We start from the raw sequence: 72,089 nt of genomic DNA, 5'->3' as shown, positions 1-72,089 counted from the left end.
ATGACAGTGGTGCCGTGTTTGGTCAAAAAATCGCGTTCAACAAGAATTTTCCATAGTAAAAATCGCTAAATGCACTTGAGGTAGTCTCACATTAACAGCTGCTGTAAACAAACTAATTGACAGATGGCGCTCAAATTTGTACCATATGTCAAGAAAGAGTGTACCAACATAACAAAAAAAAATTTTTGAAAAAGGTCTATTACTTAAGGAGTAGTTAACAAACAACAAAATTCGGATACTCGGCAAAATCGGCAGAAGGTATAACCTGCGTTACCAAGTTAATGCTATATTCTCAACGTAGTATTCTAAAAAAAGTATAGAATATTCTTTCATATTGGTACTGGTACTCAATGTGCCCTTAAACGAATTTTCTGAAAAATACTCTTACAAGTTTATCCATTAACGTTCGTGTGAGTGTATATTTAAATACAGCACCAACTAACCATTATTATTAAATTAAGTTATTGCTTTACTCATCAACTTAAAATCTTAAGTATTAAGTATTAAGCAACAACTGTCCACCTACGTAGGGAGAGTATTTAGAAAGGTTAACATATTTGACTCTTTGTTTCCGAACACTTTCAAGATTCAAAAAATACTGTAGTTAATGTCACTAATTGCATAGGTTGCTTGTGCTTTGAAAGTTCATTATGACATATAAAGGCCACCACTTTTTTCAATGTCTAATATGAAAGAGATTCTGACTGGAAATGATAATATATCGAAAAACCAAAAGATGGTTTTTGAAGTTTATTATGATATGTTGCGGTTATCATTCTCTTCACTATGTAATATTAAAGGGATTCTGACTAATTTTGGTTTATTATTGGGTAAAGTATTATGCGACTACGGAAATTTATTATTTACATATATTTCAATATTAAAGAGGATTTTGATATATCACCTATCTACAAGCTACTACATAGTCACTCTAATTTTAAAATTAAAGAAAACCTGCTTAAATTTGATCATCTTTTTTAAAATTTTTAAATGAAATTAATTATCGACTAGCCAGTGCCCATATATTTTAATAATTCCAATCTAATGGTATATAAATGTTTTGTTAATGACCTAAAAATAGACTAAGTTCCAAATTGTGACCCACAAGTTATAGTTATTCAAAATTAAAGTAGAAATTTGCATTACAATGGAAATTAACACTTATAATGACACTTTTAAGTACCACAAAAGTTCTACATAGCAATATCACTAGAATCAGTTATAATTTCATCGCTTTACCTTTTAAAATAAGACCTTTCAAGTATCTATTAAGCAGCACACTAGTATAAAGAATACAAGTCTGGTTGACTTTTCAATATAAATCATCGTTGGGACCTCAAAGTAAAATCAGCTTTTTTTTAATTCTTTAATAATTTTTCTATATTTCGATATGAAGATGAATAGGATAGGATAGGATAGACGATCGATAAAAATAAATCCTTTTTTGGTCTACTATTTTGTTCATATACCATTTGTTTCATTATATTGTAAGCAACTTCTTGGCTTCTCATATTCTAGTTAACCACGTCGAGTTCTGGCCTGCAATCGTTTTAGAACCTGATTGCAATCTGATCTGATCATCTGGAATGTATGCACCGTAAACAATTCCTTTTGATTTGAATATTACAGTCACTATAGTTTTTATTTTGCACTTCTTAAACTGTAATTTTGTGGTTTTTAGGTTTTCTGGTTATCTTTATATTGCACTACTTTTATAACTTTTATAACTGGAGAGTTCAGTGCTGTTAAGATTTGTTAAAAATATCCCGCAAGAGTCAATTAAGTAATTTAATCTGGTTGCTTTCATGTCACACTACAACGCAACTATCTGGTTTTTAATATTTTAGTTGAGTTGAACATCTAGAATGAATGCATTGGGAACAACTCCCTCTGTACTGCAGTTAGTATTGCTTTGATTTTGCGCTTCTGAAAGTATATATTTTGCCTTTCGGGTTTTCTGGTGACCTTTATACCGCACTACTTTTATGATATTTTTGACTAAAAAGAAAGACTGGAGAGTTCAGTGCTGCAAAGATTTATTAAAAATGTCCCGCAAGATGCCTTTAAATATCTCAATCTGGTGACTTTTATGTCGTTCTACTTATTTACTTTTTGTAATGACTGCACCATATATCAACAAAGTTTATAATGTTATTACCAATCTGAACTAAAAAAATAAACGTTGTAATGAGAAATGAAAGTTAACAGCATGAGATGTTTGTTCCATTTTTACTAGGCAGTTTTAACAAGTCTGCAATAATGAGTTCCTTAGTCTTCTCAGTCATCCATTACAGTGTATGGCAAGCAAGAATTTTTTTTGCCTAATTTTTAGATGAAGTTGGTAGTTGGTCCATATTTTTTGGTACCCCAGTTAACTTTCCAATAACTTTCGAAGACTCACATTAGGTGCTTCAAAGAATTTCCTCGACATTTTCCTCATTTCACATGTATTCGTGATGATGCTGAAACGTCATCGCAAAGCTTTTCACGATCTGGAGATATTATATATTTTATTTTTTTAAAAAAAGGATCTTTATGCATATGTTATATTCAGACATTTAAGTTATATTTAGTTTTGATTTGCGTTGAGTATATTTTGTGTAATATTGACTAATATACTTTGTTCAAGGTTTGTTAAATAATATAAATAATTTTACATGCTTTCTGATAAAATGCTTTCTGAATAAATCACAAAATAACAATGTGCAAAATTTATAAATAAAGAAATTCATGAATAAATAATAAAATAAAGGCTAAATAATAAATAAGAGAAAATAAATAAATTTGATATAAAAAGGACATTTTGTGTTGTTATGCTGTATGAGAAATCAAAATTAATTTCCTTTCATGTTAAAACGGCTTCCTATTGGCAATGTACAAAATCAAATTAAGTTAGAGCAAATGGAAATGAATATCTTCGATTTTGTCCACACGCTGTGGAAACAATTGCTGATGAAGTGCTTTGCTATTAGAAATTCTTTGCATTAAGAAACGCAACATAGCTTTCATAGAAATTGGGTTATTACTCCTCTCTGGTCCTTGGGCATACTTTGTGCTTTGTTGCTAAATTTGTTAGAGAAATCTACTTTGCTCGGTAAATTTGCTATTCGCAATCTGTGTTTAATCTTACGTGTTAGTGACTTTTGTACTTTTTATGGGACCATTCTACTGTCAATGCAGGAATAAAGACCAAATAAATGTGAAAGGCCATTTAGTCTGGCATTAAAACAAAGGACTAACCTTTTCACTACTACATAAATACACATAACGAAAAATGTTAGTTCTGTTAATGGAACTTTGCTGATTTAAGTGAAATTCTCTGAAGTAATTCTTAAACAACACTTAAGTAACTCTAAAGTAACTCTTAAATAACTCTTAAGAAACTCTTAATTAACTCTTAATTAACTCTTAATTAACTCTTAAGTAAAAATTTATGAAAATTTTCTTTTTGTGTGTTGCAAGTATATTTATTGTTTTACTTTTTGCTAGACTGATGCCTTTGTTTTATAAACCGAAAAATTCGTTTTAGCCGTTAATAAACTAGTAACGCAATTATAATTTTTCTTTAGGTGTTGGGTGCTATCGTTAATGTGTCCTCTGACCCACAAATTATTGTCATTAAACATACTTTTGTATATACAAACACATTAAACGTGCAAATAAATGATATTACTGAGTAAAGTTGATTAACATTAGGATGAGTGGAAGACAGTCACCGAAAAGTAATAATCACAAAAGAACATAAAAAGCATCAGGCAAGTACAGCTGACTCAGTAAGTTGCTCCGAGTATATTGAGCAAAATAAATGGAATTATTGCCATCAATAAAGTTGTTGTTGATGAACATAACAATCATAATGTTGACGTTGATGATATCGTTGCCATTGCTGTCTTCGTTGTCGATGCTGGTCTTGCTGTTCTTGTTGTTCTTGTTGTTCTGTTGTTGATGCTGACAGTAGGCAACTTGTAACCTATACGGGTATTAGTTCACAACATTTGAACCAATCTTCGGAAAATTTAATACCAGTCATAAATTGAGTTGATGAGCTTTCCCCTCACATCTCATTAGGACATAAAATGTTTGTCCAGTTATTCCATTTTACAGAAGCAACAGCTATATCACTTCTTGCTTAAGACTCTGGCAAATGTAATTTGTAGAATTTTTAGTGGATTATGTACGTAAATAAATGAGTATTTGCACGAAATTAATCCTATTAAAATGACGTAGCTTCAGCACGAAGTAGACGAAGCAGTGAAATGCTGTCATGTAACAGATTTGAGTTGCGACTCTGTCTGATTCCAATACCAACTGCCTATAATTGACAAAGCAGAAAATGTCTACACTGCAAATTAAGTTTTATGTACTTTAATGTGTAAATAGAATCTTCTAAATGAAGTGCATTCAACGTCACGTTCCCGAACTTTATTTCTTTGTAAACGAATTGTAAATATTTGAACTGAGTCAATATAAATTTAATTTGTTGTCGCTTATGTGCGAGATTTGTTAGGAATTGAGATAAAAAAAAATTTTAAAAAATTTATTTCCCACTTAAATTATTAGCTTAAAGTTTTGGTATTTAATTATTTCAATACTGGATATATTTGGATCCTTAATTTCACAATTAAAATAGGTTACAGTACCCTGCAAATCGCTATAAACGAAATAGTCGAAATATTGGTGATAAGGTTAGGTCAGATTAGAGTGATGGCTTTGTATCCAAGAAGCTCACTTGAACTCAAATAATGATCTGTTGCGGTATTACAGGAATAGTGTTGATTCGTACATAGACTAAAAGGTCAGAAAGGTTTCGCAATAAATCGATTGTTAAGCGTGCTGTATGATAAGTTGAGATGTCTGGCTTGAACCAAATGTCTTCGATGTTTAATAAATTAATTTTTGGAAATAAAAATTCAGTCAGCATGACTTGAGAGCACTTGCTACTCATCGTAACAGCAGCTCTCTCTGCATTTCGAAATAAATAAGGATCTATGAGGAAATAAGAAAATAAGGATTATGCCGCCAGCTTGTACAGTCAATTGGTGATAGTTTTGAATCCAGAAGAATAAAATTTGTGCGAAAATGATCAATAACTGTACGAATTGCTTGCTCAGTGGGCTGTTTATTTGACCGTTAAATGGAAGAAGTGCTCTATTAACTTCGCAAATAGACTTAAACAATTTAAAAGCGTTGTTCTAACGCTAAACGATTCATGATGAGTTGCCAGAAATATCAATACATTTCGACATTCTCAGCCATAGTTAACCATAGTTATCGATGTCGATAGTTCTTATGTAACAAAAAAAACATCCGATACATAACTAAATTGGTTGCAAGCGGGACTATCACACTTTCATAATATTTTTAAAACGTCTTGTGGAATTTTAAACAACATTATCCATTTAACATAATTGTTAAAAGCTGAAACTATCACCATTAGGAAAACTAAAGCCTGTCTGCGTGTGAATGAAATATTTAACAGGAATATATGCTTACAATTAGGCTGTTTACAATCAATCTGCTTCAAAGTCCTTGACTTCAGCCCAATTTACATATAGGATGGTTTGTCGGAGATGTCGACGTAGCTCAACATTTCCTGGTTATAGGGATATTTTCAGCAATTGTAAAGCAGACGAGCTAGCTAGAAGGGGTGCTTTAGGACTTCACTCGGATCTGGACATATTGTTAACGTTATGCAAATTACTACTACGTTCTTTCTGTGATGAACTTTTAATAAAAGATGAGAAGACTCAACCATATGCAGGTATCTAATCCTTTTATTGAGATGTCGCGTATAGCTGTGGTCGCGTATAGGGACCTTAAGGGGCCCCTACTTTGAGGATCTTGATTAATCGCAAGACCTTCATTTTAATCTTCGCCAAATGTTCCAGGTGGTTTTAAGCTTTGAGTTTTTCCATTATACGCTAACGCAATGCGTCAATAGGCCTAAGTTGATTCCCTTTGGATCGCCGGTATAATCTTACTTATTTATATGTATAGATTTTTCACTAAATTATATACCACGTGTACCGGTATGAAATGATCGTTTTTTGGTGAAAATAAAACACTAATTATTAATAGGAAAGTGAAACACATTTTATTCAAAGTATTGGCCATTGCTTTCTACACATTTTGACCACCTTTCTGGCAATTTGTGTCACGCTCAGCCAATGCGTGTCCCATCGATGAAAACAAATGGTAGTCGGAAGGAGCCAAGTCTAGTGAATACGGCGGGTGGGGTAGCAGCTCCCAGCCAAGTGTTTTGATTGCATCCTGAACCCGGGTTGCTTTATGTGCAGGTGCATTGTCATGGAGCAGAATTACCGACAGGTTCCCTGTCGGAACATTTGTATCTTTACGCTCGCTTCATACCGGTACACCTGGTATTGTAATTTAGAGCAATTTTGAATATGAAATCGTTTGTTACCCATAAATATCATTTATTTGTATTAACTGTCAAATCCATACAGATCTATAAAACTTTAAACCATAATGAATAAGTCTAAAACTAGTTGAATTTGGTTTTCATGAAAAAAGTTCGAAATTTTTTTAGAAGTTCTGAATTAATAAAATCGAAACTTAAAAGTAGTTATTTTCTCAAAACTTTCTTTAATAAGAAAATAATAACTCACCCGAAAGTCGGAAATCTTTTGCAGAAGTTATGACCCAATTTGGCCACATTCTACTCGTGTTAAGTTTGAATAGCTGAGCACTTAACAATCTCAAGTTGCAAAAGTTTCAAAACTGAAATGAAAATTCTATAACTTTTGAAAATACTTCAAAGCATATTGCGTTGTGCAATGGATTTAATTTCATGTTATTCGTATCCGCACAACGTAAGCATACTTCAGGAGTAATAATTTGGTTTCAGGAGAAATGAGGGAGTGAAATATGTTGCAAACCGGCACAGAAACTAACAGAAAGTTAATAAAATGTGGCAGTAATTAAATGCATTTGAGTCAAGGCATCCAACCTAGCGTCACTGTCTCCAAATGGCAGTGAACATGGCGTCAATCGCACGATGGCGTCGCATGTTAGCCACAAACGTACAAGGCATACCGCACAGCAGCAAATCAGTAGTTGTCAATTAAGAAAGCGGGAAAGTGGGTTCGTTACAGTGGTAACCGTGTTAATGAAGAGACTTTTTCAACAGGAAGAAAATTTGTCAACGTTAAAAGAAAATGTGTTGAAAATTCATTTAAGTTGGCTCCGGTTTCATTTTCATTAGTGTACGCAGTGAGATGAAAGCAGCAGCAGCAATAACAAACGCTGCAGGCCGCAGCACTTGTTGCTGCACGTGAATGCGTACATGACGCACTCACGCACGTACATATAGAATTCCGGTGACATTAATGTATTAGTGAAACCCTCAGCAAAAAAAAAAAATATATATATATATATAATTTTATGCTACACTGCAATTTAAATTATGCTTTTATTTTTATGGCGGTTTGCGCTTTGGGGGACCTGAAATACGAACATTTAATGGGATTTGAATTACAACAGCGAATATTACTTTTCTACTAAGATATTCTGTGGGTTTTTTTATCATTTTCCATAAAAAAGTTATTGCATTAAGTAATCGAATCATGGCATATGCCGAAATGTAATGGATTTTTATATTTCATATTAAATAAAAAAAGTTCCTTTGAATTTTGCAGAGACGGACTACAAAGAGCGACTGATAGCTGGTGTTAAGAAGGAGGTGAAACAGCTTATGGAAGAGGCAGTAACTAAAAAATATATACATGAAGAAAGCAGTTCAGTGACACAATTGTGTGCAGCTGTCGAAGCCTGTCTCAGTCATGGTCTGCGAAGACGTGCCTTAGGCTTGTTTAAAACATCTTCCACAACAGCGCTTTTACATAAAATAGCAAAATCATGTCCAGAAGCTGAATTTATTAGTAAGAAAGTGCAAGAAATTGAAGCTAGCGATCCGAGTAAGCGTTCTTCTTCAAGCAGTGAAAGTTTCAATCGTCCTCCGATGCTCAAAAAAAGCAGCAGTACTTCAGTGACAACGATGAGCGCAAGTGCTTCACTGATGTCCTTAGCTTCCATGAAGTAAGTGAGGGTGAAGTATATGTTAAAAATAACATATTATTTTTTTGTATTATAGATATTTGTGGATACGTTTAGCTTTATTCGAAAAGGGTTTAGCAAAAATTATTGAGTACCTGGTAACAAATGCCAACACTTACTATGACCGCGATGCAGTAGTAGCCGATTCTGATTATGGCTCCATACTTAGCTCGCTATTAGTTGGTCCTTGTGCATTGGATTTTACACGTGCCAAAACTGCAGATCATTATTGGACTGATCCCCACGCTGATGAATTGGTAAGAGTATTAGTAGAAACTGAATTATTGATGATTTGATAAGTTCATGCAAAGGTTGGTTGGTTGGTTGCAGTGGCAGGTCATAAGATAACTTCAAATGTACCTCAATTAGCGATTTTTCGCCGTTTTGTTACCACTTTCCTCGCAAGAACCCTATATAGAAGAGTAGAGACTAAATCCATCCCACTGAATTTAGGTATTTTAATAGGTCTTTCATCTTCACCATTGAGCAGTCTGACAAACTATCACAAAAGTATTTTCCCAAGAACCTATATCTTCTGGATGCTAGAGCTGGGCATTCACAGAGAAAATGTATTATTGTTTCTTTCTCCTGCGGGTTTCTACAACTTCTGCAGTGAGAGTTATAGGGAATACGCAGTTTCTCTGCGCGAGTTCCTATACACCAATGACCAGTAACTGCAATAAGCCTTGCAGTGTTTACGGGATCTCTTTTGATCAATTCCAGGGATTTATTTTTATTATAGGTGGGCCACGTTAACTTGGAAGTTGCACACGACCTTAGTGCTTTCCATCTGTTGGCGAGTTTCATGCAAAGGAAAATTTCAACTTTTGAATAATGAAGTCATAAGTAACTAAATAAGAGAATATTATTAGATGGCTAATATTTCACATTTTATTTAACCCATTAAGTATCAGGCAAATTCAGACTTGAAATTTAACGGTAAAATTTCCATAGTTTATCGTGAAGAAAGACAGGTTTAAGTAAATGAGAAAAGTTTAATATATATTTGAAAGATTAGTTACACAGAAAAGCTAGCCGTGTGATGAACCACATGGTGGCCCGAAATGGGTTAACAAATAATCATTTGAACTAAATTCAATTTATTATAATGAAGAGTATTTTTTAGAGGTTGGTTTTTAAGTACGCAAGAATGTTTCTATTGACAACAGAGTTTTTAATATATCCCCATAAACGTGCGATCTCGTCTCTTTGGATAATATTTTATTAGGATATTATCAATGATATATTTAGATACTTCAGAGTCTTTGGCTTATTTAAAAATATTTGTAAAATAATTGACGATAACGCGGCTCAGCTGCTCCAAAATTGGGCAACCAGATTAGTGTTTTAGAAGCACTTATACTTAAAATCATAATCCTACCTTTATTTTTTGTTTTGTTTGTGGTGAGGAGGTGGAGAATGCTTTATGCACCATCCCTAACATTAATATGTAGTATATGGACTAAAACACCTCCTCTTTGATGAACCCTTTTTTCCCTTGGGACCGGTTTCGCATTACTTTGAGGAGGGTTTCTTTTATGTTGGCATTTTAAGCCATGCTATTATAGCCTCGTCATTGAATTAAAAGATACTTCTTTCCTTACTAATCAATATTTTATTATCTATTCACTAAATTATAACTATATTTAATTTGACAATGAAAAAAGAGAATATAACACATACTCTTGTGATTTTCGATCTGCGTTCAGATCTTCACTTTTTCATCGCATATTCGTAGCGTCTGCACTTTTCATTAGTTTAGTTTCTGATTCCCCTTTGTAGGTCTAATTTGAGGACTTGAATCACATATTACTATCATTTTCTGGGTTTGCTCTCATCTTTTGCACTATATTTTCGAGATTTATTGGTCCAATCTGAGCTATTAATATAAAATTATATCACCATAGTTTTTTATGTTTTTTATTTCATTTTAAAAATCTAATCTCTAAATAGAACCTTTTATATAAAAAACTTTTCATTCCCTTGAAAATATTTATTACCATAGGTACAACGTCATCGAATAAGTTCAGGTCGTCGTTCTTCCTCAACTTGCTCAAGACCATCAATTATTAATTTTAAACGTAGTCTTAACACTAGCTCGGATGAAGCAAGCACTAGTTCCTTTAAATCAATAGCCTCAGCAACAGTTGCTAAGGATTATGTAGAATCCTTACATCAAAATTCTAGAGCAACATTACTGTATGGTAAAAATAATGTGCAAGTATTACCAGTTGGTGTAAGCACACCAATGCCAGGTTATTTAAGTCTTCATCAAAATATACAAAACTTAATTATTAAATGGACACCGAATCAATTAATGAATGGTTACAACGAAACTGAAGAGGACGAGGATAAAGAAACCTATTGGGCATATGCGCTTAATATTAATGTTGAAGATATTGTTTATGTGCATTGCCATCAAAATCGTGGCGATGATAGTGGTGGTACAATTATATTGGTAGGACAAGATGGTGTACAACGACCACCAATACATTTTCCAGAAGGAGGACATATGCAGCAATTTTTAAGTTGCCTAGAAACTGGTTTATTGCCACACGGACAATTAGATCCACCATTGTGGTCACAACGTGGTTTGGGCAAAATATTTCCATGGCCGAAAAGTATGCGCAGGCGCATATTACCCTCAGTTATGGAATCAATGGATGAAACACCAATTGATTATGTATTCCGCATCGTCAGCAAGAGTAAACATGAAGAATTTGGTGAGATATGATTATTTTTTGTCTTTTATTTTATATACAACACAATTTTGTTTATATCTTATAGTTGCAGCACATTCCATTCTTGATTTTGTACGTAGCGCACCACGTCGTGCTCAGTTAAGTAGTTGCTCAACTACTGGTAGCAGTGATTGCTCAAGCAAAAGTATATCCATTGATCAATATCCAATGGAAACCCCGTTGGTAAGAACCAGAAATGTATATACTCGTAATAATATATTGTTTTCATTTAATTCATTTATATAATTTACTTTCAGGTACAGACAAGTCAAAATGCGAGCATCGAGATGGTTTGCTCTACTATGCGTCGACAGATCATTTCCAGAGCCTTTTATGGTTGGCTTGCATACTGTAGGCATTTGTCAACTGTGCGTACACATTTATCTGGGCTTGTGCATGGACGAATTACTCCAGAAAGTTAGTTTGACTTCATATTCTAATCGAATTTCTTGATTATAAATATAATTCTTATATTTTTCAGTGAAAGCTGATGAACACGGCTTGACTAAGGAAAGGTGGGAAAAACTAAACGAAAATGGTGTGGTTACAGATGACACTGAGTTTTATCGGTTAGTTTATTTTGGTGGTACCGATCCAGAATTAAGAAAAGATATATGGCCTTACTTGTTAGGACATTACAGGTTAGTTTTGTATTTTTCATTAATTGAAAATAATATTTATTTCCTTTTTTCAAAAGTTTCGGTTCGACTCCTGAGGAACGTCAGAAACAAGATGAAACCTGTAAACATTATTATGAAACCACAATGAGTGAGTGGTTAGCCGTTGATGCCATTGTACAGCAACGCGAGAAAGAGAAAACAGCTCGCGCAGTCGCCAAGCTTAGTTCTGGAAGTAATAGTGGCAATGACAAAACTGTGCGTGCTGCTGATTTCGAAGCTGTTGAGCTCGAAAATGAAGTATTTGAAGATATTTCCGATGTTTCTGATCCTGGTGATTTGGAATTTGATGAAAATCAACGACTACAGTCGCCTGCAGTGAGTGGAACGGGTCACTTATTGGTTAAACCCATTCCACGTGCAATGAAAGTAAGCACAGATTCTGGTCATGTTGATGAAGCACTTGAAGAGGATGAAGAAAGTACAATGAACGAGAACTGCGATGCGGGCAGCGATAGCAATAATACTGATTTACCTACAACAATTGACACAGAAGAAACGTTCAGAGCTGATGCAGGTATGCAACAAACCACACAAAGTATTAAAAGTTCCCCATCCAGTTCATCCTATGAAACAGTTGGCAATGGCTTTAATGTAACCAATTTAAATGCATCCATATCTACAAATTTGATTTCAGTTGAGGATTCAAAAGGTGTGCTGAGTCCTGAATATTTAAGTGCAGATGATTTACAAGTGAATTTGGATGAGGAAGTGGTAGACACAGATAATTTTCAAGTTACTGTTTCGCAAAATGCACAGAATTGTGGACCTCAAGCGGCAGTTATTATAACAGATGCCTCGGTTGATATTGCTAACTGGGAACAGAGTTCACAAACGGGAAGTCGTCAAATGACACCAGTGCAGGAGCATGCTATGGATGACAACATTATAGGCGAGAAAGTTTTTGATGGTCTACAGGAACCCAAATCTGCATGTGTTTCACCAGCCAGCTCAAATGGTGGGGTTTATAGTGTAAGTCAATTTTAGACTTCTTATTTAATTAACATTCAAATATATTTGTGTGTAAAAAATTTGATTATTTTTATAGAGCGAACTATTGGAACAATTTGGTTTAAATTTGCATCGCATTGAAAAAGATGTTCAGAGGTGTGATCGAAATTATTGGTACTTTGCAAATGAGAATTTGGATAAGCTTCGTAATGTTATTTCAACGTAAGTTTAGCTATACTTTTTTAAAACATTAATAAAAATAATTTAATTGTAGTTATGTCTGGGAACATCTGGAAGTTGGTTATATGCAGGGCATGTGCGATTTGGTAGCACCACTTTTAGTAATTTTCGACGACGAATCTTTAAGTTACAGTTGCTTTTGTAAATTAATGGAACGCATGATTGAAAATTTTCCAAATGGTGGAGCTATGGATATGCATTTTGCAAATATGAGGTTCGTCTAAAATGTGTCATATTGTGATATAGACCATAGAGTTTTTTACACTTCTGATTAAGAAATGTTTGCGTTTTATTGCAATTTATATAAGTAGTCTTTAAATAAACTTTATTATTTTTAAATTTGATTGTTTGTTGAAACAATGAACAATATTTATCCATATTATATCACACTAACTACGTAATATCATTTTGAAAAACTACAGCTGACCGATCGATCGGTAGAGGTGCAAGTTGTGCATGTCAAAAGATATTTCCTATACATTAATATTAATTAAACATCTCACAAATTATATTGTTTTCTATATATATTTATTAAACATACTACAAACTACGAGTATATTATTTCCTATATAAAAAATATAATCATTTTTTTTAATATATTTTAATATATTTTCATAGATCTCTAATACAAATTTTGGACTCCGAAATGTACGATTTAATGGATTCTAATGGCGATTATACACATTTCTACTTTTGTTATCGTTGGTTTTTGTTGGATTTTAAAAGAGAATTGATTTACGAAGATGTATTTTCGACATGGGAAGTGATTTGGGCAGCAAGACATGTAGCCTCAAGTCATTTTGTACTATTCCTGGCATTGGCTTTACTAGAAACTTATCGCGATATTATATTATCGAATAGTATGGATTTTACGGATGTTATCAAGTTTTTTAATGGTATGTAGAGTGTATTTGAATATATAGTAATTTTATATTTTAATAAAACTGTCGTTGTAATCATTTTTTGAAGAAATGGCGGAACGTCATAATGCAACAGCAGTATTACAACTGGCACGCAGCTTGGTTCTTCAATTACAAATGATAATTGAAAATAAGTAGAAAAAATATAATACAAATCATAAATAATTATAGTATGAGATTTTAATTTTAACGTTTAAATTCTTGTTTTTATGTTTATGCCAATATAAAATATCTTCCTGGTCTTGCCACCATATCTAAAAACACGATTTTTATTATGTACATCGTTTTGACTAACAATCACAATTAGCATATTAAAATAACAATTATCAAAGAAACTATTTATTTACATATGTATTTAAAAAAAATATGTATATTATACTTAAATTTATAAATGCAAAAATATTTTGAAGTATTTTAACAAAAATTATACAAACTGTTATAAAAAAAAAATTTCAATTTTATATATATTAAATAGATCAATAATATATATTAATGTTATACTATATAGAGAAAATTTATCAAAATAAAATGTGTCTAAAAAATTTCATAGAAATTCTGTATACATATATGCATATACATACATTTGTGTATTTATGTATATATATTCTAAAAATATTTTTAATATTGTTTATAGGCTCGAATTATTCACCGAGAAATTTAGTTGACTTTGCTTATAAAGTGGTGAATATTCGTAAAGAAATAATGGGTTCCAATTAAACGAAATTTCAAAACAATCCTAAACAGCTTTCATATCAATTAAATTGAGAATTTATTTATTTATTTATTATATTTATTATAATAAAGCAAAAAGCAAAAATCAAAAACTTTTTACTATAAAATTTTTCAATGGAATTTACATACTTAAATATAATATCTTGTATGAATTTACTATTCTACTGCAAATTGAAGGTTTTTAATACCATTGTTATATACAAAATAAAAAATAAATTAAAATAAACAAAATCTTGAGAAATTAAATAAAAACCAATAAAATTTAAATTTTAATAAACTTAAAATAAATTTTACTCTATAAAAGTATCAGTAAAAGTAAATATAAAAGAAAGTTATAAAATATTAGTTTATTGATTATTGTTTAAACAATTTTTTCAGAAGAGACTGTTTTAAAAAAAAAACCTTTTTAAGGCTTAATGTATTTTTTTTCAGTGTTAACTTAACTAACTTGAGACTTGAATATTTTTACAAATCATTTAGATAATTTTGTTAATACCAAACAGTGATTTCATATCTGTTTATTATATATTGTATTTGTCTATACAATATATTTATAACACATACTATATATGTATATAAAATAACATATTTTTGTTATTAAATTTATTTTTTAATATTTTAAATACTTATCCATAATATTAAAGTTCTCTTGTATCTTTCTTAAAGAAAAATATTATTTAACAATATGTTTTGTTTAGATGTTTAAAAATGAAATATTTATACGAACAAATAAAGAAATACTTAATTGTACCTTTAACATAGCAAAAATTTAAATATATTTCATTAAATGACTATCTTTACGAAATATTTATAATAAATAACAAATAAAATTAATAAAAACAAATAAAAGAAATGGTCGCAAAATATTAGAGAACTCATTTTATTTAAGTTAAATTAATTTATTGTTTTAATGACCAGAAAATTTTAATAATAATTTTATTTTTTTGTGGGCTAAATGGTCAATAGTTAAATAATAAACTTTTTAAAAATTTTTTTATCGGTTTTTAAAAGATTTTATTATAACCGATATTTCGACAGTAATCTATAGTCATCATAGTACCATGATGATATTTCGCCTATTATCTATAATCATGATAGTACTCTTACGATGTTTCGGGTACTATGATGACTATAGATTATAATCGAAATATTAGTTAAAATAAAATCTTTTAAAACCAAATAATTAACCCGTAATATGACATAATTACTGCAAATATATACAGCGAAATTTCAATAAACTGTCATTAACGGGAACACTAAATTTTTCAGGTGAAAATAATTGTCCAGAGTTTTCATTGTATTAATAGAATAGAAAGCACAGATACGTGATAAACAATAAAATTATTTTGTTTGATACTTTTATCACCATAAAGGTATTAAACATCTAGGCGACCCTTCATGAAAGCTCGACCAATCACTTTGTGATGTGTTTGTTTGGTCAACTGTTCACAGTTATAATCTCTCTCATTTCTTTTTCCAGGTTTTGATAAGGCTTTGAAGCATAGTAGCGGGGTACGGATTCTTTCATTTGTTTTTTTTTTATCAAGATGTAGAAATTTTGAGCATTTTTAAAGAGTTGGTTGGTTCTGTTCCACATTTGTGGAATGGGGTTGTTTCTGAATTCGCAGTAAAGGCCGTTATCAATGGCCAGTATTTCGAAAGATACTGATGTGACAGCTATAATTATCCCATATGCAATCGAATAAACATTTCACATTGTTGATTGGTGCATGATAGTGGGTATATTACTTTTAATGAGTTGGTATTAATCGACCGGTTTTAGTGATGTTTAAACACTGACCATTTCATGTCACTTATATATTTTATATGTTTTTTATAATGTTTTTATAATGTTTTGTATGTATTCAATAAGAAAAAAAGAATGGATTGCATTAAAAGCAACTTGATCTGCTTGATTACTTTCTTTGATGCCAACGTGGTTTGAAACGTTTATGGTTTTAATATTGTTAGGATGAAGTATGCAATTATTTGTAATACCACAGGTAATTAGTTGTGTGCCACTACGCAGAACTGCGCATATTCTACTATTAAAGTATAAAATTTCTAATATAATAGATTAGAAAATAAATCTTCAATATATAAAAATAGACAACGTACTTTACTCTCACATTGAAATTATTATGAGATAATTTGAAACAAATTTTGTTTCAAGATTTTTAAGTACTAATTTGAAAATTAAAATAAAACAGCTTTTTGATATAAGTTCTTTGTTGAAAAATATAATGTCAGTAAATATTACCACATGCAAATATTTCCCAGATGCAAATATCGTTAAACAACATCGCAAAGCGTGCATTGGCAGCTGGTCTGTCAATCAATATCAACAAAACCAAGTCTATGCGTCTCAATTCAAACTGCTTAACGAAGTTTCAACTAGATGGCTCCTACATCGAAGATGTACAAAGTTTCTGCTATCTGGGAAGCTACATTTCGAACAACGGCGGCAGTCGGCAAGACATACAGTACAGGCTATCGAAAGCGAAGCAAGCGTTTGGAACCCTTAACAAAATCTGGCGTTCATCCAACATCACACAACGCACTAAGATACACCTGTACAATGCAAACGTAAAATCAACTTTACTATATGGTAGTGAGAGTTGGAACCTAACGGCAAGAGACGCACAACAGCTACAAGCCTTTGCCAATCGTTGTCTACGACCCATCCTTCATGTATTCTGGCCAGCAACCATAACCAATAATGAGCTCTGGTTTAGAACGAATCAGCCTCTTATAACTGATGAAATAATGATGCGCAAATACAAATGGCTAGGCCACACGTTAAGAAAACCCGCTGATGATATCGCAAGAAATGTCTTAGATTTCAACCCTCAAGGCAGTAGAAGACCAGGGCGTCCGCGCAACACTTGGAAACGACAAACTGAAGCCGAATTAAGAAATGCTGGAAAGACAAAACGTCTTGCATTAGATAGAGTTCAATGGAAACTATTTGTTACGGCCCTCTGTTCCACCTAGGAATAAAAGGATTAAATAATAATAATAATAAAAATATTACCACATATGAGATATTACTCGACTGTTCCAAGAGTCTGCTTATTTACTTGACATTGTCTCAAATACTGGTCCAATCGACGGAGAACTTAAAGACCTATGTAAGATATTTAATGCCAATATGTTTAAGTCACACAACATAGTGTCATGTGTTTTACATTTGGTATAAAATAAATTCTTCAAGATCAAGTTAATATGTTTGAAATCATTAAATAAGATTAATTATGGGATTTTCTTATAATTTCGCAAAAATAATTTATAATTGTGAAATTGAGTGATAAGAAATTTTGAAATCTGAAGCATTATCAGAGTACATTAATAATTACGGTATTCAGTATAGAATAGACATTGAAATAAGAAAGTTGTTACGTTCGAGAGTCTTAAGTGAAATAATTGAAAAGAAAAAATTATACAAAATTAAAAATTCACTAAGAAGAAATAAAATAATATATTATACTATATTGAATAAATATTCAATTTTGAAACTTAAATTTCAATTTGCCATCATGAACGGTTTAAAGTATCTAATATTTTTACTCTGCGCAGTGCAATTGATAAGTGCAAAAGCTGTAGATTTCCAACTCAAAGAATATAAAAAGATACAAAACAAAGTGGTATTGCCAATGCTATATCTTAAGCCTTTTAACGGCTGTGGTACTGCGCGACCTGGATCACGTTGCACGTACACTACACACCACCCTGGGAATAGGCAGAGAAATACGCAACGTCGTCGTAATTAAAAAAAATAAAGTAATAATTCTTATACTGTTATATGAAAGAAGTATTGAGTATATTTTTGTAAAATTTATTTTAGATTAACTGGAACTAGTGTGTTATCTGTAAATATCTAAACGTTGGAGATATTTATATTAAATTTGTTTCAAAAATTATTAACACATTTTATATAATATAAAAAAAATTTTAAATAAAACTCAAAAATAATCAAAAATTTGTTATGAATTTTAACGATTGTTTCGACTTTGTCAACTTTAAATGAAGTTCATTTTAACATATGGATTTTTTGATTGAAATAGATCTTGAATGCTAGAAGCACATCTCATCGAAGACATGGCTCACAGCTCTACATAATATGTTACATATACAAATATTAATTAATTTTCATGTTTCATACCGAGATAGCTTTATGCCGGTTTCATAAAGTGGGCAATGACTTTAATACCTACTTATCACAGTGGTTTAAAATCAATTCTTTAGCGATCAATATTCTATAATTTTTGGATTACTGGAGATCTTTAATCTATGATTTGTTTTGTGGAGAGTTTTTAACCATAAAAAGGTCTTTCAATCTTAAGTTCTTTTTATTTAATACATTTTGAGTAATTTATAGTTAAACTTGAAAAAATAGAAACTTTTTAATTTATTTCAAACAGAACATGTCAATTGTAAAGTATTTTATGTTAAGAAGTGATAATTAAAAAATAATTTTTGTAAGGATTCCTAAATTTCAGCGAATATCTCAATTTGCTCTTCTGATCTTGAATTTCTAGATCAAAAGTTATTTTCCCCTAATTTTCTTATTTGGCAAAAGAATTTGCTAATTATTTTGAGTATTATATTCTACCAAATTAGAGATAAAGTAAAGAAATTTCTAAATATAATCTGATACCAATTAACAAATTTGTTTGGTCTCAGTATTTGATGATTACAAATAACTAATAATATTATTTATCTTTTTATTATCCAGGGCTTATTTTTCAAAACTACTTATGCAGATATAAAGTTGTTCATAGGAACTACCATCTCACTTTTTTATATTATTCTTTGGAACTCAAAATACACTTGTAAAGAATGTCATTTTTCTTCATCAACATAATAATTGTTATATTTTTGTCACATTCTGTAAATATATTCCGAATTTTCGGAAATATTTTATGGTGAAAAATATTACTTATATGATTATTTTAAAATTTTGTTTCCTTTTGCGGTTGAGTCTGGAATAACCCAGCTGTATTTTTTTATTGGAGTTGCCTTTGACTTGTTGAGGCTATTCTATTATAAGCATAGTTTTCCGAAATTCTTTCTGTACATGTTTCTTTTTCTTTGTTTTTGAAATATACGTTTTGTGATCCTAAAAGCTTAAAGTCAAGATCGACACATTTTTAAGGATTTGATGCCTTATTAGAATTATTTTATGGAATACAAAAATCCCAAATTTTAAAGCCTAAAGTTGAAATTGTTAATTTTTTTAAGTTGACATGTTTCTTTACAAACCATGCAGCTCGATGTAGTATTAGAATCTGTCAAATTATAATAAGTTTTTTCTGAAACACTTATCATTTACTGTTCAATTTAAACCAAAGTAAGTGAAGCTGCTTTTACCATCGTATTTCCATACTCCCTATCTGGAATTTAGTAATTGAGAAACTACGATTTTAATTGTAACATTTCTTTAAAATTTTTTAAAGCTTCTTAAAATATCATTTATGAATGTAGCTTTTGCATATATATCATCAGCAATACTGAAGTTGGCCCTTTCAGCGGTAAGTTGTCTGTGTCCACGTTCAGTAACTTATGCCAGCCAACTTTAGTGGTTTACTATCACAAAGTGGTAGTACTTTATATCATTGACAACCTATTCCTTTCACTTAAAGTGCGGATGTCCTTAACCACTCTCTCTACAAATGGGTACTGAAACATCTTTCTAGACCGAGTGTTTTTATCCATTAGTAAGACTCCAACAGGCGAGCAAACTTACTAAATTTTTGTGCACTTACCTATGTTAATGTCGCGGTACAGCTTATTCTTCTATCTAATTCGATATTCGTTACTAACGCGTAATGGAGCATAGATCTTGACAAGAACTTTTTTCCAATCCTGTTATTGTCTTCTCATTAAAGTTGGTATTATAAAAGACTTGTTGAGAGTGATTTTTATTCGTAATTTAATTTGATCTTCATATGATATTTACCCTTTACTAAGGGGAAATTCTTTCCAGACTTGGTTTAATTTCTTTTGAGAAAAAAATTTGTTTAATAGTTTTCTTTAGTTTTCTCTATTGAGAAAGCTGTAAAGCTTCTGTCTTCTTAAAAATCAAACCTACGTTTATAATATGTCGATTTGTGACTTTTGCTTTAAAGATAACAAAGGTTTTAACACCGTCAACCTTGTATTTCGTTTCTCGTGCAGTAAAGTCTTTCACATCCGAGTGCATCCTTCTATCACTCGTGACTTCCACATCGCTGCAAGTGTTTCTCAAGACCCTATTCTGTGTCCAATTTTACTTAATCCATTCACTGCGGATATTTCATTTGAAGCTGTTATACCTCATTAATCAATCCTAAGATTAATAACACTATAATTAAGTTATTTCACCGTTTAAAATACTACACATACTGAACATAAAAATGCCATTCACAGGCATAATAAGCTGAACTATACAATCAAGTTTTCCTCCTATACCAAGGGTCATTCGTATAAGGGCCGACCTCTGCTGTTGGTTCTACTCAAATTGAAAAAATGTATCGATTTGAGAGTAATGTTGTCTGCGATTATACTAACTATAAACGTAGGTCAGTCGGTAAATACTTTTCAGATAACTCGCATTGACGAGTGCTTATCGTTACTCATCTGTATGATACGCGTCCCGATCATCTGCAATCTATCATCCTTGTGTACGATTTGGTATCTGTCTTGTGCCATAAGCTTCCTCAATATCTTTGTTGTGCTTTGATTACCGTCTACCTTTTCTCATTATTGCTTCCTGTAATTTTGGGTTCTCTTATTTTGGTTTTTTGTTTCTGTAATTACCATGTTTAAGAATTATGTTTGTATTTTAATCATTAGGTTTATAGTTTCATTTAGATTTTCAGCTTTATTTAAGTATTGCTCTTGTTAAGTACATAAAAAGTGTACAACACTAAATAATAGACAATTTAGTTTATTCGCAAAGCACTTATCAGTTAGCTCAGTCTATTTTTCATACATATCTTTTATGCGCAAAATAATTATGACTATTTTTTTCTTGACAAGTAAAAAATGCTACATAACAATCAAAAATAATTTTTTGATAATGCTTTAATGTGCAAGCAATTAATTGTGACATTTTAACCTCATAAATAATGTTGCACATGATATCAAAACTAGAAATTTTGTTTTCTAATCGACATAACCATTATCACATCTTGAAGTCAAGGCAACAGTTCACTGAAGAAAACAACAATGCTTTCGGAAGTCATTGAAAGGCACGCGTAAGAAATTAAGAAATGCAGTGCTTCTAATTCCAAAAACGTAAAGTGATTCGACATACAAAAAGTTCAATAAGAAATTTCCAACTTAGAATATTCAGACATGCTAGGTGATTTGGTATATCGGTATAAGTAAAAATTTTGTGTATTTTTTTTTTGTGAAATAACATGATCACCTAGCTTAATGATTTACCGAGATATAAGGTCTGATAATACATATTTAGGTATTCGACAACCTATAACAATGGGTTGTTTCCTTTCCAATGAAAACGAAGAGTCAGCCTCGGATAAGGAAACCGTTTACTGTTAACGATACATGCAAGCATTATTAGTAACATGGTTTAAGAATATGAACCTGGAATGTCCAAACTCTTGACAGAGAAGGTGCATCTGTACAGCTGTTTAATGTCCTCAAGACATATAAGGCTGACATTTCTGTCTTCCAGGAAACACGATGGACGGGACAAGGATGGTCTAAACGAAATTATTGTGACATCTACTACAGCTGTCATGCAACAAAGCATGAATTCGGAGTCGGATTTGCGGTAAGACAAAGGTGGAGAAATTTGGTTTTAACATTTACGCCAATTAACGAAAGGTTTGCCAAAATCCATATTAAGGCAAAAATTTTTTACATCATCCTAAATTGTGTACATGCTCGTCCCACATGCTTTCTATGAAATGCTTGTAAAAGCATGTAAACGCTGTCCTCATCATGACTTAAAAATTATTAAAGGAGACGCAAAGGTTGGTAAAGAAGATATCTTTGGTGCTACTGTCGGAAAATTAAGCTTTCATACAAAAATTTCTCATAATGAAATAAGGCTTATTAATTTCGCCCGGCTAGGAATATGGTAGTTAGTAGTACCAGATTCCAGGATCTCAATATATAGAAGAACACATGACTGTCAGGTGAACAAAACATAAGTTCTCAAATTGGTAGAAGAGGTATCGCTGGTAGAAGAGGTATCGGTGTACCGCTGTAAAAGAGGTATTTGGCTATCACCGTAGACAAAAAACAGCTGGTATGACCAAGAGTATCGTAACGCTACCGCAGAGAAAGACGTAGCATATCAAGTTACCCTGTGGTGAGTTGCGACGCGCGCTTCTAAAGAACAATATCGGCAAAAGAGATGGAAAGAGAAACGCCTTTTCAGGAGAAAAAAGAAAAAAAAGGAGAAAGGCGTGAGTACGAAGAGCTTGCGAAACTGAGCGAAGGGATATGGCTTGAAAATTCTATCAAAAATTCAAATGCCTGACAAATGGTTAAAAATTCGGACTTAATTCCTGCAAAGATCAAAATGGTAATTTGGTGATAGATGTTGAAAGCTTAACATTTGGATTGATCACTTCTCGCAACAACTAAATAATGGTAGTAGTGATGTATCTGAAAATTAAGATGATTATGAATTTGCAACTGTTGACGATTAAATAATCGTCAAGCCTCCCGATCATAATGAAATGAAAATAGCAATAATACGGTTAAAAAACAATAAAGCTACAGGTGTCGATGGTTTACCAGTTGAACTGTTTAAAGCTGGTGGCGAAGAGCTATTCAAATGCAAGCTATAGTCAATTCACAACATGTGTTTGGATGAATACATGCCCAACGATTGGAATTTAAGTGTGTTTTGCCCAATCCACAAATAATCAGTCTTTCAAATATTGCATATAAAAATCTGTCAAGCGTACTATATGAAAGATTGAAGCCAATCAACAACCAACAGATTGGAACTTATTAGTGTGGCTTCAAACCTTGCAAATCGACCAGATATGAAATATTAAGTAATTATTTAATTATTTTAAGAACCTGCTTACTTACTTAATAGTGACTCAAATACTGCTGCTACCGAGAGGAGACTCGAAGTCTAATTGGATGTGCTTTAAATTGCGTATGGAATAAGTTGTTCGCTATCAGTTGAATATATTTCAAATCATTAAATATTTATTTTGAATTTCGCAAAAACAATATATAATTGTTAAACTGAGTGATAAGAACTTTTGAAATCTGAGACAATGTCAGTCTATACTGACAACTAAAGTATTCAGTATAAACGAGTACATTGGCGTCTTAAATATTTAATATTAAACGGACTTTGCAATAAGAAAGTTGTTATGTTTAAGTGTCTTAAGTGAAATAATTCAAAAGTAAATAAATAATTATATAAAATTAAAAATCTACTTTGAAAGGAAATATATACATTATACTATAATATATTGAAAGACACATTTAACTTCATAATTAAAACCGGAATTTGTTATCATGAACGGTTTAAAGTATTTAATATTTTTACTCTTCACAGTACAATTGATAAGTGCAAAAGCAGCAGATTTCCAACTCAAAGGATATAAAAACATACAAAATAAACTTACATTGCCAATGCTATATCTTTTGCCTCATAGAAGACCTGGTGGTACTAGTCGTTATCCTAAACCACGTTGCCAATACTACTGTGGACGCAGGTGTTGTTCTTAATAAATGCATTTTAATTAAGTCCAAAATAAAAATTAAATAATATACTTTATAATTTTATATAACTAAATATTGAGTTTTATTTTATAAAAAATGATAACCTCAAAATAAGTTATTGTTGTCTATCAATATTTATTATATATTCAATTTCCTTTAAATTGCATAAAAATTATTTATAAAAAGGTGATTTGAAAAATAACAAAAATCTTATATAATATGTATTACATTCTTAAATAAAGTATGTATGGCTTTGCCAGCGGTAAATAGTTTTCGTTTTAAAAGATGCAGTTTTTAATTGAAATAAATGGTGAATACTAATAGAACATCTCATCGAAGACATGGTTTACCTATGATTGAAGAAGTAAGCTCATAATGGAATAACAGTTGTACATCGCGTTAGCAGACTTAAGAAACTTTTTGCTTAAAGAGAAAAAATATTGATATTTTAAACCGAGATATAATATTACTGTATAATTTATTAAATTAAAAGTAAACAAGGCCTATTTTCCACAGTGATTTAAAATCAATTTTCTAGTGGTTAGTATTCCATAACATTTGAACTACTGAAGATTTTTAACTATTTTTTTGTTTTACGTGTAAAAAAAAAAATTTCCCCTAGGAAAATTTTTTGTTGGTTATTTTGTTGGTATATTTCCAACTATATGCATTCATCAATTTATTTTTTATTGTTCCAACACATACTTGGTTGTATATATTGGATTTATCACCTTTGCATTTGATTTTGAAAAGTTTGTCTATATATTTGATTAAAAGCGCCAGTTTCATATTAATTTTTTCTATGCATTAGTTAAGTAGTTTGTCAATTACAATATCTGCGATGATTGATGATGCTGAAGAACCCATGCGCATACTTTTTCATTGTTTGTGAATTTTATTATTTAACGTAGAATAATAATTGCCTTCTCAATTAAAATTGAGAATGATCTGATTTCATTCTATTTGATTTCCAAAAGTTTCAAAACCAAATCTAGGACTATGCTGGGAAATAGAGATACGATATCGAAGGATATTATTTTCTCATCTTCATAGATTAAAAATTTGATGTTTGAAATCCGTTATGTTTCCTATAGTTTGTTTTTTAGTCAGATTATTAAGGATACTTTAAGGAAAGAATATATTGATAAGCATTACGGTCTAAGTGGTATATTTTCCTTGTGAATTTTGGGTTAACTATTCTTTTATTTGTAATTTAATTTTTAAATAATTTTTCAACTAAATATTGTTTCTACTTTGAAGTGAATGTGTTGGGTAATTTCTTAATACTAAGTAAGACAATATGACATATAATATATTTTCGATTTGTAATCTTCTTTAGTCATGATAACTGTTTTATTACCCTTACCAGATTTTAGTATTTATTGTTATGTTGTTATTTTGTTTAAGAAATTTTAGGGTTAGTTCCACTGTGCACAGAATAAATTTATCTCTTGCACTATGTTTAATGTTTCTTTTGTTTTTTTCTCCCATACTTAGAAGCTGCATTGTTATTTCTGGTTCATCTTTTGTTTTGAATATATATTATATACATTTTTCTCCGTCTACAATATAATTAAGAATTGGACAGCTTTTTTGAGAATAAGGGAGTGTAAAATTTGGACATAAAGAAAGAAACCATTGTACATCAAATGGAAACTCCATATTTGTTTTGTTTATGACAAGTCTTCTCTATCCAGTCCTCATTATTAATAATTTTAGAAGATTAAATTTTATTCTAATTTTTGGAATTTTTTTATAGAAGTTGCCTCTTTTGCTAAACAGTTTTTGATTTAAAACTTGTTCATTGTGAAAGAAGGTTTCAGCATCATTTTGTTTTAAATTCCTTTTTAATATGTCTTCCATTTCTTCAAGATCTGCTTCGTTATGATTTAAAAATATATGTTTACGTGAGATAAATAAATTGAGTAAAATAAGTTTTGAAAAGTGTCTATTTAGTTTTTTATAGTTTTATCTACATTTGACAATATTGTGTTTTAAAAATTGTAATTGTAAAAATTATTATAAAATTTGTGAAAACATTATCAACATAATTATTGGAATTTCTTATAAAGTTCGAAATAATGTCGTTTTGTCAAAAACTTGATTTCACAAAAAAGTATTGTATTATGCTTATTTAGTTCAATATACCTTTCCACTGTTACATCAGTGTTTTCATTGATCGTTATAATGTCTTACGATTTACATTCTGGGTTTAATTAATTTATTGTTTTAATGACCAAAACTTATAATAATAAATTTTTTTTTTTAAACTGGCTAATTGGTCAATTGTCTGACAACGATTTCTGACGACTTTGTCAGAAGCGACAGGAAACAGCAAAACAAGTTCTATGCGCTAGCCCAGACGTGGCAAGATGCAGGTTTGACTATGTAGGCAGTGGAGTTTTGTGCCCTGTACACCTACCTAAAATACGGCACACAGTTGTCATGACATTTTTTAAAATACCATGTACATCCTATCTATTATAATAATAATAATAATACTACATACATAGTCATCTTCAGAGTACTAACATAATATTGCAATAATTGAATATAAGTTTATGTATGTTATATTTTTTTGTTTATGTATTGTATAATTATTTCTCTCTTAATTCGTAAGTCCTACACATATGTATTGTTTAATTGTTTCCTTGTAATTTATATTAGTCCGTTTCAAAAACAAAATTAATAAAATTTTTTAGTATAAATTGTAAGGAAATGGAAAATTATTACAAATATAGGTTAATCATTTGTAATGTCAGCGAATACAGAGGACTCAAAAATCTGAATGTTGATATGTTGAGCCGATACAGCACAGCGTCATGTATTTAAAATAGCAAATGGAATAATATTTTATGATCGGTTCTATATATTTTGAATTATTAATAAATATTTAATTTTGGCTTTGTTTTAGAATTTCGCAAAGACAATTTCTAATTATTAAGCTGAGTGATAAGATTTTTTAAAATCTGAAGCACCATCAAAGTGCATTGACTGAATTGAATTCAGTATAGAACGGACTATAAGATAGACAGGTTGATATTTTTAAGAGTCTTAAGGGAAATAGTTCAAAAATAATATAATAATATATTAAATAAATATTCAATTTTGAAACTAAAAGTCTAATTTATCATCATGGACGGTTTGAAGTATTTTATATTTCTATTGTGTGCAGTACAACTGATATGTGCTAAAGCAGCAGATTTCCAACTCAAAGGATATAAAAAGATACAAAAAAAAGTTGCATTGCCAATGCTTCTACAATATGGACCACATCCTGGTACTAGTGGTCATCCTAGGCCACGTTGCCCTATCCTTAAACACAATGGATGTCGGTACTAAATGCATTTGAATTCAGTTAAAAAAAAATAAATACTTTATAATAAAATAAATACTTTATAAGTATAATAAAATAAAATATTTTATAATTTCACATAACGAAGTTTTGAATTTTATTTCATAGCAAAAGATTAACTAAAAATAAAAGGAATTGTTGTCTGTATATATTTAAGCGTTAAAGATTTTTTTATGGGAGTTTCTTTAAATATCATCAAAAGTATTCACAAATATGTGATGTAAAAATTACAAAATATCTTTTTCAATATGTATTATATCCATCAATAAAGAATGTGTGATATTGCCAACTTTAAACATTGTTCGTGTCAACAGATGTCTTTTTTGAAAGAAATAGACGGTGAATATTACAGCACATCCCACTGTAGACGTAGTTCACAGTTCTACACAACACATAACTACATATTTAAAAGTAGAATAACTATTATGTATAAGGTTAATTGATGGTGAAATATTAAGAAATGGTCAAATAGATGGTCAATCGCCACATAAGAGGTACTGATGAGACAGCTCTTTTTATATCCTATACATAATCGAATAATCATGTTAGATTGTTGATTGGTGCATAATTGTGGGTATTTTACTTTTAATGAACTGCTATTAATCAATCAGTTTAAGTGATGTTTAAACAGTCACCATTTCAAGTCTCTTGCATATTTCATATGTTTCTTATAATGTTCAATATATCTTTTTTTCATTGATTAAAAAAAAGATAACGAATTTTAGCAGTAGCATCTTAATCTGGTAGATTATTTCCTTTGAATCCAGGTGTGGTTTGGGACCCTCGTGGTTTTAATTTTGTTAGGATCAAATATGTAATTATTTGTAATAGAACAGATAAGTCCGTTTTATTGTTAAGGTTTTTTACAGTTTCGATTGTGACAAAAAATTGTCTTTATTTGTTGCACAAATAAATTTTTTAAGATGGATAATTCCAAAGTGAAAATTTCTCACTTTTACAATGAAGAATAATGAATTAGAAATTCAATTTTTAATCTACAAAAATGGACAACGCACTGACAACTCACACTTCAATGTCAACAGCTTTTGGATATGTTTTCTGCTGAAAAATATAAAGCCAGTGAATACTTCCACATATGAGATATTATTCGAATTTTGCAAGAATCTGCTTATTTACTTGATAGTGCCTTATATACTGCTTCTGTCGGCAGAGGACTCAGATATCAATGTGGCATATTCATAATCAATATGTTGACCTGACACAACACAGTGTCATCTGTTTTAAATTGTGTATGGAATAAGTTTTTCGTAATCAGTTTTATATATATGGAATCATTAAATAACATTAAATTTGGATTTTTTTTTAATTTTATAATAAAAATTTATAATTATTAAACTGAGTGATAAGAGATTGTAAAGTCTGAAGCTTTCTCAGAGTACATTGACAACTACGGTATTTAGTATAGAACGGACTGTGAGATAAGAAACTTGTTACGTTTGAAAGTCTTAAGTAAAAGAATTTAAAAGCAAACAAAATCAAAAGTCGTTTCAAGAACAAATAAATACAATATAATATTAAAATATTTTTTTGTAAATATTAAAGTTTGAAACTAAATCTTGAATTTATTATCATGAACGGTTTAAAGTATTTAATATTTTTACTCTGCGCAATACAATTAATAAGTACAAGAGCAGTGGATTTGCAACTCAAAGGATATAAAAAGATGCAAAACAAAGTTGCATTGCCAATCGCTTCTCTTAGGACGCATCGAGATTGGGATCGTTCACATCCTAGGCCGCGTTGTACAAACACTAAACGCGACCCTCGATGTTATTTCGATTAAGTCCATCAAAAAAAAATTAAAAAACATACCTTATAATTTTATATGACGAATTATTGAGTTTTATTTTAAAAATAAATTAATTCAAAATAAGTGATATAGCTGTTTGTCTATATATAAGCGTTACAGATATTTGCTATATATTGAATTTTCTATAAATATTATAAAAGTGATATACAAAATGATGGGAAAAATATAAAAAAACTGATATAATATATATTATAGCCTTAAATAAAGGATGTATGATTTTAAATACTGTTCTTTTTAAAAGATGCTGTTTTTGATCGGACAATGAATACTAGCGGCTACATCTAACAGAAGAAATGGCTCACCAATGATTGAAGAAGTAAGCTCGTAATGGAATCACAGTTAACATCGCGTTAGCAGACTAAAGCAACTTTTTGCTTAAAGAGAAAAAGTATTCATATTTTAAACCGAGATATTACTGTATCATTTATTAAATTAAAAGTAAACAAGGACTATTTTTCACAGTGATTTAAAATCAATTTTCTAGCGGTCAATATTCCATAACATTTGAACTAGTAAAAATTTTTAACTATTTTTTCGTTTTGCGGACATAAAATATAATTCCTCTGAGGATTCTGATATATTAGTGAATAATAGCTTTAACTTTTCTGGTCCTTAGTTTATCTTAATTTACCTGTTGTTATCTACATGTACGACAAACATTTTTCTACATTAAAAATATGATTTTACCATAATTTTACTGTTTTACTAGACTTTTGTTCAGAATAGAGTCAACATATACAAGCAGATTATAAATCAGTACTACTCTATGGTCGTATTGCGTTCTGCCAAGCGCGAAACTCCACATTAAAAATTCTCTTCAAAGAGGACAAAATATCGGCTTAGGAGAATTGGTAAACGCCTTGTGGTATATAAGAGGAGCAGATATCCATGGAGATCTAAAAGTCGATTCAGTCGAAAAATACATTAAAGATCGTACACTGAAGTTGTTCAACATAATTGACAGTCACAACAACCTAACACTCAACAACTTAAAAAGACAGCGAAACCTGATAAACATAGACACATACAAAGACAACAGATCCATCATTATATAACGCCCTCGTATTCAGTTATTCTTAGTGTGACTTAAAATTGTGCGCAGGTAGAATAGAGTCAAGGTGATGAATCATTAACTCAGATACACACGCATACATACATGTGTACATCAATATTTTTTTTTCTAAACATTCAGCATGATATTATCTTTCTAATGAATGTTTTTTTTTGATAATCGGTTGGACAGAATACTCTGGCATAACACGCTTATAGACGACATTTAAATTTTTTATATATAGATATAGATTCAGTTTCTTTCAAATAAATGAAATGTTTTGTTAAATTTTAAAAGGACTTTAATGAAGAACTTAACTTTTCGTCTGACATTATAACTTATTCTCCTAGACTCCGAAACTTCGATATTGATGAAACTGAAAATTGTAACAATTAAATATGTTTTCACTTCAGTTATTATCAAAGGTTTTTGATGACGAAATACCTAAAAAAACGAGAACAATTTAAATTTTGAGATCACAAATAAACTCAAAACTTCATGAATTTGTTTATTTGATCTAAATAGTCCAATTGCAGAACGTACGTAAACGTTTTTTTTTTCAAAAACCCTTAAAATTACTAAAAGTTCTGCTCTGGACTCTGCCTTCTAGGTATATGGCATTTAAGCATTTGCTGCATGTATTAAAGATAAAGACTATTTACGCCTTTCACATCAAGAAAGGAAATGCTTTCAATTCTTTCCTTTCTCGTAATTAATATGTGAATTCCTCTCACTAATATGAATTATATTCTCGTTTTTATTGGATAAAAGGTTTTCCATATTTCATCATATCACTTTAGGATGTGATGACGCTCTCATCTTTGAGATTTCAAGGACTCACTGCTGATATCTGGACAGTGCCGGCTGAAGCGAGGAAGAGCATTATAACTGTAAAAAACTATTTCAGATACACTGAAGTATTCATTGCTTTTTTCTCACTTTTATATTCAAAACCATTTTATAACTTAACAGATAAAAAATTGTTAAATAAGACACTTCTTAAAAAAATTAGTTTTTTAATTAATTTTTTATTTACATCAATACTCGTATTTCTATTACATTATACATATTGTCTTCTTCAGGGTACCAGTATAATGTTTTTATAATGTAGCAATAATTGAATACAAATATATATATCTTCCATCTTATTGTTGATGTGTTTATTTTTATTAATCCGTCTCAAAAACAAAATTAATAAAATTTTTTAGTGTAAACTGTAAGAAAATGGAAGATTACTAGAAATAGACAAGTAAATCATATCCTTGATATAAGTTTTGTGTTGACAAATATAATGCCAGTAAATACTACTAGATATGAAATATGAAGTATATATTTAATTATTTTAAGAATCTGCTTACTTACTTAATAGTGACTCAAATACTGCTGCTACCGAGAGAAGACTCGAAGTCTAATTGGATGTTCTTTAAATTGCATATGGAATAAGTTGTTTGCTATCAGTTGAATATTTTTCAAATCATTAAATATTTAATTAGTTTTTATTAGAATTTCGCAAAAACAATATATAATTGTTAAACTGAGTGATAAGAAATTTTGAAATCTGAGACAATGTCAGTCTATACTGACAACTAAAGTATTCAGTATAAACGAGTACATTGGCATCTTAAATATTTAATATTAAACGGACTTTGCAATAAGAAAGTTGTTATGTTTAAGAGTCTTAAGTGAAATAATTCAAAAGCAAATAAATAATTATACAAAAATTATTATTATATTATAACATACATTATAATATATTGAAAGAAACATTCAACTTCATAATTAAAACCGGAATTTGTTATCATGAACGGTTTAAAGTATTTAATATTTCTACTCTTCGCAGTACAATTGATAAGTGCAAAAGCAGCAGATTTCCAACTTAAAAGATATAAAAAGATACAAAACAAAGTTGCATTGCCAATACTATATCGTATGCCTTATACAGGAGGTTGTTTGAGTAGTCGTTATCCTAGATCATGTAGCAAATACTACTATAGACACAAGTGTTGTTATTATAATTAAATGCATTTTAATTAAGTCCACAATAAAAATTAAATAAAATATTTTATAATTTTATATAACTAAATATTGAGTTTTATTTTGTAAAGAATGATAACTTAAAAGTAAAAGGTATTGTTGCCTGTATATATTTAAGGGTTAAAGATTTTGTATTAAAGTTTCTTTAAATATCGTAAAAACTTTTCAGAAATAAAATAAAATAAAAGAAAAAAGAACTATTATATGTATGTCATATATCAATTTTTTTTTATTCTCTTCGCACAATATTCATTTATTTAGAGATAATGAAAAGAAAACGTACTCAAAGCAGTTGTAGTGGTGATGTCACCGCTTCACTGCTGTAACTAGCTATATTTGAAAAAAAAAATCAAACAACGTTGAATCTTCTATAATATGAATATTTACAAAGGGAGGGGAAAAAACTAACATGCTATATTTAACTAGGTATAACTAATAAAGTAAATAACAATTCACATAATATTTTTAATTAATATTTTTAATAGGAATGTTTCAAAACAAAAAGACTTAGCTTGTCTAATATATTAAATTCACAATAGAGCATTGTGAAAAATGTATATTAATATAATGGAGAAAACACAATTCATATAATTACACCAGAAAATACTCGTAATAATACATACTATAATATATATATAATATAAAACGTGGAGTCTATTTCTGCTGCAAGGAAGGCAGATGTCTAAAATATCGCTGTGTTAATTCTTGGCAGGACAAGTGCTGTTACGGCATAAAATCTGAAGATGTACAGTACAGCTGTTACGGCAACAATACAACAACTTGTAGTTGACACACTGGAGTTGATTAGTGATTAGGCAGTTCGGCCTAGCACACATCCAATTTTTAGTTTCCATCAACTTCTTTGCAGATGCAAAATGTAACCAATACTGCAACAACTAACTTGTTACAAAAAAAGCAAAGATCCATCTTTTTCTTGAACGGTTAGTTATAAGATGAGTGATCATTTGATCCATACAATCAACGACTGCTTTATTAGAATTATAATATAATATTGTTTCTGGTTTCTTTCTGCTCCTTTATTAATTTTGGTGTAGTGCACTGTGGAAAGTAAGTTCTTTTGGTTTTGGATTCTTTTTTTGGTTATTTACGAACCATTTTGCAGTCTCATCAATCTGTCTTTGTTTTAAACATGCAAAATCGATAAGATTATTTTTATTTTGATAAGCGAAGCACTGTTATATGATAATAAAAAGCATTTTCTGATAATACTTCCGCATTGTATTCTGACATTTCATTCTCTTTAATAATGTTACACATGATATCAACATTTAGGAATATTGTTTTCGAAGTTACATATCTATTATCACATCTTGATGTCAATGCAACAGTTCACTGAAGAAAGAAGCGATACGTTGAAAGCTCACTAAATGGGACGTTCGAGTAATAAATTGAATTAAGCTTTGCCCTTGGATTCCTCATAATTTGTCAAAAGCAAAATGCTGACAAAGTACGCCCGAGGTAGCTTAAAATATGTCTACAACATTGTGATAGGTGACGAATAATGGATCGAATAATGAACAATAATCCAGTGTTTGGGTTTTCCAAGGGGAGCAGAACTTGACAAAAGCTGAATTCAAGCAAATGATCTTAGGGTTTTTCTAAAAACTCGGTCATGTCGCAACTATACCACATGAACAACATAGAACGGTTACTTCGAAGTGGTACAAAACCATTGGTTTGCCGGAAGATCATCCTCCACCACTACAATGCGAGCTCCCACACATCAGCTAAACAAAATAATTTTTGAATCTTTTAAAATGTCGAATTGATGGATCCGCATTACAGTCCTCACTTGACACCGTCACACAATGACTTTTTCTCATTCCCAAACATTAAGAAAGATTTCGTGGCCAGCATATTATTAAATGAGTCGTTGAGACACTCAAAACCCTGGGTTTGGAGATACCAATTTCAAAATTGTTTCGAAAGTTGGTTCAATCGAATGCAAAAAAGTTTTGATCATCACGGAGAATAATTCGAAAGACAATAAAACCATTTTCAATGATTAACGACTGTGTTTTCATTGCAGCTCTTGTAATAATTAATTGTATTCTCTTTTACGATTTTGATAAAAAATTTTGAAATCTGAAGCAATATCAGAATACATTGACAACCAAAATATTCAGTGTTAAACGGACTATACAGTAAGAAAGTTGTAACGTTTAGGAGTCTTAAGTGAAATAATTCAAAAACAAATTAATAATTAAATAAAATTGAAAATCCGCTAAGAAGAAATACATACAATATATTATAAAATATTAAATAAATATTGAATTTTGAAACTAATTTTGAATTTATTATCATGAACAGTTTAAAGTATTTAATATTTTTACTCTTCGTAGTACAATTGATATGCGCTAAAGCAGCAGATTTCCAACTCAAGGGATATAAAAAGATACAAAACAAAGTTACATTGCCAATGCAATATCGTCATGGAAGATATAATGGAATGCCTCCTAGGTCACGTTGCCCCTACTCTAAACACAATGGATGTCGTTATTGAATGCATTTAAATTCAGTAAAAAAAAATAAAATTAATAAAATACTATTAACTATTGAGTTTTATTTTATAGAAAAATATTAATTAAAAATAAAAGATACTGTTGTCTGCATATATTTAAGTATCTATGATTTTATATTGAATTAACGTTAAACATCAGAAAAAGTGTTCAGAAAAATATAATGTAAAAAGTAAGTAAAAAAATCGTTCACACGTAAGGTACTGATGAGGTACTGAGCTTTTTTATATCCTATAAACAATCGATTAATTATTTCACATTCTTGATTGGTGCGTGATCGTGGGTATATTACCTTAAATGAACTGGTATTAATCAACCAGTCTTAGTGATGTTTGAACGCTGATCATATCAAGTCTCTTGTATATTTCATATGTTTGTTTTTATAATATTCAATATATCTAAATATAACTTTTCTGGCAACAAGTGTTCAGAATTTAAATACACTCCCTACTAACTAGGTTTTTAACAACAAATTTTCAAGCACAACAACAAGACTTGCATATATAAAAATTTCGTTGCATCTGTATTGCAGCGTAACTTTTTTTCTATCATTAATAGTGGAAATGAAATAAAAGTTTAAAAGTTTCTATGTTTTGAGAGCTTAATTGACATTAGCAGAGAGGTAAACCACTTTGAGCTTCATACAAAGACCGTTATATTACGGTCTAACACTTAACATTTATAACGCAGGATATAAAAACTCCGAATATTGTTATAAAGTATTTTATCGTACGAGTATATATATCGTAGCATGTAGTACATCCGAATGTTTGTATTAAGCAGCATATCGTAAATGGGTTTGATTGCGTGGGCAACATGAAGCTATGTTCAAAGTTCATTGCAGTTATATACATGAGCACAAATACCGGTGTTTAAACACATTGAATATTGCGTGGATGCTGTCAGCTGTTGTATTCCTTAAATGCTTTAAGTGGTCTGCAGCTCAAAAGGACAAGTTAGTCTACTCAGGAACGTTGACTTGAACGGTTTGCAACTTAAAATAAATGTGGTTATAAAGTTTAAGGAGCCAGTTTCTGTTATGTCTACATGTATTTACATTTCTTAAAAAATAAAATTAAAATATATAAAGTAAAATTTAAAAAATTATTAATTTTGATTTGAAGAAAAAAAAAACAAATATTAAATGAAAAATATTTAAAAAAATTTTAAATTAAATTTAAAAAAAAGATTTGAAAAAAAAAATTAAAAGAAAAAACATATTTAAAAAATATGTAATAAAAAGAAAATATTTAAATAAAAATTAAAAACAATACAAAACTAAATAAAAAAAATTTTGAATTGTTTTAAGAATTTACAACTTCATTTAGTAAAATTTCAACTTTTTGGTATTTAAGTTTTTAATATGTGATTTGCGTTTGTTAAATAAATAACAATAAATAATTTAATAATTCAAACATTTAAATTAAATTATTGTGTAAAATAATAATAACAAAATATTTTGTGCCAATATTTTGAAGCTATTAAATTTTCTTACTGAATTAATTGTTAATCTTTAATATGGAAAATAAACTAAAATTTAAGTATTCTACAATATTTTTGATTTCAAAATATATGTAATAAAAGAAAAACATATAAACTAATATAATATTTGTAATAAATAAATTCATATTAAAAAATAAACGATTTTAAAATTCATTAATTATATTTTAAAACAAAAGGGTTAATATAAGTTTATCCATAAATAACTGTTTATAATGTATTATCTGCATAAATAAATATAAATGACGCTTTTAATATTTTTAACATTTTAAACTAAATAATTTTATGTAATTTGAAAGTATTTATATCAAATTAAAACTATTTCATTAAAGCACTTTTAATGTAAATAAACCAATAAAATAACTTAACAATAAGATTTAACAAATAAAATAGATTCATTGTCCACATCATCATGTCATTTCGCGCGCAGGACTTACGTGCTTTGATGTCCTTTTTCTCACAAAAATCAGCCTCTGGCAATATTATCTCGCTGGCACTGACACAGACTAATGACACAGTCAATTCCACATTTAATATTAGTGATAATGAAAGTGTTGTGTTTTCAACTGCAAATCCTAACAGTAATCAAACTAGTCCGATTATACCGCGAATCAGTTCGGAAATGCCAATTTGGTTGATTCCGTGCTATAGCATCATTTTACTCTTTGCAATTGTGGGCAATTTATTGGTGATTTCAACTCTTGTGCAAAACCGTCGAATGCGAACGATAACCAATGTTTTTCTACTTAATTTGGCAATATCGGATATGCTTTTGGGTGTGCTTTGCATGCCAGTCACGCTTGTTGGAACTCTACTGAGGCATTTCATCTTTGGCGAATTTCTATGCAAACTGATACAGTTTTCACAGGGTAAGTGAGAAAGCTATTTATACGTATTAAAAAATTTTTTTTGGAGGTAATCAAAATCATGTTTTTGTCAATAAGTATTATGGGTTGTTGAGATAATACCTACGTACAAATTTAAATCCCCATACATGATATATTTCTTGAACAAATTTAAATGCGTTGGGAAGTACAAAACGTATTTAATGGCAAAATGTTGTACGTCAAATATTATTGCATATTGCAATTTGAAAAACATACAGAAAAAAATTGATATACGTTTATGTTAAGAATATATTGATAAGAAACAGGGTATAAGAGCATACAATATATTTGGTACTAAAGAATGAACTAAGGATTGTAGTGCACATTAAATAGAGAAGGTTAAAATTATTTGAGTTTTATATTGAAATTATTATGAGAAGACGTAACTATAAAATAAATTTTTAATTTTAATCATAATTAAGAAAATTTGATATTCAATTAATTTCCAATTTTTAAACAAGTGGATTCTTGGGCTAAGCACTTTTTTTAATCCCGCAAAGTATCTATCTACAGAATGATTATATTTATTTACTTTTATTCAATGCTAAGTTGTATGTTTCAAGCGAATGCTGTGATACAAAGAACAGCGGAGGCATTAGATGGACCTCGCTCCATCCTAAGGAAAAAAATATATTCAACAGTAATAATAACTTCAATTGGAATCAATGAAATTTTTTGGAATATCTAATAAAGGCGTTTATTGTTACTATAACGACAATAATGATCAATAACGAAATTAGCCGAACATTTGCCGAACTAATATTTTTGGATGGTTATTAAAGTCCCAAATTTCCTACCAAAATTACGAAGAATATAAAAGCGCTTTTATTTTTTTATTTACCTGTTGAAACGTTTCGTTCTTCTTTCCCTTTATCTTCATAAATTTATTTAAATACAATTATATGCAAATAAATTTTGGCTTTTGAAAATAAATACGACAAGTACGATTAATTTTTCAAGTATGATTAATTTTTCAATCAGTAACATACTTCGAAGGCTTGAACGAATTAAAGGGACGCAGAGGAATATGTTATTGTCGAAACAACTGAAGGTGTCTTTTTTAAACTTTTAAAAATATATAACACTGCGGCCATATATCCATTCCTATAAAACCTTACATATTTATTATAAATATAATGACATTACAAGTTTTCGGTCAATAATTAAATTTCTTATAAACCAACGGCGACAAAGAATCTCGTACATTTGATGTTGTTTTAGAATATCTAATATCAACAGAGCAACAGAGAAATTTAAAAAGGTAAATGGGTCTAGAATATGTCACACTATGACAACACACATTATTAGAATATTACTCAATAGGCCCTCAGGTGGAATCCGTAAGGCACCAGATGTGCTATTCAAAAAGATAAATGAACTTAAAATAGAGAACACTCTGAGAACAATAAGTAACAACATTGGCAAATCCTCAGGAAGAGCCCGCAAAGCTCTAGGCGGTCGGTGCTCCAGTCATTATCTAGAGGGAATTAATGGAATGCTAATTGAAGGATGAAAATTATTCATTACATGAAATGACACATAAACACATTTCATGAATTGTATAAATCATCATTGTATTTTATGTATTTATGATCAAACATTTGGTATTTATAATAAATATATAATACACTTGCGATGCGGAAAAACATTCGCCGGATCAACTAGTATAATATTAATACATAACAGTAATTAATACTAATATATAATATTAATTAATATTAATTTATAAAATAAATTAATTATAATTCATTTCGATTTTAATGTCAATATGACATTAGTTACTATTTTTACTTAATAGAAACAGTGGTATTTAAAAAAGAGACTTTGAAAAGTAGTGAACTACAACAACAAATATTTTTTTTAACATTTTTTTAAATAATTGAATTCTTGGCTGACCTTATAGGTTTTTGATCAAAATTGTACGACCTTGGTTGGCTAATGTGCACTGACCCTGAGCTTCAAATTTGACAGGGCACGACTTCAATTTTTTTTACGTGCAATCTCAAAAAAACAATTATTTAAAAATAATTAAGCATAAAAAATAATTCCAAGATCACTAATGATGGGTATTTGACAATACTCGAGAGAGTTGACTATACAAGTTAACTAAAAATTCAATTAATTAAAATAATATAAAAAGAATTTTTGTTCTTGTGCTTGTAAATCATATCATAATTTTATTATATTTATAATATAATTTAAATATAATTGTATTATAATAATCTTATAATTATATTATAATTATTTTATTTTATTATTATTTTATATAATTAAATTATATTATTATATTACATATAATTATGACTATATTATAATATTATTATATTATATATAACTATATAATAATAATATAATAATAATAACAATATAGACATATTATAATTATAAAACCACACGTTTCTTTTTTAGTAATCCTATTAAGTTTAACTGCTTACTTAATACAAAATCTAACATTCATTTCAATAAAATTTAATCTGTTGATTTAAGTGAGGGCCGTGATATAAGGTTTACTTATTTTATTATATATTATACAATGTATAGTTAAAATAAAAAATTGCAATGCTATGTAATTGTTGACAAGATTTTAAAACTTATTATTAGTCTCATGGTAAGAGAAGATACAATACATAAATTTATAAGTATTTCAAGAAAAATAATTATATTATAATGACATGATTATATTGTATAATTATAATTATAAGGTATAAAAACTAATTTACCGACATTGCCACTCAGAACATAATATAGTTTAATTGAGGTATATTTAAAATTACAAAAAAAAAAAAAGCAGAGTAATAGCAGAGTCACACAACTAAATAAATATTTTTTAAGGCAATTTAATGTTTCTCAGGTGTCATTTTAATGCACATCGCAAATGTTGTTCAGTCAAATTCGCCCTAAGTTTTAAAATTTTCCACAAAAATAAAATCATAAAGTAGCAATTAAATGGAGCAATCACTTCGGCCATGAAAATTTCAGAAAAATATAATAATGAATTATTACTTAATAAAACACTTGGGCTTCGCAAAAAATCTTTTTTATTTCAATTGTTTATCATGGAAATAAAAGTGTAGGGAAAACAAGGACACCGAACAGCTCAAAAAAATTCAATTGAATCGCACAACCGACAGGAATGCTTCCTAGACAAATTGTTATAAATAAATAAACAAAGGAAAGTACAACTGTTAAATTGCAGCTCATACCAAAACATTAGGAATTCCCCTCTAACACCAACCGACCCGACCGCCATTTCTCCACATTTTTGATTTATAATATAAATTTGGGCTCTGTTTGAGCTTGCCAAATAAAATGGCACGTAATAAAATATTGTTAAGGACGAAACGAAATCGTTAAAAATTTGAGTTACCAGTGCATACGGCACAGGAAAGTGAAATTAAACGAAGCAATATTTATGTACTATATATAGTATGAGTGCTTATATATAGAGATATGTATATATATCTATTAAAGTTAAGTATGAAATTTATGTGTTTAGTTTGTTGTCATAAAAACTGTAAGCGAATGCGAGTGTAAGGACAAAAAAATTATCAGTTAAGGGATAAAAGTTGGTGAATGTCCAAATTAAACAAAAAATGAATATTTTATCATGATAAGCAATAACGATTATGTTCGTATTTTGACTATTTTTTGTTGTATTTCTGTATTTGCTAAAGTTGTTTAAGGATTGAATAATAAAATTAGCTGACCTTCATATATTGCGTAGAAAAGTTACTCATAAAAATAATGTTTATTGTTTATTTTTTTTTTTAGAAAGTTATATTTACTATTTGTAGATATTTGTGTGCTAAAACACGTAAAATTTGTCCTAATAGTACGCTTAATATTTAATATGTTAATACAAAGGCTTACAGCACAAATTTTTTCTTATTTTGATATCGAGTTTTTAGTGCAGTTATCCAGCACTTTTTTATGTTCATGTTATTTTATGTTTTACACAGGGTTTGAATTGCTTGCTGAAAATTAGCAAAAGCAACCATATTTTGACTAATGCATAACTATGGACCAGTCGATTTTTGTCAAACGACTAATTGCTAACGCATTGCATATGAAAATGAAATAAAAATATGCATTAGCAACAGCAAAAAACGTAAACTGGTTTCATTTTGATTGCTTGCTAATAGTCAATTTTACATTTTTGACTATTATGCATTTGGAATATATGCAACTTGCTTGCTTATGCGTTAGTTGCTTGTGTTTTGCTATTAGCAAATGTGTATGGATTTCTTTTTTTGTTTTTGTTTTAAGGGAATGTGTACGCATTATTTCTTTGTCAATTATGATGTGTGCGTACAATTTGTATGCAATTAATATAATTTTATTTGTAATTAGATTATGCCTAAACTTATGTTTATTTTAATTATTAAATTTATGATATATATGATATATATATATATATATAGATAGATATATATATATATATATTAATTATTAACTATTAATTCATATATAAATAAATATATATATATATATAATATATATAAATAATTTTGTATTAAAATTAAAATATAACTTAATATTTAAAACAGTTTAAAAAGTGAAATTTTTTATTTTATTTAAAAAACGTTTTTATAAATTAATGTGTTTAATAAACGACCTACGCCCGGTAAAAAACATAAAAACTTTGTTATCAATTATGATTAAAAATTTTAATTTGATGTTATTATTCTTCTAAATTTAAGTCCCATTCAGGAGGTTGAAACAACGGCATATCATCAATAGCATGGTCCAAAAATTGAGGATTTAGTTTAACCATGAGAATGTTTTCTAAAGTTTCATGATTAAGACGATTCCGTTGATCAGATAATATCAATTTTAGTGACGAAAAAGCACGCTCGATGGTAACCTTAAATGTAAATGACATTAATTTGATTATTCATATTATGCTAAACGAATATTTTACCTGAGTTGGTGGAATTGCAAAACATATATTCGCAAGCGCATGTAATTCTGGATCAGCAAACTGTCTTTCCTTCCAAAAGTCCAATACATTTATATCAACACGTTGAAAAGGTAACTTCAAAATTTCAATTTTGGTGTAGACGTCCATGTTGTTATTACTTTGAGCTTCGAAGTGGTTAGAAAGATAATCATTAAGGTACCTATCCTCATATTCGAGAGTATCTTCCATTTGTGTGCAATTTGTGGCTGAATTCTTCTTATCAATCAGGAAACCTGAGTTCAGTGCTGTCAGTCTATTATATAGTCGTTTTAAAAACAGAACAGCTTCGTTTTTTTGCTCTACAGTCAATGTATGGCTAAAGCGTGGGTCCAAATACAAACATGCGTTTAAGCTTTTGTTTGTTAGAAGTTTTACAGTTCTCACTTCTATATTATGCAACAAATTCGTTCCAATTTTATTTACAAGAGAACTTTTATCATCAAAATCATTTACAATTTTTTTGGTTATAAGATTGCACTTCATCCACTGTGCAAAAAAATTTCCATAATGCAGATGTTCTTCTTGAAATTTTATGATTGTTCGTTGTAATGGTTCAAACACAGTAGAATAACTCTTCACAAACTCCCAAAATTCATCGCATAATTCAAAATTCTCATCTAAAGATTTATTTTGTACAGACTCTACGTTGTCCAAAACTTCCTTGGCTGCATAAACTTTTTCTACCATATTATATGTCGATCCCCACCGTGTAGGACAATCGAGTTGTGGTAGAGTCAACTTTTTTAGTTCAAAAATTTCACGATAGCCGTTCGAATTTTTTTTGATGAATTAATAGTTCATAATTAATATATATATATATATCTATCTATATATATATATATATATCATATATATCATAAATTTAATAATTAAAATAAACATAAGTTTAGGTATAATCTAATTACAAATAAAATTATATTAATTGCATACAAATTGTACGCACACATCATAATTGACAAAGAAATAATGCGTACACATTCCCTTAAAACAAAAACAAAAAGAAGAAATCCATATACATTTGCTAATAGCAAAACACAAGCAACTAACGCATAAGCAAGCAAGTTGCATATATTCCAAATGCATAATAGTCAAAAATGTAAAATTGACTATTAGCAAGCAATCAAAATGAAACCAGTTTACGTTTTCTGCTGTTGCTAATGCATATTCTTATTTCATTTTCATATGCAATGCGTTAGCAATTATGCAAGCAATGCAATTAGCAACAGCAATTCAAACCCTGGTTTTACACTTTAAAACTTTAATTTTAGAATAGGTGTACCATGATGATATGAGAACATTTTATTTCAAACATTTATTTAATTGATATTTGGTCTGTTGTGGACTTACAAAAAGTCTTTACAAACAAAAGAGACGCAAACACCTACTTAATTGTTTCTGTTTCTCTCTGTGGATATATAAAAAGTCATTCAAATGAAGGTTTCAGGAAATAAATATTAACGACTTGTCACAATCTGCTGGTCCACAAGAATAGGAAACTATATTAGATTAACAATAATACTAACGATCGTAGAGATCCGTTTACTATAAATGTAGCGCCTAACTGGATGTGATTTCAAAGAATGGTAACTATTTGATGACTGACTACAAGTGCAGGATAATAGGTTAAGTAAAATTATATCGGCAATTGTAGGCCTACAACAATAGGGAGAAAATAATAAAATATTATCTTTTAACAACTGAGGATATTTTATTTTTTAGAATTGGATAAAATTTTACATTATATTTATATTATTCGAAACATTTCTTAGCATACATAGTTAGTAGATGTTTTGTACCAAAATGATTGAAAATTTACTATATCTGCAAAGCGACATATGTTAAGATATTTCTAAAAATATCTGTATTGGTTATAGAAATAAAGATTTAACGATTTTGTAAGCTATACCAAAGTAATTTACTTAAATGTTGATTTTTGAAGTCGAATATGACACGTCTTATGACAAAAAGAAACTAATTATAAGTTAGAAGGATTCCCGGAATAATGAAGTAACAACAACAAAAATTTTATTTAATTTATTGAAATATGGCTGACCATATAATATATAATACTTTAATTATTTTAAAATTAACTATATCACTTTTAAAGCGTGTAATTCAGCAAACTGTATTTAAATTTGGAGTAATTTTATTTAAAAGATTTTAATAGATAATGTGAAGTATGTTGATTTCTCTTGATAACACTTTATACCTATGTCTTATATTCGGTTATTATGCGATTGAAGATAAGTAGTTTGGGAATTGTAAATTGATTTACTCATATATAGTAGTTATCAGTTCACATATATTATAAATTGAAAACTGTAAACAGTGCCTAAAGTACAGTGAAATGTTATTTATTAACTTAAGTATATGTCGTTTACATTACAAATACTGTAAATATTAAACTGCGCATATATACACCTAAAGTTAAAAAAGTTTAATGAAAAACTAGCAGCATATATAAAAACTTTAAGCGATTGGCATTCCATATACTATTCAAAATTATACAGTTCTAATAGTTATAGTAACACCAGATAAAATATTTTAATAGTTCCTCCACAAATATGTTTCAAAATGAGTGTAAAACAATAGATTTCAAGTAAATATCTATATTAAAAAAAAACCAATAAAAAAAGAAAAAAAAAGAAATAAAGAATTAGCTACAATTTTTTTTAATTATTGACCTTTAGGTATACAAATACTAAAACTTGCACTACTGTTATCTACTATTTGAGGTATCATGGCATTAATAAAACAAATATATCTCAGGTGCATACACGCATCCAGCGCAAGAGGTCAGAACACAAGTAAAAAGATTTGTAATATAAAAACAATTTTATCAGAAAATGGTCATAGGTTTTGTAACTATTAAATAACTTTAGTTATAAATTATATTTATACATATTTAAAGCATATTTCGTTCCCTTCTACTATACCATTACAAACCTATAGGTATTTGTATGCTCAATACAAGTCAACATGTTTAATCAGTTTTAGGTGTATTTGTTATAAGCAAATAATATAATTACTGCATATACATTAAGACCGAAAAGTTTTCGGAAATTCTTATTTAAAATTCGCGCGCTGTATATTTTTCGATATTTTAAGTTTATGTAGTTTGGCAGCAATTAAGGACAATTACTATGCCAAAAATGAGCGCGATCTGTCAGACAGTTCGTTTACGGCAGCTGTTGAAACCAGTTCACCTCAGTAGTGCGTTGCGAAAAAAACAATGGAAAAAAATATTGAACAAAGAGTTTGCATCAAATTTTGTGTTTCGAACGAAATTTCGGTGTGCAGAATCGTTGCGAATGCTACAAAAGGCTTATGGGGAATCAGTTTTATCGAAAACTCAAGTTTATGAGTGGTACAAAGGCCTTCAGGACGGTCGTACGACCGTCGAAGACATTTCGCAACGCACTACTGAGGTGAACTGGTTTCAACAGCTGCCGTAAACGAACTGTCTGACAGATCGCGCTCATTTTTGGCATAGTAATTAAGGAAAGTGCTGCCAAACTACATAAACTTAAAATATCGAAAAATATACAGCGCGCGAATTTTAAATGAGAATTTCCGAAAACTTTTCAGTCTTAATGTATAATATGTGTTTACTTATAATATTCTATTCTATATAAAGAAATAATAATATTTTTATCTTTTGCTATAAGTTATAATTTAATGCTGTAAATTCTACATAATTGCTTGACATTTCTTCATATATTCTGTATTCAATTTAATTTATTTCTTATTTGAACATCATTAACAATTTCATTGGAATTTCTCAGTTTATATAAATAATGTCTTAAAAATTGCACATTATTTCAAGCTAATTTATTGATGAAATGAATTCTATTTGAAACCTACACAATTTCTAAAGAAAAGCAAATTATAGTCATTGAATGTTATTTTTTGAGGAAAGCTATTTTGTTTTTAGCATTTTGCATATATCCATTTTTAGTAGCTAATAATTTAAAAAAACAAAGCATATATTATATATATAATTGATTAAAAAACGCATACATTTTACATTAAATTTGGAAAATATTTTTTATATTAGAATTTTTATGGAATCATAAATGTCATGACCACAATTTATAAGATTGGTGAAAATATTAATTAAAATAATCTAAATACCATTAATATATAGCAATTATCTACCGTTATATACAATATTTTTAAAATAAATTTAATAATAAATAATTACTTACTCCTCATACTTACTACTATAAATAAATTCACATTTAAGTCGTATATTAGAGCAAAATAAATAGTTAATTTATTGCAAATAATTAAAAAAACCCTATTTAGGTAAAGCTTCCATTTTTTATTATAAAGCAAACAATAACAAACATTTTTTTTATTAATATAATGAAAAAAAAGATTTTATTTTTTGTGATGCTGCATAAAACAAAAATTCAACAAAAATCGTAAAATTAAAAAAAAAAAAATAAAATGAAATTTAATTACCAATTAACTTAATATTAAATTGAAACAAAATTGTATCTCTTATCACGTAAAAATGGCGCAATATCAAAAGCAATTTCAATTTCAGTTTTATATACAATAAACATTATTTAAATATTCGTTATTATAATTTCGTTGAATTTTGTATGCATTACGGACACGCAAATGTGGAATACAGGAACGTTTGAGATATTAGATACAAGTAAGTACCGTAATGTATATGTCATACCGCATATTTAATATGCGTAAACACCAACATATGTGCGTATTGGTTTGCATATGAATTTTGTAACTCATTTGGCAGAGCGTGTGGGTGCCTTAATTTAATATTAACGCTCCTATAAACAAAAATAATTTTTGTTTTTTTTTTTTATTTATTTGTAAGAAAATCTTATATTTCAATTCAAGTAGATAATAGTTTATTATGTAGGCGATTGTTTCAGATAAACAAATCATAAATTATATTAAGATTAATTCAGATTTTATTTTTATATTTACATTTCAATATTTGAAATGTATTTCAATCTCATAACCTTTTTGTTTATTTTAAGACAAAAAAATTTACCATAGGTAAGATAACATAAAAAAAATTTTTTTGAAAATAATTTAAATATAAAATATTTTAATATTTTGATAGTGTTTGTATTTTACGAATTTCTCACTTAATGCAATATTTCCAATGTGGAAGTTAAAATTGAAATATAGTTTATCTTTCAATAAAGAAGCATTGGTAAACCTTAAATATAACATTATAACATTATTGCTTTATTTGTTGTGTTATTCAAATTTTTCAGAATGTAAAGTTATTATTAGAATTTAGTTTATCAATAAGATGTCATTGGTAAACCTTAAATAGATTATAACATGATTGTGTTATTCGTATTATTAACGAGATACTCAGCCCTGTTGTTTCTTTCTTCTTCTTCATGTCTTAGGATCAATACAATATAAATTTTTTTGTGACATCTTTCATCTTTTCTGTTGTCATAATATTTAAAATAAAATAGTTTTAAAGCATTACGATTAAAATTTCATGTGAAAAAATTAATATAAAAAAAATAAATGGAAAAAAATAGTGATTTTTATTCACAAAATTTAATAATAACTATTTATTATTTAAAAACTATCTAAAAAAATATTTTCCCACACGATAACAAATTTTTTTAGCGCTTAAATTCATCCATTATTCTTATTTAATTTAATTTTCAAGCACTTCATTGCGTAGGAGTGGTTTATTATTATTTTCTTTTTTTAATATTTTTGCAGTGTGTCCCGAAATTTAATAAAAAATTATTTTTTTTATTCAAATCATTCCAAAAAAATATTTTTCCACACGATAACAACTTTTATTAACGCTTAATTTCATCAATTATTTTTATTTAATTTCCATTTCAAGCACTACATTGCGTATGAGTGTTTTATTATTCATTTTTTTTAAATAATTGCAGTGTGCCCCAAAATTTAATAAAACTCTACTTGTTTTCTCTATTTGTTTGTTTGTTTTTAAAATATTATTTAATTTCCATTTCAAGCACTACATTGCGTATGAGTGTTTTTGTTCATTTTTTCTGAAATAATAGCAATAAGTGATAAAGTGAATTTAATTTAGTTGTTCTTTTTTTTCAGTTTTTTGAAATATATGTGGGTTTGAATATATACAATACTAAAAAAAAGGTTTGAACAATATTGATTGTTGACAGAATATTTTAATTAACTAAACTATTTTGAGCTGTGAACTACACTAAATGAGATCAATATATTATATTATTACAAATATTACAAGATACAAATTTAGTTTGGTATAAAAATAGCGATAAAATTGAATTGTTGGTGATTAAAAGTTATATGTATATCGCTAACAAATCTCACTCTAGGTTAACTTCGTTAAGTAAATGGTATATTTTTGCTTTCTTTGTTTAAGAGCACTATAAATACGTAGGATCTCAAAACAGAGTCATACATAGTAACTAAAGTTAGCTTAAGTTTTGTGATAGGTAAGCTGACCAACTTATTAAGACACGTTGGATTCATTGTGATGCTTTGTATATCACGGCGGCTCCCTAACTGCTTGTTAATTATATAATTATTTCGAAGTCCTAATAAAGCGTAGGATATTTTAATTTTCAGTGCTGGATGTTTCTGTATGAGAACTAATTGCCTGAAAAACTTTATCTGTTTCAGGTTTGAGCTAAGCAGCTAAATATCGTACATATTGTTATGAATTATATGGATTAATTAATTGTTGAAAATCATAATTAAAAACAGTAATTTTTCTGAATTTAATTTTTAGTATGTTGCAACAAAGAAAGATACAAATATTGTTAAATAAATGTCTGCGGAAAATCCTACAAACATGATGATCAAAGCACATACCAAATGCTAAACTTTTGTTCCAAACAAATCAAAAAACAACTGACAACCAAATAAAAATGCGAAAATATCCGGCGATCAAATAAATACGTTCCACGACAACCTTTGAAGTGGAAATCACAAGACAGCAGATGCCCTGATTCACCGGTTTTAACTTGGAGAAGTGCAACTGAAAGAAAGATAGAAAGATGAAACTACACATGGAATGATGTACAGAGAAGCACCATACAGAGTGCGGTTTAAGAGAAACCCTATGGCCCACTAGAAGAAGTGAACACTAAGAAGATTACATTGAGCCTGTAAAGTAGTGGTTAGATATTATTTAGTTAAATGTCTTTTTTATATAACTCTAACAAGATTTGCTATTTTAGCAACTAAAATTGCAATTATTTTTAAATAAATTCTCTTTATTTCTTTTGATAATTTACAAAAGTGTCATATTTTAGTATTTTTGAATTCTGTATTTTCAATTACGAAAATAAGTTAAACTAAATTATTTAAAGTATTTCAATTAACTAAAATGTTACTGTGAAAAATAAGCTACATAACCTCTGGCAAAAGGAATTGTTTACTCATATTTGAACAAATTTGTAATTTACTGAATTGTAAAATGGATGGATACTTTGAAATGCATTGTTAAGTACAATTATGTACAGTATCTTTACAATTTGATACAAAAGTTTATTTGTATATTTCGATTTTCAAAATCGCTATAAGCAATTTAACCACATACTGTTCTGTACTGTGCTCTCTAAACCGATAAACTATTTGTAATAAAAAAGTTGCTCAGTGAAAGGAATGTATTAAATTGCAGTTAAATTAAATAATACTAGACCAATTACTGGTGAAGGTTAGAAAAATGTACAGTATGTATATGCCAATACAAAAAAATTGTGCTGTAGCATATATCTAAAATAAATTTGAAGCCTTGCATTCTCAATATATATTCGAATGTATGTATTTTTTAAAAGCTCTTTAACAGATAATCTATATCAACTTAATTGAAATCAGATATGTGCACTATTTGCTTTAATCTGATAATATTATTTTTACTAAGATACTAATGCATTTTAAGCATTTAAGTATTGAAAATTCAAATGATAATGTAATTTAAACATTTAACTTAAATGGTTATTTAGCTTTAACCACATAAAATCAATTTTTATATTAAATTTATAAATTTAATGCAATATTTTTATACGCATTTCATTTTTAACTCTTTTCACTTTATTTGAGTAGACATTGTCTACTGCATCCAAATCATTATTTAATCACAATAAATGTTTAACGAAGTGTAAAATAGGTTCTAAGATTTATGCATCACAATTTTTTTATTATTATTTTTTGATAAAGGAAGCTCTATATCATTTCGGTGAAATATTAATAATCTTTTTCAAGGTTCTCACTAATGGCCCAATTTTTGCGTTAATAAATTTTCTGCGGATTTATGAATATTTTACCACATCCTTTTTATATTTTACCTTCTATAAGCAGCTTCAAAATTATTATTTTCCTTTTGTTACTTGAATTAAATTCAATAATTTTAACAACATTTTTTTCTGCAAAGTTCGACAAAAATTTAAATTTAAGAAAATTTTTTTTGAATAAAATTTAAAATAGGAAATAAAAATTTCTTTACTATAATAATATACAATTTTTAATTAGTATATTACATACATTCTATTGTACATCTCTACAATGAATAATACCGAATTTTTATATAAAATATATATATAATTAGTTTTGAGAAATTTGAATGTAAAGTGTTATCTATTTTGTGGTTCCAAAAGTAAAAGTAAATATAGCTTAGGTTAGGTTATGCCGGCGATCCACTTAGATCTATTGGCCCATTGTGTTATAGTATGTGTAGGAAAAACTCGGGGTTTAAAACCACCTAGAACCTTTGGCGAAGCCTAAAAAGCTATTTAGTGTCAGGTCTTGTAGTTGATCAATATCCTCAAGAAAGCGGACTCCCAAAGTGTTGAGTTGTCGCCGTGCATGAGGTGTGCAAAAACATAGTAGGTGAGAGGCACTCTCATCAGTATTCCAGTAGTTCACTATAAGTTTAAAATTGTGTCATGAAAATTTCTTTACAAAAAACCAAAAAATAATACAGGACGTATTATCTAACGAAACGGCGTTAGGATAAGATATTGTGAGATGACCATCTAAGGCAACACAAATAAAGTCAAAAATAGTTTTCCAATAATTATTTTTACTGCAAATTGCATTAACACTACAAAGCTAAAGTCTATTTTTACTATATGCAATAGGTTCCTAATATATTGTAAAATAATTTAGATCATATTGAACAATACACATAAACAGCGGCACTGTTGCTGCATACAGTTTCATACATTTCTCATCACTCAATCAGCAGAATGACAGTCAGAGAGTTTTTTATATAGGTCTCGGCAGTGAAATTATCTTGTAGAGATCGCCATAATAATTTAGACCATTGCGCTGGTAGAACTTGAATTGCCACAGAACCATTATGATGACACTGCATATCTCCTATTTCCATTTCTTTGATTTCTGATCATAAAGAAATTATTATCAAGTAACTGTAGCAATAAGAATTGACGATTTGTGTCGGTTTTTCTCCATTTCCCAATCAGAACGGATCTCTCACATCTTTAAAATAATATCAAGTCCAGACCATAAAATGTCTTTTTGTGAATGACATAGTATTTCAAACAATTACGTGTGATTATAGTAAGCTCATATGTGACAATTTTCTTTGTTAATATATACACCAAACAAGAAATGAATCTCATCACTCTAGATAGTAGAAAATTGCGTCAACATTTTAATAGCAATTTTTTTTAATTCCATTACGTTCATCGGTTGTTTAACGAGCTCTGCTGAATTAAACTAGCTTTAAGAAAATCTAAACTAAACACGTTATGTTGTGAATTACAGTTTTAATTTGATATAGGTATACATTACTTAAACAGAGCCGTCAGATCAGCAGCAGAAAATGAATAACTCTTTATATACACTCAGAAAAATACGCTCTAATCACATACTAGTTAAATTGACCTGATCATTTTGTTGGAGAAAATGATCAGGGTATGGTTGGGTTAAATCAATCAAATTCTGAGTGGATGATGTTGAAAGTATCTCAACAAAGTTATAATTAAATTAGTTACATTTTTTTGAATTATTAAACTTAAAACGATAATTTTGTTTTTTAACAGGCTAATTGTCAGTACTTAAATAATACTATATTCTAATATACTATATTCTATAGTCATCATCAGGGTACTATATAATATTAATATTAATATTAGTAGTAGTAGTAGTATTTTAGTTTTAATTTACTTCATTTTAAATATGTTGTACTACATAGAAATTTATAACAATTATATTACATATATAAAGCTTACAGATATATCATTTTCGCCGTCGTCTGCCGAAAATATTAATATAATGTAACAATATCTTATTAACAATATATCACAAAGAAATAATTATTCAATACATAAACATTAAAACATGAATTACATATATAGAGGAAATAATACAATAATTATACAATACTTTGGCAATAAATATATTTATGTAGTTATTTATTTATTTATTTGTATTTACATTATTCCTCAATATATATGCATTTAAGGCCAAGTTAAAGAATTAAAATATATATCAAACTCCGTTTATTAATAAACAGAATATATTTTTAGCTTCATATAAGCAAGAAATATGCAAAAAAATGAAACTGTTGTTTCCGTTTCCGGTTGGTTGAACAGTAACCTCGTTTCTGTTGCACATATGCCAAGGTAATTGCGTGCTCACCCAGCTTAGATATTTTGTTACATATAATAGATGTGCTTACCAATGTGACAAAAAACTTATATTTAATTTTGTGCATGAGTGCTTAAAGCTAACATATTTTGAACTTTCTTATAAGTAAGTCACAATAGAAGATGAGAAATGTGCTTTACAAGTTTTTTGCGTGTATAGAAGTATATTCTCAATATATATTTATACTTATTCTTTTCAACATTATTAAAAATTCATTTTTAACAAGCAAACATTTCATGTCGCATGAAATACTCAAATCAATTTTTATTCGATTTTCAAAATTGTTTATTGACTGATAAAAATGCAAATGAAGCTAATAATATTCTCTAAGAACATTTCGCACGTACTGGTTTTTTATTGTCAGTCACACGTGTAATTTTCAATATATTTCACGCTACACAGTTCTGAGGATCTTTTCCAACAAACAAGAAAGCAATTCAAACTGAGAATACGTATTTAAAATACTTTATAAATAACTCCCTTCATTTCGCACTCGAAGAGGAACAAGTCAGGACAGAAGAAGAAGAAGTCAGGAGAGAAGAAGAAGAGTCAGGACAGATGAAGAAGAAGTCAGGACAGAAGTAATTATTAATACGCACGTTTTGCAATTCCTGACATTTGTCGTTTCATGCAAGTGATTTTTTTTAATTAAATTACTTTAACGACTTTTAGACTTTTTCATTTCCCAAGAAAAAAAAAAAATTGAGAAATGTGTCAAATACTTTTTGGGTGAAGAATTACATCTGGTACGTATCAGAGATAATTTACTTTTCTTTATAAATGCAAACCCTTGACATTGGTTTTGCTTGGAGTTATATAAAAAATTCATAATATGTGAAAACAGGTGTGAAATTTTAGATTTTTTGTAAGTTAATAAGTAAATTAATTTTATTTCAAATGTCAACTTTACTTAATTAAAAATAATTGTTGAATAAGTGCTTTTGTGCGGTTTAAATTTAAAACAGAAATATTTCACAATAAATTCTTGGTAGAGTTTATAAAAAAGCTTCATTTGCCATCAATAGTTGACTATTAACATTAGGATAAGGGATAGTACACTGTAACCTAAGAGATTTAAAAGATCTCTTAGTTGAATTAGAGTGTTTCTCCAAGTTCGATTTTTTTAATTAAAGACAGCATATAGCCTATCTTTCCTAGTGTTAAAATCCTATGTTTCATGAAATAACCTCCTACGTGTTGCTTTCGCTTGTGCATCACTGCCGAGCATTCTCCTAGCATATGGTATGCGCTTCTCTACAATATCTGCAGTCTGTATTGGATTGGATACTTAACTTTGTTAGGTGATATATTCCCGTATTCCCGTAATAATTCTTAAGTTATTCTTTATTAGTTCAATGTAATCCTTGAAGCGTTTTAGGTTGTAAGTACTTAAATGCACTTTAGATTGTGATAGTCTTGGTAGCCTTTTCCAATAATATTTGCATTGCGCAACATGAATTTATTTTCTACCTAAATCGGTTTTTTACATATAATTATAATTTTAAGCTATAGAGGTATGCAATCACAAAAATTATTTAAATATTTATCCAAGTGGTAGTTTATTTTGTTGAAATGCTGTTGGTAAAAAATAAAGTATGAAACTTGCAATTATACAAACAAGTACGAGTATTTCAAACTATTGCAAGGTCTTCTCATGCCACCTTTAATATAAAATATTTTTAGTAAACTGTATAAAGTTTTTAAAGAAACCGAATAATGTTTTTTGAAAACCAACAAAAAAAAAAAAATATTCAATGACTGCAGCGTTTTGTAAAATATTTAAATGAGACATCTTGCATCTTAAGATTGTTTAAGTAAAAGTTTTCTGAGGTAAAGAAAGAAAACTTAAAATTGTAAAGAAAAACTTTAAACAATACCAAAAGGGAAACTTTCACTATGTAGTGAATGCATCTACTAAACATAATGCAGTAATTCTGTTGGTTGCAGAATAACTAGATACACAACAGCCATAATTATTTATGCTTCTTTATAACTAAAAATATTTAAATAATTTAAGTAGGATCTTAATTTCTTTTGTACTGCATTGTTGAACCATAACTCCTCTTCTAGATATAAGCTATTTAAATTTGTAAGCAAATTTCAACCTTTTTCATATTTAAAATGATATACAGGGTATTTCGTTACAAAGTACTATAACCGCTGGATTATTTGATTTTAACATGAAAATAAAAACTCATACGGAAACTATTTTCAAAATTTTTTGAATTATAGGAACAGAGAAAAATTGAGCGTGAAGAAAAAATATAGGTGAACTTCACCTTAGCAACCAAATAATTTTTAAACAAAAACAAGGACAATATATGGAATAAAATAAAAAACTTAGTGTTTTTGTTTAAAAATTATTTGGTTAAGGAGTTTGTCCTGCAACTTAAATTCACAAACTCCTTAAAGCATATATGGCAGTAAATGGTTCACTTCAAAGATTGATTATAAAAAAAAACTTTCCATGACGGGAGCAAAAGTTGGTTATAGTAAAATGTACAAAATATAACAAGTTATTGCTATAAAAATATATAAAAAAAAAATAAAATTATCTAAAATTTTCAAAAAAATTACTGAACCCATTTAAGAGCAAAGTCTTTATCAATTGCCAAACTAGGGTATTTTTACAAGACTAAAAAATTTAAGTATTAATAAATATTTCCTTAATTAATTTGAGGAAGCGTTGTTGAGATATGATGGATTATTTGATTTCTTGACTTTTATGATAGACTTCTCTAAAATACACTGTAATCACACTGTAAATATTGAAAATTAGTTCCACACTCTAGAAAATTTTTTTAATTTTTAGAGGGAAAAATCGGTGCGATTTGTTAAGATACACATTGTATATGTATATAATACATATTTATATGTGTACATACTTTCTATTATGTATAAAAACTGTGTATTTCATTGTACTTAAATATGCTCCATTATAAAAACAAACCTATATAAAGTGTTACAAATTTACTTTAAAAATTTACATTGCAAACACTAAAGCCAAAAAAGTTAATCAGGGCGTATGAGTAACTTTTGAATAGTATGATTTAATTAAACTAATTGCTTTTATAGTACAATAGAATATTCGGTTATGTGTATATTATAATTTGCAATTAAAATATGTTACTTATTCCTTTGGCATAAGTTTAATATAAGTATCACGTTCTTATTCAAATTCTTTTTTTTTATTCAAAATTTTAAATAATTATAGCTTTATTGAAACATTTGTTTACCAAATATAATGGTGAGTTGAATTTTGGTACAAATTCCATTTTCTTATTTAAATAAGTTAATTGGAATAAATATTTTATTATAAGAAATTGGTATGCAATGCGAAATATTTGACATAACTAAGAAAAATTTATTCTGATTTGAATATCTAAAATGTGATTAAATAAAAATATTGCAAAATCAATGAGAATCTTTTCTCAAATGTATTATTTTCTCAAAGTGCTTTTTAAAAAGTATTCCACTTTATATTCCTCAATAACACTTGGTTTTTCAATATTTGAAGTAAGTAAACTAAAGTAAATTTAACTAATTAAGTAACTCATAAAATATGAAAGTGAAATTTAAACAAAAATGTTCTCTACAAAATAAATAAATATTTAGAATTTTAATTAGAATCATATAAAATTATTAATAAAATGAAATAATAAAATATTTGAATAGCTAGTTTTTTTATAAAATATTTGAATATTTAATTTAAATTTAATTTAATTAAATTTAATAAACTCAATTGAGAGATTTTGAAAAGTTGTGAACAACAACAACAACAACAAAAATTCGTCATATTATATTTAATTAATTGAATTTAGTAGACCACTGATAATGATACTGGAAACAGCTTTATGGTCAGCCAAAAATTTAATTAATTAAAAACAATATAAAGAATTTTAGATGGATTCGAAAAGCAAAGAAAAGACAAGGACAATAATTTATTTTAATAATAATTTAATTTACTGAAATTTGGCTGACCATACAACGCTGTTTCGAGTATTGCCAAGTACTTATCATCAGTGGTCTTAGGAATTAATCGCATTATTTAATTAGTTTATAGTCCGTATATAATTTGTTTGGACTGTAAGTGCCAGGCTTAGAACTAGTGCCTATTATTATTGTTCACTACTTTTCGGAACCTATCTACCAAATAAACTAGTTTCTATTAAATAAAATAGTCACTTCCATTATAACTGAAGTTAAATCATAAGTTATATTAAAAATAAATTTAATTTATATTTTAATTAATATCTCTTAATAATGTTTTCTTATACATTTGTTAAGAATAAATAGTACTGCAAAATGCAAAAGTATCTAAATATTTACATCTTTAACTAGTTAAAGAGGCTAAATGTATAATCTTGACGCCATTGTAATGTAAGTAGTTAGCAACTCATGGGCTGCTCCTTTAAATTTTATATATTCACACTTACACCTTCATATTTAATTAACTGAACTATCTATTATAAGAACTATCTATTATGCTACATTATATTTTCTGCGTAGGTACTGCATTCTGTGCACCTTGTTTGATGAAATATAAAATGTTGAATTCAAGAAAAATTTAATATTTTTTTTATTTATAACTGACATTGAAAAGTGTGAAGTGAGCTTCTGCACTAGATAAGTTGCTGCGTGTAGGCGTTTGTCTCATTAATTTTAATATTTTAAATCATATGTTGTGTCACGGAATAAACTCTAGGGGAAAAGTCACTTGAGATGATGAATAGTTATAATGAGATCATTTTACTTATATATTAAAAGTTGTGCAGAATAATATTTGTTGTTTAAATATATAACATATAAAAAATATATAAATATTTGTGAAATATATACATATGTACACAATATGTAAATAAAATCTATAAATATATATAGAATACATAAATTGGTTTAAAAAATAAAAAAATATTTACGCATCGTATAATAAATATTAAAACGTCACATATATTAGTGACGCAAAAAAATCAAAACTTATTTTGAAATAAATATTATTTCAATGAAATAAATTAATAGGAATTATAGTTCCCAAAAGAGAGTACCGATAAATTTAGACTGATGAACTAATAGTATAGTGCATAAGACCTTGAAAAGTTATTTATCAAAATCTTCACCAATATTTAAGCTGATAGTGTAACTGTGCTTAAGTCATCAAAATCATATCATATTCAAGTGAGCTCATTTGGTCAAAACCGCCAAATTATTAAGATTCCATTCAAAAGCTATTTCGAGTCTTCTTTCTGAAGGGTCTAGCCTTACATTGCAATTTTTTTTATCTTATCCCGAATACTACAAATTTATATGAATAGATTTTTATTTGAGACAGTTTTTGGACACAAGATATTGAAGAGTTTACCCTTTATACGAGTATAGCATTTCTTTTGATTTTATTCCGATTCATTGAATGGATTTTTGTTTGAGATAGTTTTTGGTCAGAAGATATTGAAGCTTCTAGACTATATATGGCAATCTCTTTCATTTTATCTCTGTTACTACAAATTCATTTGAATAAATTTTTGTTTGGGATAGTTTTTGTTAGAAGATATTCAAGCATCTACCGTTTATATTCCAATTTTTTTCATCTTATAATCTTCTTACTTATTACGAATATTGTTTTGGCATAACACCGTCGAAGTAATAAAACCTTTCAATGGTTTTTAAAAAGCTATCTATTTCCATTATACATTTAACTATAACAATGTGTTTGTAATTTCATAGTTATTAGCTTTATTTTTCTAGACATAATGGTACGTTGGACTCATTTCCAGTATTTCCAAATACCCATCATCAGCTTTTTTTAAAATCAATATCACTTTAAGTTTTAGACCATTCACGTTTGAAGTATATTAAAAGAAGTAATAATGTGAAAATTAAAAATTAGTATTTTAATAATTTTAAATCCATTACAGAAAGAGGGGAGGCTCATACTTTATTAGGGTAAGACCATTCTGCGGGACTTCATGGAGCTTCTTTAAGCCCAAAATTAATGAATGGCTTGAAAGAGCAATTCAGACTGATTGGGATAACGTAACTGTCTGTAGACAAGTTAAAGAATTTATGCCACATCACTCAAAGACTAAAAGCATGGTATCAGCATTAGCTGATAATGCTGAACAGGAAAGGTATTCGGATTGTTATAGTTTTCTCACTGAACATTGCGGAGTTAAGTAGAATCTATTAAATCTAGGTATTATAAGTGATGTTAGTTGCAGATTTTGTCATGAAAAAAAGAAAACAGCAGAACATATTCTTTCTCAATGCGATAGTCTCGTTAGAATCAGACCACGGCATTTATCAACTGCCTATCTACTTATAACGGTAATAGGTAGCATCTCTCCAAGTGACGTATTGTTATTTTAAACTGCTATGCGGCATTATAACGGCTTTTATTATGATCCAATCTCTAGTGGTAGTTAAACCTCAAGGATGCAGTGATGTGTTGATATAGTTCCCAGCTCCTTATTAAATCTAGTCTAAACTAATATTAAATTGTAACTTATAAATTGTTTCTTGGAGGAAAAGCTGCAGATAATTGCTTATTTACTACTTTAGTTGCACTTAGTACAATTTAACATGAGTTTGTCTTACATAGACAAACATAGTAAAGTTTAAACTTAGTGTCATTGGTGACCAAAAATAAAATAAAGAGGATACTCTTGTAGGCATATTAATTACATTATTATTTCTCAGTATAGTTCTAATATTTACGATACTTTTGGAAGAGCGTCAAAACACTATTTTGATTTGCTGAAGAAAAGTGTTTGTGGGATGCTAATTTCTCCCTAATTATATGATATTCGAAATTTCATTACCAGTGAATCTAAAACTAAATTGATTTAAGATTTCCAAATGACTTAATATTCTTTCCATGTAATATTCAAAAAATAAATTTTATAAAAACAAAATATCTTTTTATATTTACAAATGGAAAATATAATTTGTGTACATAAAATATCTAATACAAATTTTAAAACTTTTATGGTGGCTAATTAGAAAAGTTAATTGAAAACTACAATAAAAGTAATTATTATTAACACAACACAAATTTGCAATTAAGACCATTTTGGACCCTTTTTCTAAGATATTTCGTAATTTCGCTAAAGTGTTTGCTTGAAGCGATAAAATTCGCAAATAAAATAAAAACAAATGCAGCCTTTAAAGTACACAAAATATAATGAAAAGCATAAAAAACTGTAATTTTTATTGTCTACACAAGAAAATTGCCTATTTTCTCAAATTAGCAAATACAAAACTGGGTTTCCTTACTTTTAGGTATTTGCTCTATAAACTTAATTAGGCTAATTTTTGTCATAAAAGTTTCATGGTTCCCTGTGCTACTTTCATTATTAAATTTATCTATGTAAATTGTTAATCTTCTTATGTTTTTATTTTTATTCTTTTTTCATTGTAGCCGCATCTGTTGCCGTCTCATCATGGACATTAGTGGCGATATCCTGCGAACGCTATTATGCAATCTGCCACCCGTTACGTTCTAGGACATGGCAAACAATAAATCATGCTTATAAAATAATCGGTTTCATATGGTTCGGTAGTATAGTTTGCATGACACCCATTGCTGTATTCAGTCAATTAATTCCGACCAGCAGACAAGGTATGTAGAAAAAATAAATGTGGGCATACGCCGATATGGCAAATGCCATATAGATTGCATAAATTTATTATAATTTATTTTATTATACTTTATTTTCTAATTTTTTTTATAAATTTAGTGAAATTCTTTTTATTCCGTTTAAGCTCAATTTTTCATAAAATATTAGCAGCAAATTAAAAATTATGATTGATTAAATTTTAATTATATAATTTAATTAATGCTTTGAATTTATTTTTAATTAACATGTGGTAGAATTATTAGCTTTATTTTAAAACTACTGTGTTTGATTTAATTTTATTAAACTAATTTATTTTTTTACAAATTAATTGGTTTCAGGATTTTGTAAATCTGCTCTTTGGCAACAACCGCAAATGTGGTTGACTGTTTATTCTATTTGCATAACAAAAAGTCTAGACATATTGTTTGAATTTTAAGTGAACATTTTCCAGTATCAAAATTTTATTCGCACTTCATACTCACTTTATGAAAACATAACTAATTGAGAATTAAGTAAAACATAATCCATATTGTGATTGCTTTAGACATTTGTGGTTCTTAAGTGGTAAAAGTGGTAAAAGCAATATAAGGACACCATTATTTGTTTATATTTTTTCACTTGATTGTTTTTGAATGCACTTTCTTTTAATTATATGTTTGTTATTTCAAAAGCTTATGTTAAATTTTTATAACATATTACTGCTTTGATGAAAACACCAAAATACTTTGAAACACAGAGAATTTTTATCTAGAAAACAAACAGCTATATAAATATGCGGGATTAACAAGAATTTGCTGAATTGACAACGCGAAACAAATGTCCTAAAAATTAAAAAATTCCAATTGATTTGACAAAGTTTTACTTAAATGTTTGACTGCAATAATTACTTGCAGAAACAAGAAATCTTAATGAAGTCTTAATAACTTCAATAAGAAATCTTAATAAACTTAATGAAGAGAGTCGGTGCAAATTTCCCGTCATCATAGCCACGTATTCGATATGCCATTCTTTAAGTGTTTTTATATGATTCCAAAACCTGTGGAAATATTAAATAACTGTCAAATAACATGTTGAGAGAACACACTTGTGACAATCTTGAATTGGTTTTGAAAATTTCAGAACGAACAATATTTTGTGGAACCCTAACTTCGCTAAAATTCTATGACTGATGCTGTAAGTGTAGCTCTAGTGAATTACAAGAGTGATGGGGATTCAATATTGATGCAGGAAAAAGTAACTAACGAATTGAGCTTTAGTACCATGCTTGTATTACGAATATTGAACAGATATCTTGGATGCACAAATAAAGGGACATTGGGTTTTATCAATTTTAACTGAGGTGTCCACTGAATTAAAAAAAAAATTGTAATAGTAAGCAATTGTGTGTAATTGTAAGCTAGTAAGTAAATAATTGTAAGCTATCACCTGTTTCAAGTACGACTAAGAAAGAAGACAAAGTCGATAGTATAAAGCCCAAAAGGTATTATTTCAGCTTTAAGTAATACTAATGGGTAAAAAAGCAATAATGTAAAAATTACTCCATCATTGAGAAAGTGGCAGTTGTTAGTTTTCTGAGCTATGGATATATGATAACTGTTTTATGGGATGGTGAAATTTCTTATCAAAGGTTTTCGAACATTTCGTATATGAACATTTCAAAAAAAAATGAAAATGAAATCACAAAAACCTTCTAAATCTTATTGTTGAAGAACCGAACAATTTCATTGCAGTCTTCAGTAACAAAGAAATTTGTGAAGCTAATGTTCCCCAAATCCCTACGCCGATACTTTCTGCATCATAACAACGTGCGAGATCGAATTGCTGAAGAAACCATTAATTTCTCTGCGCTTTTTGGTGTCAAAGAAGTTCGTGGAGCAACTTGTTTGCCAAATTGAGCAACGTGGTTATCTCCAAAAAAACAAAAATAAATGGAAAGGTTTTCAGCAATAACAAGGAGATAATATGTGTAGTTAATCTCAAAATTGCAAATCTTAAAAATTTGACTTTGGGAATAAAGTATTCGAATTCAACGAATCCGTAAGTAATATCGCAAAGACTGGAACGCTGGCTCAATTCTGTTGACACTAGCTGCAGAATGGAATAAATTGGTTTACAATAACGTGTAAGATGGAAAGTGGTTTCTAATCGAAAGAAGTCACTACAGATGCGAAACTCCAGTTAACTTTCAGGCTAAAGCGCCTGTATATAGAATATAATGTAACTGATCAAAATGGTATGCGTTATCATCTTAACAAGACTAGTATGTATAAAGAAACTAATTTTTGGAGAATAATAAAGCCTCTAGTCACTAGAAACTAATTTTTGGAGAATAATAAAGCCTCTAGTCACATTTTCTGTGACTGTCTGGTTTGATCTGGGCCAGGAGGATATTACTAGGCTGAAGGTTCCTATTTTCATGTAATATAAGGAGCTTCTCAATAGCCGACATTTTGGATTTTATTTAAAACGTGGAGTATCTTTTGTGCAGTTAGGGTTAGTTAGCAACATAAAAGATAAGCCAAAGCAATATTTTTCTGTTCCGTTAAGAGGCAGCACCCTATAAACGAAATTAATTGTGACTAACACCGTGGTGTTGAGTACTCAAGTCAGGTGATCACGTCCGTAAAATACTGGACGTTTATGTTCCTAACTCCCGTATGTATGTTCTATTCTTTTCTATTCCTTAAAGTCTTTTTAATTGTGGCTTTTCGCTTATGTATATATACGACATATGAAATATAAAGTATATGACAGTCTTGATTGTTATTTTTTGATTAATTTATAATAACTAAATAAATCATTAGTTAAAATAGGCTATCTACTCCACACACGACAAGTGTTAAGTTATTAGGTATTGATGTAAAAATATAATACTGTATTATATGAAGATTATACCTATTCTCAAAGGGGGAATTCATTTCTTGATCCGGTTCCCTTGATGCGCCACTGCTTAAGTTCTAGCTTGAAGCGTTTGAATGTGATGTTGAGTGTTTTTTGAATTAGTTTTCTTGGGTATTAGATTTTTCTTACACATCATTTATATTGAAAAAAACAACTGAAAATAGACTTTTTTCCTTTTTCCATCTTGCAAAAACAACTAAAATTTTAAAATAAAATTTATACAAAAATTTATATCTAAATTAATTTTTGAATTTTCTAAAATTGTATATACTTGTCTTAAGCACCAAAATAGGTTATTTAGCCACTTATTCTGTAATAATAAATCTTTTGTGGTTCTTTAAAATTGTTATTTCAGAAGCGTTTCAAATTAATTATTTTATCGTAAGAAATGTCTAACCTCTTATATGCATACAAAATTTAAGTTCAAGTAAAAATAAAGTTTATTTCTTCATCTTCTTCATCTACCACTACAGTAAATCAAATTAAATTACATTTTTTTGATAAAACTGCTAATTTTTGCTCACATCTAAAGTCGCACTAAATGTGCGTTTTTTATGGTTGCAATAAAAAAATTATAAATATTTAATAGGGCACTTAAATATTATCATCACGAAGTGAAAATTTTGTAAATGAAACCACAAAATAAATTGGCTTAAAATGGGCCAAATTGCGTTAAGTTAAAATAAATTAAAAACATCAGATACATTTTGTATCTAAACGAAATGACACCAACTCGCATTACATGACGGAGTGCTTGGCAGTGTGATAAGGTTTAAATGTATTGGCAACAATTTCAATGACCGTACAAACAGAGCACAAAGTACTTAATTAAATTTCCAATTTTGTATGTCACAGCGTCACACTGTGATTTTTTAGGATTTTTATTTGTTCTATTTTTTTATATTTTGTTGGAATTCGCTTTTTAAAAGAAATTTTTTGTAGGTCTTAAATGATCTGAAATATATTTACACACTCATACAAAATGTTTTACGTATTCATTTATTGTTGTTGTTTATTTTTTTTTTTATTTTGTATTAATAGGATTACGTAAATGCCGCGAAAACTGGCCTCGAGATGCTATCGGCTATGAACGCTCGTACAACATTTTATTGGATCTCATTTTACTTGTATTACCACTGCTAATACTGTGCGTGGCTTATATACTAATAACTCGTACACTTTATGTGGGCATGAAGAATGAGCGGGCTATGATATTCGGTAGCAGTTCGAATAAAGTCAGCACACAAGTTGAGGCAGTGGCTACAGTTACCACGTCACCAATGCCATCGTTCGGGTTTAATTTGAATATGTCATTCCGTTGCCATTCCCGCAATGGTGGCAATGGTGCTGTTGGCACAACTGTAGGCGGCAATAATGCAAACAATAATGCGGAAGTTGAAATGGTATACCAGCAACAACCACAAACACAACGTCAACAGCATCAACAACATCAACAACAACAGCGACAACATCAACATCAACGACAACTACAACAACAACAACAACATCAACAACAACAGTGTTATGGTAAGTTGCAGGACCTCTGCCACATAAGAATATATGATAAATACTATATTTCGTGAAGACAGTCAAGCGATTTTATTAAATATTTGGGGGAAGATTATATCATTTGTAATAAAAAACATCAAAAATGTTAGAAAAGTTAACAGTTGTGGAAATTATATGCTGAAGTGCAAAATAAGTTCCAATTTAGTATTTTTGTTAACAATCTCCAAGAATATTGGTACAAGTGAAAATTTATTAGAAAAGTAACACGAAAAATTTATCAGCATTAAAATGTGCTTCTCGAGCAGTTTCATTGTTGGAAGGAATTCAATGTTAAATTGTTTTCCACAACAAACGCTGGTGGAAGGATGTACAAAGTTGTATACGGAAAACGAAATGCGACTTTAAAAGATACAAAATTTTGAGACAAATTCTTGGAAACTGTGAAGCGAACATATTTCTTACCACAGATCAATGTTCTTTATCAAGTCCCTGATACAATGTAAAAACTTTTCTCTGTGGATAAGAACTTCGGATTATTTTTCTGCATATGGGAACGGAATTATTTAAATAAGTTCTTGTTTTTATGTTTACGCAAATTTCTGTCTCTGTCTCTGTCTGCATATAAGCACATTTTCATGCTTCTTTGCTGGGAATTATTCAAATGAATGGTTGGAATTAAAAGCGAGATTACTTTATGTTCCAAAAATGTGCCAGCATCTTTTAGCTCCATTTTCAGCTAATGTAAATGCAAATATGTTTCTAAAATAGGTATTATATACGAAGAAAAATTTAAAATATGCAGAACTTTGTATTTGTATGATTGAATCTATAATTTAAGCAAAAAGTATAGCAAAAAGGAATTTAATTAATTTGAAGAAAAAATTAAAAAAGGATACATAAACAACATACTAATGGGTATTTTTGCAAATTTGTCTATAGTACTTAAGGGGCAGTGCATATGGTTAAAATACTCAAATATGTACATATAATAGAAGGACATTTTTTTAGTCACCCTCTTAGAAGTATTTTATATTATTTTATATATCACAATTTTTTTTTTGATTAGAAGTTTTTATGCCCATAAGTGCAGCAGTTATTGATAAATCTTACAGATTTATCAAGTGCAGAATATAAATATATAAAGAAATTGTTAGAGAAACTTAAAATAAATACTGACACTTAAAGCAAGTCAAAGATTTATTACTCAATAACTATTAATTGGCAATTAGAGATATCAATGATACTGTTAGAATAGATTTAGAAAAGTGTTGGAAACTATGTCAACACGTCACTGCATCATTTAAGGGTTATTGTGATGATACTGTTTAGATTTCTTTTGAATCACTTTACTCCAGTTTTAGTCACGTTTGGTGCTAAGATCTCAATTATTTAGAAAAGAATCTTTTCATATGTTAAACTATACTTTTTGATCATCAGGATAAGATAAAGTACACGATATTGACCGACTAGTCAAGTTAATATTATATATAATATTATATATAAATAATATTAGTTAATGATATTGATAAGACAAGATAAGATAAGATAATGTATACGCTATTGAAACAACCGGCTAGTCAAGTTAATATTACACATAACTATAAATAATATTAGTTAATGATATTGATTCTATTTGTAAAATGCTGTTTGAATTCGTTACTTTCGCAACATTATAATCTAGCATCATTTCATTGCTTCTTTGAAATAATTTCCAAATACTCACACAACTCATATCGTAAACAATATCATATTCGATTGATTTAGTATTGTGTGACCTCTGGCTATTCTCTTAGCTCAAGAGACCATTGCGGGAACATAGTTTCAATATAATGGAGGCGTTGAAAAGCGAAACGTTGAGAACTTTGGAAGTAATTCCGAAAATCCACTTCAACAATTGTTTCCAAACTTGAAAAAAAATATTAATATACATGTAACTACTTAGAAGAATAAACCATAAAATCAGTCAAAAGGTCAGTCAAAAATTTAATCAATTAAAAATAAATAAATATTTTGTTTCTCGAAACCTCTCTCTTAGAAGAATAAGTAAAAATCATAAAAGTTATAAACAATTAACTGTATTTCTTGATTGAAGTGATGCATACGTTTGACGTTTGTTTTTACAAGAGTGTTAAACTAAAAATCCATTTGTTATTATTTTTTATTATTATATTCCGAATATATTTAGTAACGTAGTATATAAGACTATTTTCGGTTTGTTCTTATACATTTCGGGTTTTAAATTGTAAACAATTTTTACTGTGCAGTCATCAATATCATTTATTCACAAAATTGTTAAATGTTAATTAAATTTCATTTAGTATTTATTTTATTTATTATTTCATTGCTTTAAACTTATTGCCTATAATATGAGAAACTGATTTGAAACACATTTTTTTATTATTATTTTGTTTCTTTACATTTTTTGCATACACCATTAAAGATATATATTTAAATTGAATAAATTAATGAAATAAACTTTTATTTAAACTTTAGGTTTAAGTACTTACCGCATGTAATAAACACGATAGCTTGGATGTATTTCACTTCAAGTTACCTGTAAAAGTTAAATAATAAAGAAATAATCAAGAATTTTGAAGATAAACGAATATTCAATAATTAATAATACACATAATAAAAATAAAGATATAATGCACATAACATTTATTATTAAAATTGTATTTATGTTTTAATAAAAATACATACTATTTATAATTTATATTTCTATTTCATTCTAAATATATTTTAAAATGTATCATTTATTTTAAAGATATTTTTCAAGTCTTACCAAAATTATTATATGTTACTCATACGTCATGGTGTCGCATTTTACGTATTTAGAATTTGTAAAATGTAATTTCAAAGTCATGTAATTTTACGACATTTCATGGTGTTTAGCTAAATTATCTTGTACAATATAATCATTATTAATTACACAAAATATTTATAAAGGATATAGCAATGAATTTTATTTCATTTTACTTGAAAATTCACTAAGAATGAATTTTTTTAGTGTATATATATAATGGACATAATAAATTATGTATTACTCAAAGATATATCAAGTATAAAAGAATAAGCGATCTAAATAGATAGTAAGGACTATGAATGTTCTCATAATTCATTTTGTTAGAAAAACTTTACCTTATGTGATAAAGATGATGTGAAAACCAATATGCGGCATGGTTGAATAAACATAATGCGTAAGTTAGAAGGGTTCGAATAAAAATGAAAAGACAACAACAAATATTTTGTTATTATAATTATAATATGATTAATTTATTAACTATTTATTAAAAATTAATCTATAATAATATAATATAATTATGAAAATATTATATTTAATTCAATTATTTAACTAGCTAAAACTGAATTATGTATAAAATTAAGAGTACTATGCAAGGGCAGCTAATGGGTATCATGTTATATTTTTGAAATATTTACAATAGTTTTTTATGCAATGTGATTTTTCATAATAGATTTTTCATAATATATTTTTCATAATAATATTTAGCTTACTAAATATAAATACTAAATTACCAAAAAGGCACACTTCAGCAATATATAACTGATTTTTGCAGTGCTCCCAAGAGCTTAAAATACGAATATTACAGTTCTCGAAAATTATTAGACACATATTGATATTAATTATGCTCAGATATTGAAAATATTTTTAGGATTATATTTTATGAGCTAAACAATTTATATTGCATTTGCTTTATTATTTTTTTGTATGTATGAATATTAGACATTAAACTTGCAGGTAGATATTAGGGTTTCAAGGATTTTTGTCATTCAAATATATTTTTATATTATTTTTTTATGTATCATATAAAATAGTCGTTGAACTACTACGTTATTATTAACTACAATTCCAAATAACCTCATAAACATTCTCTTTTAACACACTAGACTGAAATTTAATTAAAAAATATTTTGAATGTTTTCTGACTCTGTCCTTGTATCTATTGAAATTGCCTTGTATCACCTTTATAATTTAATGATGAAATATGTAGCAGGCTTTTTGATTAAATTGAAAATTAAACGCAAATATGCCTTTCTTGTGGTTATTGGAAATATCTGCGGTTTTGTTTGACACATTTAGCGTTTCAGTTTCCGTCATTGCAAGAGAGGAGCATTTAAATTGATATCTATTATGCGTTGATAGAGAAGAAATAAGTTGGTGATAAGTAATTCAATGACTTTTTAATTATTAATATTTATATTACTCTTATTACGAGTACTTGAATGTATTATAATGTGGTTGCTTACAACATTTTTTGGAATAAAATTGGCGACTTTGTTATGATATTAAGAAAGAAGTTTGATATCCATAAATAGCAAACTTATTAAATTACTTATACATTTTTATGATTAACTTTAAAATTGATAAAAAAAGTTAAAAACAACTGTTATTAATTATCTAATTATTTACAAAAAAAGGTCAAATTACCATTCTCACCCTATTGAAACCATCTGTGGCAGTTTCAGTATAATGTATTTCTAATTTATTTCCTTGCATAATAATATATTAAGTCTCTGCACATAATGAGGTTTTTGTGTTCTAACAATTGGACATATGTGTATTTTACCACTAATTAAGGTCCTGCCAATTTTTCTTACTTAAATTCTTCCATTTTTTTTTGTGCATCTTCTCAACAGATGACATTACTCAACAAGGCAGCAAACGAAAGTTGTTAACCGCATCTGATGGACGTCGATATTTGTACTGTATGCGCTCATCGTCAGTTAAGTCAGTGAATCGCAACAACAATGGTGGCAATACCATTAATGGGAGTAGCGTGGGCGGAATTTCTCCATCACCGTCCATGACTGTGATTAACGTGCCACAACAACAACGATTTAAGCTGCATTCGCAACGCCAACAACATCATCTACAGTGCGATGTGGACCGCCGTAAATCGAATTCAACGCCAAGTTTACGTATAACACAGGAAGCAGCTCTAAGGCGGTAAGTGTCAGGAAATGTGTGAAAAATTGCTTTAACTTTTTTAACTGTATGAACAAATTAAGTAAAGGATGTACAGGACAATTGCAAAAAGGAATCCTGTTTAAGCACTTTGTAAATTCAAATTAATTTAACAAGATTTGTCCTGAGAGAATGAACTCTGAAATCCTTTGTGCGTAGTTAAAACTTTCACACTATAGCTCTAAGTGAGTTTTACTTGCTTTATTAAAAAAACTGCATTTTTTGAATTAAATTAATTACGAAATTATGTATTAAAAAGTGCTTTAGTACAGCTCTTTAGATTAAAATAACTTTAATCAATTTTATTTGCAATGAAGATAAAATCCAAATATTAATTTATTGTAACTAAGGATTTTATTTTTTATTAGGAATAAGGACTTTTTACTTCCATTAAGTGCCATTCTTGGATTTGTCCACTAAAAAAATTAATTAAACATAGTTTTTTGAGCTGTTAAGATAAATCATATATTTCTTGTCATGAGATTTTTTACAAATTAATTAATTAATTAACACAAAAATCTTTTGCAAAATCCTTTAATATTACTACTAGTATTAAAATATATTACTCAATATTACAAAACATTAATTGAATTTGAATTAAACTAATCTTCAAATTTAATTCTTTTATTATTTCTTATTTAATTCACCAATAGATCTAATGAAACGAAAAATCTTGAGAGCAAAAAGCGTGTTGTCAAAATGTTATTCGTACTTGTGTTAGAATTTTTTATCTGCTGGACACCTTTGTATGTCATCAATACTGTGGCTATGTTTATTGGACCTGCAATTTACGAATATGTTGACTACACTTCAATTAGCTTTTTCCATTTACTTGCGTACTCATCGAGCTGTTGCAATCCAATTACATATTGTTTCATGAATGCGGGTTTCCGGCGAGCTTTTCTAGATACATTCAAAGGTATGCACTTCAATCACGGACGATTTTGGCGCAAGCGTCCCAAAAATGATACGAATTTATCAGTTGCGGGAAATTCCATTGCTCTGGCAAACAGTGGTGCCACTGTCATCTCAACTACAACGATGCTTGACAGTCCGAGACTTTGAGGACGTGGTCGTGATAACGTCAGATGGCAACGCCGTTTGGCTGATTCCGTATAGAGTGAAAGAAGTGAAAAGGGTATGCTGTGAAGTATAAGTAGTGTATGTAATTTAAGAATTTGCTTTATTAATGATTTGTGCTAATTAAATCGTATACTTGTGATTTAAATAAAATAGAAATCGAGAATTGGACATGTATGAGAATGTGCTTGAATAGATTAATAGATTATTGTTAATCAGAAAATTTTTTCAAATTAAATGTTTTTATAATTAAACTAATCAAATGTACTAAAGTTTCAATCATTAAAATATACAATTTATTAATGTTTGCTATTTTCGTATTTGTATCTATTGTAACATATTATATTTGTGAAGAAAAGATAATAATTAACAAAGTTATATTAAAATAGTTGATAAGTTTGAATTCCTACTAATTGTCAAAAACTCAAACGAAAACTAACAAACTGCAACAGTGAGTTTCACTTAAAATTTAGGCAATTAAAATTGAGATTTTAAATAAATAATATAAATTTAATTACAACAATAAATTAGAAAATTATTTTTCTTCCAATTCTGAGTGTGAACATACTAAATGTGCATATAATATTTTATGTATAAAATATATTGTAATTAATAAATATTAATTATCTTTTAAATTAATTGAAATATTTTTGCTTCAAATTATTTCAATAAGCATTTCTAAGAATCTAATCAATTCTAATAAATACAATAAAAAAAAGAAAATATCTTAAAGCTATGCATTTTTACAATAATTTTGTAGGATATGGAATATGAATATGCAAATAGGGAATATTTAGATTAAGAGAACATCATATGTAATAGCAAATCATCTTGTAGAAGAACGTTCTAAGGTGAGATTAAAATATTCTGACATTATAGTTTTTGTTGAAATCAGTTTAAAACATTGCTACCAGAGAACTTAATAATGCAAATTACAACTGGAATGATATATGCCGCGAAGCACCAAATAGAGTTATGTTTAGATCTATGGCAGACATCCTATGCTCCACGAAGAGAAGAGCACAACAGCAAGTACGTAAGTAAACTCAATTGGCTAGGTCAGTAGGAGCTGTGGGCACCTGACCCCCGTAGTGCCAGATTTACACCTCCTGTCTGGTGTCGCAAGTGCCGTGTTACTTACTACCATGTACACTCCAA

General features: G+C 28.6%; 2 protein-coding genes across 2 annotated transcripts in view; both read left to right on the top strand.

Moving 5' to 3' along the window:
- The window catches only part of LOC119670218 (small G protein signaling modulator 1), a 23,769-nt gene extending 10,004 nt beyond the window's left edge, over window positions 1-13,765 (top strand). Inside the window, exons 2-13 of the mRNA XM_038080391.1 lie at window positions 7,659-8,058; window positions 8,114-8,333; window positions 10,082-10,799; window positions 10,864-11,000; window positions 11,075-11,234; window positions 11,299-11,458; window positions 11,515-12,011; window positions 12,132-12,466; window positions 12,543-12,667; window positions 12,720-12,899; window positions 13,304-13,581; window positions 13,655-13,765. Of these exons, the coding sequence (XP_037936319.1) occupies window positions 7,659-8,058; window positions 8,114-8,333; window positions 10,082-10,799; window positions 10,864-11,000; window positions 11,075-11,234; window positions 11,299-11,458; window positions 11,515-12,011; window positions 12,132-12,466; window positions 12,543-12,667; window positions 12,720-12,899; window positions 13,304-13,581; window positions 13,655-13,743 (3,299 nt within the window). The 3' untranslated portion in view covers window positions 13,744-13,765. The remainder of the gene's footprint in view (window positions 1-7,658; window positions 8,059-8,113; window positions 8,334-10,081; window positions 10,800-10,863; window positions 11,001-11,074; window positions 11,235-11,298; window positions 11,459-11,514; window positions 12,012-12,131; window positions 12,467-12,542; window positions 12,668-12,719; window positions 12,900-13,303; window positions 13,582-13,654) is intronic.
- Window positions 13,766-36,732: 22,967 nt separating this feature from the next.
- On the top strand, window positions 36,733-71,099 carry LOC119666741 (cholecystokinin receptor-like). The gene is made up of 6 exons (XM_038076024.1): window positions 36,733-37,222; window positions 60,256-60,456; window positions 64,397-64,812; window positions 64,855-64,882; window positions 69,524-69,833; window positions 70,505-71,099. Exons 1-6 carry the CDS (start codon window positions 36,766-36,768, stop codon window positions 70,914-70,916), a joined length of 1,824 nt encoding a protein of 607 aa, XP_037931952.1. The 5' UTR covers window positions 36,733-36,765; the 3' UTR covers window positions 70,917-71,099.
- The last annotated feature ends 990 nt before the right edge of the window (window positions 71,100-72,089 follow it).

The sequence above is a fragment of the Teleopsis dalmanni genome, chromosome 1, assembly GCF_002237135.1.
Source record: "Teleopsis dalmanni isolate 2A chromosome 1, ASM223713v2, whole genome shotgun sequence".
Taxonomy (NCBI): Eukaryota; Metazoa; Arthropoda; class Insecta; order Diptera; family Diopsidae; genus Teleopsis; species Teleopsis dalmanni.
This window is presented reverse-complemented; position numbering and strand designations above follow the sequence as displayed.

Coding starts and splice junctions, on each gene's coding strand:
- LOC119666741 (XM_038076024.1), top strand. CDS start 36,766: ATGTCATTTCGCGCGCAGGACTTACGTGCTTTGATGTCCTTTTTCTCA. Junction 64,813..64,854: donor AGCATCAACAACATCAACAA/CAACAGCGACAA, acceptor CTACAACAACAA/CAACAACATCAACAACAACA. Junction 64,883..69,523: donor TCAACAACAACAGTGTTATG/GTAAGTTGCAGG, acceptor TCTTCTCAACAG/ATGACATTACTCAACAAGGC.